Consider the following 72089-nt stretch of genomic DNA (forward strand, 5'->3'; position numbering starts at 1 on the left):
GAGAAAGATGGGATTAAGGTCACTTTAAGATTTGTATGCCAAATACTTCAGAATAATATCATATTACATGGAAAATTCAATAAAGTAATATCCATCTGCTGCCTAAACATTTCAATAAATGCTAAGGGGTAAATTATTACCAAGATGGAATCTAAAAGAGGGTTTCAAAATGAGTTTGAAGTTAAGTAACATGCAATGCATTAACATTTGTGTTTAACATTTGAAAAAGTATATAAACACTGAAAAGATTCAAGCCACTATTCCTAGTGCTATCTTATTTTTAAAGGGCAAATCTTAAGAAAAAGTATTATTTGAAGTTTAAAAACAGTCTCCATCTTTTTTTACCAGCACATACTTTCTTCAAAAGGAAAATGTATAAAAGTAATCTTACAATATAAACACTATAAACAACTTTCTTGAGATATCTTCTGGACACAGAATTTCTGTAGACTTAAGCATAATAATTCTAGAATAATTATGTAAAAGTATGTACATTCATTCAAATGTCCTAAACCCTGAAGAAACCCAAGTAAGCTCTACAAAAGTTGCTTGTCAGTCTTATCCGGTTAAGAACGTACAGCTTTGCTACTCTTGCTGTATTTCAACATAATCAACAGCAGTTTTATTTGTTTTTGTGTAGGAAGTTCCCAAACTTTTGCATAAATCCCCTCAGTTTATTTTCATTAGGCTGCAGTGGATGATAAGCAGTTGAGTTGTAGCTGACCAGGTGATTACTCCTGCCATAGTTATTTCCTAAGGTCTTGCTTTTGATATCTGGAAGATGTGAACTATTTGGTAAATTTCCTACAAGTTGACTAGGATTTTCCATCTTACAGAATGGCTCAAAGCGACTATAAACACGCCTTTCACTCAAACGAGATCTTAGCTCCTCTTGATGTTTTGAGCTTGCCAGTTGTGGTGGTGTCATTGAACTTGCTCTTTGTAGAGCACAAACAGCAGGACTTTCAGGGGTAGTATTTGTGGTAGTTTCCTTTACATCTTGATATTGAATCTGTTCTGTATTAAATCTTGGGGTAGATGCATCTCCTGCAGTTTCTATGAACTTACTTTCAAGGGGGCACAAGACAGGACACTTTTTATTGCTTTCATCAGATGGAGGTTTTTGAGGCTTTGGTGATTTAGGAGACTTTGGAGACTTTGATGGGCTTGCAGCAACATCTTCTTTACTTCTGTTCAAGCTACCTTGGGAATTTGATGTGTTTCTCTTTCTTCTTGGGGAAGAATCTGTCTTATTTTCAGAGATCTTTGGTTTTTGATTCTCTTCTTCAGAAACCAAAGTGTCAGAACTACTACACATTCTATAAAAGGCAGGACCTTTGTTTTTTGACAAGATTTCCTTCTTGTCTGGTGTGAGATTAAGAAGTGACCGCAGTTTCTGAGATCCTTTCTTTAGAAAACTTGGGGAGTTCTTACTTTCTTTCTTTGATGTGCAATCCCTACTAGACTCCTCTTTGCTCGCTTCAGCAAGAACAGCCATAGAGATTGCCTTGGTAGCAGTTGGGCTCTTCAGCTCTCCTTTGAGGTTCTTTTCCTCCTGTGGCAAATGGTTGGTCACACTATGCAAACTTTTAGAGCTCTTCAGAGTGTCTTCTGGAAGTTTTGGACTAACTGGCTGCTTAAGCCTATGCCTGTTCAATGTGCTGTAAACATAACTGGATGCATGCTTGTCTGCACCAGGGTCTAATATGGACTTTGAATTAAACATGGGAAAGCTTCTCCTTTTAAGTATATTTTCATTTTGAACGTTCTTCAGATTTTCTGCATGTTTGTCGGCACAGAGGGTTGCGTATAAGTAGATAGGTGGGTCCCCTGCTGCATGTGAATTTACCATAGGTTTTCTGTTGTCTGCAGTATGAATTCTGTGGTTTTTTGGTGCCTCTGATTTAAGTTGGACATTTGTGCTAAGCTCTTCTAAAGTATTGTCTGTTCCATTTTCCACACTTGGTGCATGATTTGATGTCCCTTTGGGTGTTGCACTTCCCTCTGACCCAATTATAGTTGAATTTGAAGAACTTGCACAGCTGCTTACCTCCTGCTGTTCGGGTAAAGTTGGCTGAAACACCAATGACGATCGTAAGCGAGAATGAGAGTACAGGGCATGAGCTTTAATATTTTCAGCTGTGTCATAGCTATCATATCTGTCACCCAAGGCTGACCCATTAGACTCCACTGGATAGTCAGATTGGTCATTTAAGTATGACTTAATTCGCCAGTTACGTAGGAATGATTTCGTTGTGTGTTCTAGGGTCGGCATCCTTTGCTGTAGATGGCGGATTTGATGATCTGTCCCATTAAAAGACCTCCTCACAATTGAATTTCTTTCTGCAAGATTTACCTTTGGTCGTGAAAACTGATCAGCGAAACTTTGTTGGGGTGGATTGCAGTTATTTGCATATCCTCCTCGTAACGAAGACACAATACTAAGGCTATCAGATGGCATTTTCCAAGTATTCAGTGGATTATTGGCTCTATTAATAGCCCTGTTGAGCAATAGGTAAGGTGTCCTTTCTGGCTTCTCCCCAGCATAACTATGCCTCTTCCAATGCTCATTTTTTTCACTAGGTTGATACTGCTGGATTGGATTTTGCATATTAAAACCTGGATGAAATGGTTGCTTATTATAGGCTTGATTTCTCAATCCAAATTTATCTATTTCATTCACTGCATATCTTCCTCGAGTTTTCAAATACACAGGATCTAAATTGTGAAGCTTGTCTTGCCTGCCAAAAAGGTTTCTTTGGCTAGAAACTGAAGCTAAGGAAGACACTGAGTGTTGGTACGTGTCATTATCCCAGAGTGTCCTGCGACTGTTAACCCGCACTAATTCTGGGGCAAATGAACTAGGAACAGAAGAACGAGCATACAGTGTCCTGAATTCTTCATCAAAGGATTCAACCAGCTGTCCTGTGATAACTTGAACCATACTGAGGTTGGTTTTTTCAAAAGACCACATAAAGCTGTAAGAAGAACAAATGACCATTAGAAACAGTTCTTTTGAACTAATGTATTTCACTGGACCTTCTTGATGGGAAAAAAAAAAAAAAAAAAAAAGTTTTCACACACACTTGGATTTGGCACAAATACTTTCTTAATTAATAAATTATGGCATGATTCATGTCATTTGGATTTGAAAGGTCTAATCTAGTACAATTTGAACTCAGTGGCAGACTTCCTCTGCTTTCAGGGGGAGCAAGACTGGGTCTATAACTACTTAATTGCTCTTATAAACAGGGGATATTGGAAAAAGGTATTCACAAGTGCGCAACATCAAATACCTAATGGTGCAAAATTACCTCTACAAAGACTAAGCCAGAATTAACTAGACCCACTCCTAAATCAGAGACAATGCGTGGTTAAGTTGTGAAAAAAGTATGTATGAAACAATACACAGAACTGTTTCCACAGGTATGAATAAACTTCAATCTAAACACATTCTCAAAAAGATGCACCTCAAAACTGTTAAACAGTTTACGTTTTCTACCATGCACACCAGCTTGGATATTAATTTTTCTATTAACTGCAGTGTACTGTATCCTGATAAAGGAAGTTTTCCTCTTTTCTACCATACTTATAAAGGCTGAACACATGCTCAAAGATAAGTAGCTATAACTACTTTATAGCTACAAAATGAGATAAAATACATTAAGAAGTACATTCAGAATGTTTCAAAAATCCTGATATCATGGTGTTGAAACCATGTAATTTGTAGATTACACCAAACAAAAAAATCTGTCCTATGACCCTTATTTCATGTGAAGAAAAGTAAGTGAAAAAATGAAATGAAATCAATGAACTTGAACTTTGCATTTGTCTTCTGTATGTGATGAAGGTTTGTTGTAGTCACATAAATAATTTGCTGATTTCATTGTATTTGTTTTGCCTTTTTTTTTTTTTTTTTAGGAAATAATACTGTGCTGAAATTAAATTAAAACATAACACATTTTTTTTCCTGTTTCTTTCTTTTTCCTGTTATAACTCACTAGATTCTTTTTCAAAGCAAGTTTAATTTCTACAGAAGTTCATGATTCCAGCTTCTGTGCTAGATCTTAAAGCAGTGTTATTTTTCAAAATGAAATGAGAAAAACTATCACATTCTCACAGACTTTAACACTGTGTGTAGATGTCAAAGCAGGCAGACTCTCTGGACTCTCTTACACTGACTCATTTATGAACTTGTCACTTACCTCACTACCATTTATACCCATCAATCTGAATTTGGGGCTGCTCAGTTCTCAGAGGAGATAAAGAGACAGATTTTCAAAAGCTTAAAGTAGTTGAAATCTACAATAATCAGCAGCTGTGGATCTGGCACCCAAGCATTAGGCTGGCAGAAATTAATTCAGTAGACCAAGAGAGAGAAGCATACCATGAAAAGAACACATATATTTAATAATGTGTGAGATAAAACTGCCCCTGCTTTAACCTATTTTTTCCAGCTCTGCAAAGATGTAAGTTCTTCTGACCTATGCTTTGTGCAAATACACTGGAAATAAAATGGAAAATAAATAAAATAAAATAAAATAAAATAAAATAAAATAAAATAAAATAAAATAAAATAAAGCTTAACCAAATATAGACTATTTTTGACAATTCTGAATTTGACCATGCAGAATGCTATAAAGCTAGTCTACAGTTTTAGCTTTAGAAGATTACTACAAGGATAAACCATCCAAGAGAGCTTATGAAATACTTTGGTAGCCTTTTTTGGAGTTACTTTTAAACAAGAATAGTTCTATATTAAACAAATTGGTATTTTTATCTCTTTTCTCCAAAACTTTGCCTAAATCAAAAGCTATATACTTTATTTCTTACTTATGAAAAATTACGAGGGGACCTCAAAATTTGGCAACATGTTATGTTATCTATCATTAAGTATCTATGACAACTTGATAGATTACTGGAAAGATAAATCAAATTTGCCCATGGAGTTTCCTGGAATAATTTTCAGAAATAGAAAAAATATATTTTGCAATAGGCAAAATTCTGAGATCACATGTTTTCTATGGGCACCTCAGTGACTGATCTTACCTGTAAGAACCGTATATGACTTTCTTACAGTCAACCAGAAGAAATTTTTGTTCCATTTTTCCATGGAATTTTGCTCCTGTTTTAGAATAGTAATCTTGTCCTTTTACTGTCCGCACCCTCATGTTCTGAAAAAGATAATTGAAATACTTTAATTGGTACACTATATTCTACATTTAGCATCCAGGGCTTTAAATGTCAGAGGTACAGTAGGAATTACATTATTGCATACCAGTAAATTCTGCAGGACAATAAATTCTAATCAAACCTGTCCCCTGGGGACCCAATATGGCAAGTTATTGCTTTGTCTTCAAGAATGATGAAATTTCCTAGGCCTTGGAAAAATGAATTTCCCCTTTTCCATACCCATCACTCTCAGAAATGAGGCTCTGGCACAAGAGGACTTTGACAAGAGAAAGAGATTTAATAGTGAAAAAAATCTTTTTAGCATCTTATATACTATATATGATTTCCGAGCAACTCAGCGAGTCAGAAATAACATCTAAAGCACCAGTATCACTTCTTTTAATTGAATAAGAGTAGTGTATCTACAAACATAGATATTTCACTCTGAGATGGTCTATCAAAAGATATCACCTGGCCCCAGAATGCCTTGCAGTTCCATCACCACAAAGATTTCTCAATTGGCTTTCCAGCATGGGATCAATTACATTTCTAAATCTGGAGATGCTATCACAGCATGTATAGCTAGTACAATCCCTACAAAGCAGTTAGGCTTGAATTCCAAACTCTATCCATAAGCTTTCTGTTTTACTCATGCAAACTCAGTAAATTCTACTGAGGAAATTTGCCATGATGGAACCCAAAAATGTGGTTAGTTTTTCTCCCAAACTGTTAATGAAGTTGCCTCAGCTGAGCCAGTATCTTTTCTGCACATGCAGTTCTGAATGACTTAAGTTATCTTTTTTTGCTTTAGTGTCCCTTGTTTTTTTTTTAAGCTCTTAGCAAAAGAACAATTCAAAACAAGTGTAAACAAACCTTTTGTACTGTACTAATAATAAATTTCAAAAATTTCTTATATGAATACAGAAAAAAAATATAATAGCATTCATCATAAATTGTTACAGAAAGGTGTTTATTTATAACAAAAAGAAAATTTATGTTCAACGCAAACCAACCTACACCATCTACCTCCTGTAACTGTTGGATACAAAATGCTTCACAAGACATAAAAAGAGCTTGGAATACATCTGTGAATGACCACAACATTTACTGTGGTTTCTAGCCTTGAAATATGTGTTCTAGTGATGTTAATTTGTGGTAATTTACAAGTATTCCAGTTGGAGTGAAGTGTGTAATTTAGCATTGGCAGTAAGAAAACAGAATCTATATGATTGTTGCCTAAACTGTATATACAGAAATAGTGGAATATAAGACTTCTGAATACAGAAATAACTCGTTTCTTGTGACTATTCATTAACTGCCAAGGTTCATATCTGCCCCAAATTCTGCTGCTACAAGGAAAGGCTGAAAATCACAGCAAGTGTGCTCTGTAAAGTCCAGGTACAGGAAATGGATTAGATCTGTTTATGAAGTAGAATGGATCAGACTGTACAGCATAAACTCAGATTGCAGGAGTTATAACTGGTAGTCTCTACTACAGTCCACTGAACTCTCTCCAAACAGAAAATTCCAAAAATTAGGACAAAATCCGTATGAAATGATAAATATTTCCAAGTAACACATCCTTTCTAAAACCCTATATATTTTATTGTTTGTGGCTTATTTTTTTTTTTTTTTTATCTAAAGACATATAATTCAAAGAAGCAAAACTTGCACATAAGAACTGCTGAGTTGGCAAGGTATAGTTTGACTCAAGCTGTTCAAGTTCTTTAAATTTGTTAGATGAGTTTTAACATAGCATTTTTTTCAAGCTGTTTGAACAAAAAATACAACTCAGTGAAAATGTACAAAGACAGCATTTAAAAATAATAAAAATTGTGACCTAAATGTCTTAAAAGTGTGCAAGAAACATAAAGTTTATCTCTTAATTTGCTGCATCAAGTTGATTCAATACATAGGCGTTATCTAGTAGTCCTGTAAAGTTTAAAAGTACTTGGGTTCAGTGAAAATATAGATGAATACCTAGATTATTTTCAGAAACAGTTAAAAAAAGAATAACAATAACAACCCATTCTGCATTACTACATTGGAAGCTAATTTTTTGTCTCTTTAACTGCATCTCTAATTGCAATCACCTTTCACTGTCTTGCATTGTGTCCATGTATTGGGTTAACATTGCAAAATTTTGGTAGCAGGGGGCTGCAGGGGTGGCCTCTGTGAGAAGAGTCCAGCAACTGCCCCATGTTAGATAAGGGTCAGTTTCAGCTGGCTCCAAAGGGACCTGCTGCTGGCCAGAGCCAAGATAATAAGCAAAGTTGCTTGTGCCTCTGGGAGAGCAGATTTAAGAAAGGGAAAAACAAACAAACAAACAAACAAACAAACAAAAAACCTGCTGCACAACAGCAACTGGGAGAGTGAGGAGTGAGAAGCAGCCCTGCAGACGCCAAGGTCAGTGCAGATGGAGGGCAGGAGGTGCTCCAGGCACACAGCAGCAGTTCCCCTGAGGCCCGTGGAGAGGCCCCTGGTGGAGCAGGCTGTCCCCCTGCAGCCGATGGGTCCCACATGGAGCAGATCTCCACGCTGCAGCCCGTGGAGGAGCCACCAGTGGAGCAGGTGGATCTTCCTGGAGGAAGCTTCTGCCCATGGAAAGCCCAGACAGGAGCAGGCCCCGGGCCAGAGCTGCAGCCCGTGGAGAGGAGCCCACGAAGGAGCAGGGGGTCTGGGGGGAGCTGCCACCCACATGTGGGGGACCTGTGCTGGAGCAGTTTGCTGCTCGGGGATGGACCCTGTGGTACAGAGCCATGTGGGAGCAGTTCCTGAAGAACTGCTGCCTGTGGGCAGCCCCTGCAGGATCAGTTTGGGAAGGACGGCATCCCGTGGGAGGGACCCCATGGGGAGCAGGGACAGAGAGTGACCATGAAGGAACAGCGGAGACGAAGTGTCAGGGATGGACCACAGCCACCATTGCCCTGTTCCCCTGTGGTGCTTGGGGGGAGGAGGTAGAAGAGGGTAGGTTGGGTGGGAAGTGAGGTGTTTTTAGTTTCCTTTATTTCTCGATGTTCTAGTCTCTTAGTGATAGGTAATAAATTATATCAACCTCATTATGCTGAGTCTGTTTTGCCCATGACAATAATTGTTGAGTGATCTCCCTGTCCTTATCTTAGCCCTTGAGCCCTTTCCATCATATTTTCTTCCCCTTTCCCTTTGAGGATGGGGAGTGAGAGAGCACTTGTGCTGGAGCTAAGCTGTCCAGCAGGGTAAAACCGGCACAGTCCTTCAGGTTCTCACTACTTTGATTTTTAACTTGGAATCTAAAAGAACAAATTCATTTTTCCTGCTTTTCCAGTACTGTTGAACTTTTAACAAGCCAATTCCAGTGCAGAAAACTATTCTTTCCCCACCAGCTACTTTGGCAGAAAGAAGTAGTTAAATAACAAGCTTGTTTTTTTCATAAGTTAAGTAGTGCGTAAATAGTAAATAACTTAAAAAGAAGAAAAAAATTGCCCTATTCTAAAGATTATCACAATAGTAAGTCCTTATTTACTAAAAATTAAGATTGTGAATTACTTATTAATTTTACATTTACTTCAATGATTAAGTATTTAGATCAATTATATCATTTAACTGCATTTGTATGTCTGCTTTATATTTACATTATAATATATTTATGTCATAATTTGATGGTCACTTGAAATTCAGTTTATACATTTTCAAATAACTATAACAGATAACGTTGACCTAATGACATGCCAGCTGAACCCATCAAATCTTACTGAGATAAGGCCTGGTGGGTATTGGACAGAATATCATTTAGGAGTCTGGAATGCTGTAGGCACAGGCAAAGCTAATGGTTTTCAATTTACTGTACTGTATAAAGAAACTTTTCCTTAGGTACTCATAAGTTAAAATATAACTTCAAGTAGGCTCTAAACCCTCAAAAAAAATACAATTCACATTAAATTGCTGGTTTTTTAAAACATCTTAGTTACTGTTTCCTCTGTTATCTTCAGTTTTCCTTCTCTTCTGCAGTATTATTCCTCCTGCAGCATTTCTGTCCTGCTTCCTTAATCCTGCCAAATCTTTCCCCGTCTCAGTATGTCATGCACTTAAAGATGGGAACATGGCATTATGAAGGCATGTGCCAGAGATCACGCTCACTGTTCTCATGTAACACTTCCTCTTCCTCCACAGCTCATCTGGCATTCTTCACTTACTTCAAACCTTCTAATTAGTTGCCAAGGATGCATCCTTTGAATAATCTCCCAAAATGCGTACTATTTTTGAGAACATAAAAGAACAATATGTTCCACTTAAGATTAGTACACACATAATCGCAAGCCCCATTTTGTATGAAATGCTGGGCTTCTCCTTCCTACTTGGTTGTATCCTTGGTTGTATCATGGCTACAGGACTGCCATGCTAACAGCACTAAAAAAAACTGTCACTAATCAATACAGAAATGATCAGTAATCAGCATCACGGTGTATAAAGCAATAATTAATTCACTTATGAATCTTGAGAGAAAATCTTGGGCAGCTGGAACAAAAAAATCCACACATTAAGAAGGAATTGAGAGGAAAGAATTCCTTGAGAGGAAGCTATCCTGAGAGGACACGCAACAGTTTGTGAGATCAACTGTAGCAAGTCAAATGGAAAGTATGTCTGGTCCTGTAAACTGTTTTTGAAAGTGACTGCTAGTGGATATGTATGGGGAGTAATTTAATTGAGGACTTGATATTTTAGCAGGTTTGTGAAGCCAAACATGGGATTTTCTCCCTCCTCCAAGAACTGATTGTAGGACTCAGGGACTGTTTGCATTCCTGATGTTTAAACATCCACTGTCTGAGCTGCAGATTGAGGATGGCCATCAGAGCTATCCAATTAAATGACAGCTAAACGATGAACAGGAAACAAGCTCTAACTTCTCTTTTTATGTGTGACTGTGCAGCTGACTATCTTCCCCGAGATAACCACATAACCACAATTTAAAATGTGGAAGTATAATTCAAGATTAAACATTTATTTTCATCATTAAAAAATCCCCAATGTGATAGATAAGAACAGTGAATACACTGGTCTCAAACATTTCATTTCAGCTCTTTTTATTTGTAAAGTCTGTTTTTATCAGCATTCAGTTACTCACCCTGTACTTGCTGTCAAGAAGTACATAAAGAAGAGAATGAATGTCCATCTAATACTTAGCCTAGCAACTTTAAAGAAAAATAAGTCGCATTTCTCATATTGTTCATTATTACTAGTATTATCTGTTATCCTAGGCCTCTGTTCTCACTACAAGATAGTAGTTGCTGTGCAAAGGCAAAGCAGCTTTCCAGCTACGTTCTGTCACTACTTCCAAGCAGGTTCAATGACTACTGTGCATTTAAGCATGTGTATTTGGGAGTAGACTTCACAAAAGGAAAGTAAAATCAATTCTTTACTGGTACTATTTTCTCATATTTCCCATTAACTATAAATACTGAGAAGACTATCAGGGGGTAAACAGTTCCTGCCAAATTGCTTTCAATATACCCTGTAGCAAGATGACTCTTCATAATTTCCAGAGAAGTAAAAATAAGTTTCTGCAGAGTACGGAGCCTCTACCACATGCCACAACTCATATCAAATAAAACACTAAGATGTGTTATCAGCCAGGGAACTTGGTTTTCTTCTTGGGTATTAAACAGCATTTTCTACATTGGTTCACTGTTTGTAATCAAAAATGAAGTTATAGCTTAAGCATTCTGGTGATACTGGGGATTGCCGTCTCAGTGCTGTGTTTTGCAGTGCAAATCTATCTCACTGTTTGCTGCAGCATCTGTCAGCAGCAGAAAAAAAAATCTCTAGAAAAAAATTAGCAATTATTTTTTTGAAAAAGTACCTGAAAAAAGTCATAATCTGTACTGACTCTTCATCTTTCAATGAAAAGGAGTTACTCACCAAACAGCAAGTCTGACTGGTGACAAAGTTAATAAATAGAAGTTTAGATAGAGAAAAGAAAGAAAGAGAAATACATTAGCTAATAGGGGAAATGTAGGACAGTCAGTAAACAGATAAATTAAATTGAAAATGGGGAAAGAGAAATGGGAGAGTACAGGAAAGGAATTACGTATTTGAGTTGAGTTCCACTGATGATGTTAAGGTGAACTTTAAGTAAAAACCAACCCATGAGAAGAAATGTTGTAAAAGATACTGGAAAAGCTCCTAGTAAATTCAAGTTGTCATATTCTTCCGTATAGAATTCACATCATAGTCACATAATACATAGTCTATCAATACCTTCAGTATATACTCTTTCAAAAAAAGATGGAAACATGCCCTGGTATGGATTTGCACTACATATGAGACATTTAATGTACATTTATTTACAAATAAATCCTCTTTTTTCCATATAGAAGACCACTGAATTGTAAATCTGAATTCGAAAATACAGTCTCTCTCATTACAGCATTTAATTTTTTACTGATTCAAAGGAAGAGATAAAGAGCCAGTGAGTATACTGACTAAGTCATAAAGACTTGAGAGTAACTCCTCCTCTTGAGTGCACAGGATGAAGAATGTCTGCCATACTCAAGACTGAACCAAATCATGCCAGAGAATAACAAGGCCAGTGCTGCTGTTGCTACATTTTGAGGAAGAAGAAATATATCCTTACATCTGTCCTCTTCTTGCTTTCACTGAAGAGGAGAGGAGGGCCAAAAGCACAAAAAGGCAATGAAGCACCAAGGCAATGAAAAAAAAAGAGACAGAAACCTTGCCAAAGTATTGACTGCTCTTTCACAGTCACCAGTGGCTTCCCTTCATCCTGAAGAAAGACACAGGATAATTACTGTGGGAGTAGGAAGCTTTTATTCTTAGAGGAACAGTCACTGGGAGTAGCACCTGGATGAGGAGCCTGAAGAGCTTTACCACAAGCTGAACAGGAAACCCTGCACACAACAGGATTACTGTTTAGATCTTTGGCATATATTTTTCATTTTCTGATAAACCTTGAAGCATTCCAAGCAAACCTTTCAGTGTAAAAATGTTTCTCCCATTGTTACAGAACAGAAACACATAAAGAATAACGTCACTAAAGAGGCCAAATCTGAACTCTCCAACCCATACCAAATCCATACCAAATCCACTGTAATGTATGTACGCAAGTTCTTTCAACCACAGTGTAAATGCCTGTAGGTCTATAAAACAACAGTAAAATGAAAACCTCCAAATCACTCCCAAAAGTTAGAAACAGCTATAGATACATATTGCACAGAATCAGTTTGAAAATGCATATTACCACATTTTTCAAGATAGAGCTTGAAAAAAATACTCCTAATTTCTTTTACATTGGCAGGATAAAACTCATGTCATTAAAAAGAAATGTACTCTGTTTTTATCAGCATTTATGGCAAAGTTAACCCAAGTTATTGGGAAACAATGGTGTCTGAAGTTCCAGTGTACTGCCAAATACTGACTTCATGAGGGCAATTACTACCAGGGTCTACAGACCCACAATATTTGTGGCATTTTCTTTTCAAAAATTCCCATAGCTTTGTGTATTAGGCCAGTAGAGGGCAATCCCACATGCTCAAATCCCCCACATCAGAAATAAATATGGGAAGTGGTTTGGTAATACTTTCAAGGGCCTAAGTCAACACTCCAGAGCAAAACTTGGTATAAAATACAGGTTTTTCCAAAACTTTAAGAAAAAAGCCTTCTTTATACTCACAAAAACACTCTACCTCCATCTATTTTTTAGACTGGGTTCTTAAAATTGTAAGAAGAGCTTCTGAGATATTTTTGCCAGGAGTAAACATGGCACTACTAGTTAAGAAACAAGGAACTGCAAATGGAGCTATATGGAAGTTCAGCCACAGAAGAGTTTAAGGCTTTGCAGAGAAACTCTGGTACTGTGCTTGGAACATTTTCAGAGATATCTACAATGACAGTAAACCTAGAAGTATTTATGAAGCATTTATGTCAGGTCAGTGCAGCATATGGTTAGCATTCTGTTCCCTAATATAGTAGGGTGGTGCAGGACATTGGGTGAAAAATGTAAACATCAGTCCTCTCTTAATTATCTTTCTTATAGGGCAAATTACATATGTAATGTATAAAAGTAAGCCTACTCATAATGTGTGCTGTAGACAGACATAATAAGAAGTGCTTTCTAAACAGAAACTAAAACAGAACCCTAGTTTAATGCATTTTAATAGTAATCACATTTAACAAAAAGATCATGAAATGAAGTATACCATTTATTATTCCAAACAATTTGCATAAGCTTTATGATTTTATTTGCAGGTTAATTTAACATAAAGGAAAAGGAAGCAAAGTTTTTCAAAGCTGTACTATGCCTAAGGAGATAATAATGGAAAAATATTTTATAAATAACATGGAAAAAATACATAATTCTATCAAACATTCTTGTTTTGGCACACGAAAAAGATAAAAGCTTTTCTAAAGAGAATAACATTTGTAGAGAAGGTTCTGCTGAGAGTTTACCAGATTATACTTCATAGTTAATTTGATATAGCAGTATTTGATAATGAGGTTTTGAATAATAGTGTCTTTTCTTTGGGTTGCAGAGGAATGACTAGCGAATGTTCAAGCACAGGAACACAAGAAGTCTTACCCTGAGCCTCTGAACTTGACAGCCTTGTTTCTCTGTCATTTTCAGAAAGTGACTGAAGTTTGACTCATCAAGCAGGAGATACACTGCAATCCCTCTTGTAGATGCTTCTACAATTTCTCTAAAAATATCGACATCTGTAAACATATCCATAACTATGGCAATGACCTGAAAAAAATAAAAGACAAAAATTACTGTGTTGTATAAACACACATTTGAAACTCTTCACTGAAGTTTGCACTGTGCAGCTAACACACCAATGCTATTCATGCATCAGAAAGTTCTAATATTTCCCATGGGGTACCACTTAACCCAGAAGGCTTCTCAAGAGCACTGCATCTTCTTCTTGAGAGGACAGGTGATTGTTTATATGTCAGTCATCACAAACCACAAACTCTGGAAAATTGTTGTATTATGTGTGGGTGTTATAGGGAAAAAGAAAGCCAGTGTAACAGAAGGAAATGGGAAGTGATATTAATACAGTGAAAAAAAAAAAAATGGAGCCAACTCTATTATACAGTCTGACTGCATAATAGAAAATCCAGATAACACTGTTTTTGTACAAGGTGGTTGTTCAACCTAATCTAAATGCTGTTCTTTGTCTTCACAGTTTTCCCTAAAACTAATAATTTGAGAGTTTGAAGGAGTCAATAAGCAGACATTGAACAGCTGGAGTTGATGAAGACTTCAGCATCCGTACTGACTCATCACACTCACTGGGACGAAACTCCTTCAGCTGGTGAGAGGTTGGTTCAGGAAGATTAGAGAGTGCTGACCACCAGCCGTTGCTGGTGTTCAGCCTTGGGGAATAATGCAGGTATTTCTGACTGGGAAAAGCAATGTCCTGCTAATCACATTTTGGAGATGATACACAATTTACTTATCATTAGTAATTTGGAATGAAGTAATATTGAAATAGAGGAAATAACAGTGGGAATGTAACTGTGGAAATAACTGTGCAACTTTAAAAAATACTATTCTTACCCATTAGAGTCTTCACAAGAAGTTCCAATGAAACTTTTCAGGTGCAAATTCAAATCAAATAAAGCCTATCACAGGTATAAGAGTAGGCTTGATAGTGAGCTTGCTTTACCAGTTTCACTCATCCTTAAATTTTCCATACTTGAACATTATTGGTATAATTGTAAAGTTACAATCACTCATCTTATTCTGGAACTGAAACATTTATTTTACACACAAAATTTGGTAAAGGATGTTGCTCACACAGAGGTAAATGCTATGTCTCCAGTCAGTCATCTGAATTGCATTTTGAATGTGTTTGCTTAGAACCAGAAGACTCGTCTATGGCAAATATATACTTTGAACACTAGAAATACAAACAGGAGCTGACCAAGAATAAAAAATAAAATAACAATGTCATTAAGAAAGGTAAAGACAGCTCCTGAAGCAATAAAAATGAAAGGAGTTGGCTTACAATAACATGTCACCTGGCAGTAAAAAGACTCCTTACTAATCCACCAGTCAGAAAGGAACTGAATAGCATGAAATAACTGAATTCTTTCAAATGTCCTGTGTATTACCTCACATTTTTACTGACTTTTTGGGAAAATAATAATTAAAAACAAACAAACAAACAAACAAAAAAACACACAACCAACCAAACAAAAAAAACCAACCAACAACACAAAAACAACAGTTCTTTAACAGTACAAATTATTTTTTTCATCTACATTTGAAAGGAAAGAATGAAAACCACAGAAGTTTATTTTGACTCATCATTTCTGCTTGGTCTTGACTCAGATACACAAAATTAACTGAACGTGGCAACCCTATTTATTCATCTGTCTTGTTTCTCTTACATCCGAACAGAAGTATGCCAATGTAGATCAAGCATGCTAGGTAAAAATGATCAAAGAAGAAAGTCTGCTGCCAAATAGGTTTGTTTCATTATCTGTGTCCCCCTCCCTCTGATCTCCTCAATTTCTTCCTAACCTTTCATTTTCTTTTAGAAATCTTTTAGAAATAGGTGCTCATTATATTAAAGAATGCATTTAAGTTATGGGATAAATCCTGAGTAAGTAAACTGACATAAATACATAAATACATAAAATATTTAAAATATACACTACAGACTTCAAAAATCCTTCTAACATTTTTGTATGGCAGATATCTACAATGCTAATTTGCAGCATCTGTGGTTACAAAGACTAATATACTGGAAGCATGTAGAAAAATATAAACAAACAAAAAAAAAACAACAGCTAGAATAAGTAATCCAAACTGAAACCAAAGCTGACTAGAATGGCCATATTTGGCTTAGGAATAAGGGAAGTGAGATATGAATTGAAAAAACAAGCAGGTATGAGAGTGCTGGCTGTGTACTACTAGTAAAAACAATCACTGCTGTTGATGATATGCAGATACACCAAACCTTAGGAATGAACAGAGCACCCCTCTTTGTCTTCACTAGCAGAACTGGTCTTAAACCTTTAATTTTGAAATTTTAGACTTAATTCTATGAAGTACCGAACTATTATTGTGAGAAAAAGCAAGTTTTGCTTTCAAAGTTTGCATAGGCATTACACTTTGAAACCTGAAGTTTGTGCTAGATCCTCAACAGATTTAAGGACATTTGCAAAGCCACATTTGTGATTTGACAATCAGCTGGACATTTATTTTTCCATTCCCTGGAAATCAAAGGTTACTTGTGAAGTATACCCTTGTTAGTCTGCCCATTCACTTTTAGCAACACAATTAATCCTGTCAACACTAATGTTTAGTAGGCTGAATTGCTGAAGGAAGAAAAGAGTCAAATTTGCGTCATGTATCAACATACACGATAGGTAAAAGCAGTAATTTGCAGAGATAAGGTTATTTCTGTATATAGATTTCTGTAAGTCAAACTAGATATTTGGTGATAAACTACATATTTTGATGCAGAGAGTGGATCCCATAAATATCAAAATATTCTGGCTTTTAAGTATACTAAATTTCCCTTAATTTTTAATTCCTTGGGTACATTTGCCAACTTTGAAGAAGAAGGAAGTACTGAGCTCGGACAAGGAGAAAGCCAATTCAGAGTCCCAGGTTTTGATTAAGGAGACCAAGACTAGGCAGATCCCCCAAAATAAGTATTCTGTAATGTGAAAATACCTTTACTTAAAGCTCTAATATCAGCTGCAGGATTAGTTATTTGCTGCATAACGCTGGAAGAAAAGATGTCACTACAGTGTTATAAATTTGTTTCTGAAATTGAAGAATGAATTTTCACACTGATACTTACAAGAGGAAGCCAGGTAACAATGAAATCCAGCAAGGAAAAGGAAAAGGGATAGAATTCAAAGAGCAGCAAACAGCTCAGAAAATTGGCTATGCCACAAATTCTGTTTCTTTTGGGCATATGAGCAATCTCCTGTGTCAAGAAAATCCCTCAAGGCAGAACACTTCAGTGTCTTACAGTACATTTATAGGCTTCCTTATAAGATGCCATTTTCTTTCCAGAAAATATTTGTTTTCCAAAAGGCAGGGCTCTCTGCAAAAACAAGCACCAATGCTTTTATAAGGATGTGCAAAGGCCATCCAACCATGCAGGGGATACTGGATAGGTGCAGGAGTTTTCAGCTGAAAGTGTCAGATTTCTGGGAGAACTTGCCAAACGTAAGAAACTGATTATCACCCTGATCAAAAATGGCCCTTGGGACTAATTAAGCATTTTACATTTTCAGGGATGAGAGAATAGTTGGCAGAGCAGACATGCTGATATTATGCACAGCAAAAGTGGAGTACTGCCACCTGACTTGAAATTAGATAGGAAAAAACAAACCAAACCAAAACAAAATATTCCAATGACCAATTAAGGATGAAGCCAGTGCAGAAAACAATTTTAATACTACTTTTCTACCCCCCCAACACCCAATTAAATTTAAATCATCTTAGGTTGTTACTGCTGATCTCTTTTTATTATCTTCCAACTCTTTTTCAAAGTGGTGAATGTTTTTTAAGGTTATATTTTGTGGCATCCTTACAGATGAAGAAAATCTGCTGAAATCAATAAACACAACATTACTTCTAATAAAGCTCATCGTTTTAGCAACTTAAATAAAGGCACCAGCAATGCCATATTATATCTTCCTCAGTACTGTCTTGAAACCAAAAATATGTCTTGCAGTAGAAAAGCAGTGCTTCACACATTAACATTTTAGAAACATTTAATTATAGGCAGAAAAATGGCCAGAGGAAGACCACCAACATGATCAGGGCTGGAGGACTTGCCCTGTGAAGAGTGCCTGAAGGATCTGGGCTTGTCCATTCTAAAGCAAAGGTGGCTTCAGGGCACCTTACAACAGCCCTCAGCACCTACAAGAGGTGTCTTGAGTAGATGCAGCTAGGTTCATCGAGAAGATGCAGCCAGTTGTAGCAAGACAAGAGACAATGGTCAAAGTAAAACAAGAGCAATTCTGACTGGATACAGGGAAAAATCCTTATCCCCATGCAGAAAGCCCAGCATCAGAGCAGGTTGCCCATAGTGCTTGTGTAGTCTCTGTCCTTGGAGGTTTTCAAGACCTACCAGGATAAAGCCCAGAGCAACCTGGTCAAGTCCTATCACTGGCCCTGCTTGAAGCAGGAGGTTGGACCGGAGACCTCCTGAGGTCCCTCCCAAATTACCAAGTTAGCAGCTCAATGACTAAGATCTCCACTTCCATCCTTGTCAAAATGCAAGCACATCTTGCCATATAAATGCATATTGATAATAAACTCTGTTATAAGGCTTAAAGAAACAAAACAGAGACTATGAATAAAGAACAATGAGAAGTTTTTCTCCCATTTTTGATAAGATATTGGGTAAGTAAAACCTTTGCAGTTTGATTTTAGGACATCAAAATCAACCCTTTTAGTGCGTGTGTATTGACATTAGGGCATGGATGTAATTAAAGACCTTTTACTGCTAGTGATCTTTAGGTCTATACTACTGACAGTTCCATTATCCCAGTATCTTTACTCCTTTTAGAAGCACTAATTACCATTCTTTGCTGAGTATCTTGCAGAGTGTGTCATTTAACACCTTCTTTCTTATAAACAGTAAAAAAGAGGAATCCTCTCATGCAGCTGCTTCCATAGGTCAGGCTTTACTGGACACATCTACCATGATATCAATAACCTATTAGGAAATAATGCTACGGGTCTACCTACACTGCAAGAATATTGATTTCTTGTAACTTTCAGGAGGCTTACTTTGGGTTTACATCTTGCGACAAAAATCTGTACAGTGCTTTTGAACAACACTGCCCTTCCTCACCCCAGGACCACAGAGCTACTGTTTCAGCCAGAAATGTTAACCCTATTTCAAATTTCTTTTTACATTTCTCTGTATTAGGGAGAATCTCCTTGTGGCACAGGAGTGGTGCTGCCTGAATCTCTCCTTTCTCAGGGAACAGTCAAGGCAGGCAGCAGTCCTTGCAACAGAGTGCAGAAGGAAGATATAGTACCATATATCTTGCTGCTAGGAACATGAGACAGCATGCAAACTGATTGCATGGGTTTCGGGTGCCATAAAAGAAAAAGAGACAAATCTCATGACCACTGCAGACAGTCTTCCCAGTAAAAAGCTGTTAAATATGTCTGTTACAAATTATCATGTTTTGTTGGGAGTCCATAAAACAGGTCCAGTTTATGCTTGCTGCAGTTCTTGGTAGCAGTATGCAGTCGATCTGTTGTGCACACTTTCTGTCACTATTGTTCAACCAGAGTGCTCCTAAGACAATAATTTCATATTAATTTTCAAAATTTAACACAGCTCTGAAATGGTTTGCACAACACATTCTTCCACTGCAAAGTGTACTTCACATTGTGACTTGCACCTGAATATCCCAGGTCACCTTTGGGCTGGCAAACTGCTGAGATCTCCATACCAAATGCAGCAGATCGGAAGTCTTGAGATTAAGTGTTGAACCAGAGTATAATGTGGGAAGCCCTCCTCTGTAAACAGGAGCGTGCACATAACTAATAATCAAACATCTGAGTATGACCCACACTGCTACAATTACGGCGGCAATATAATGGAACAAATAGGTGATTTACACTTATGCAACTTCCATGAAATTAATGTCACTACTTGTACTGGCTTATCATGAAAATTGGCTGCTTGAGACCATATTCAATTTATTTAATTTGGCTCTGCATTCAGGGAGCAATAGACCATAACCGTACAGTGTACTGCGAAATGTACTTCCATTATTACCTTCTTTAAATGCAATTTAATGAACTGTAGGCTGAAGTCTGGCACTTCACTCCAACATACAGCTACACAAACCTCAGAGCAAGCCCTCACAGCCCTCACTATCCCCTTTTCCTCCGGCTACTCCAAAATCACATTTGTGCCATCAGTTCTGAAGACACTCAAAGTACACAGCTCAGAACTGAATGCATCTTCCGTTCTGATCACCCAGCCCCAGCTTATTGTGTCATGTGCTGCCTACACAGCAAAAGTATTTTAAAGTGAAAACTAAGCTTTCTTAAGGGATGAAAATTAACTTCAACATGCATGTCAGCAGTCTTCAACAACCACAACCTCTATCTGTAAAAGGATGCTAGGTGTGCTCAACATGACTGAAAACTTGTATGAATAAAAACAGCAGGAAAAGAGACACTGTGTAGGATGGAAAACCAAAAAGTCTACAAATCTCCTGCAATATAACATGGGAAACCAATGGAAATTATTCTCCCAAAATTATAAACAGTGAAGTAAAGCAGTGTATAATAGTTTAATTGTGCTTAACTGACTGGCCCTCACGGCAACGCCTAATCTGTTCTGCCCAAGAAACATGTCAGAATGCTGTGTGGTGGGGAACTTTCTAGCAATCAGTAATGGGGAAAAATATGCTTTGATGCTGGCAGCAAAGAATGACGTGGAAATGATAACTGCAGCTCTGAAAAATGACATGATTTAACTCTGAAATACACTGGGAAGATCCAATCTTCACCATGTGCCATCTTCTAACCACCTGACTGTTCCACCTTTCGCTCAGTTTGGCAACTTCTGTGCTGCTTAGCATGTCTCTAGGAGAGGATGAGGTCAGGATTAGCTCTTCTACAAAAGAAAATAAAAATAACAGAGAGAAGAAAAGTTCTCTGAAGTGAAGATAATACTGTTTTCTCTGAAAAGTAAATGTATAATAGCCTTCTGCACCACCTTTCAGAAAGCTATCACAGGCTGAGCTAGCTTGTCACATACCATGTAGTGTCTTAAAATGACACCTCCAGTGCTGTCACTTTGAATTCACGCACGAGTAAATTTATAGGTATCTTGCAAAACATATGGGAGTGAGCTGCATCAATTCTATAAATGTGATCTGTATCTATGGGTTTGGTAGTTGTTATTCTGGCTGACAGATTAGTAAGAAGACAGTTTGATCTGACCGAATTAAGGAGGTGCTCCCTCACTGCGGCCAGCAGCAGAGGTGATGATTTCTCTGAAGCTGACTTCTGTGCAGGCAGTCTTGAGTTTCTGCAAGTCAGGGAGAGGAAGGGTATAGCTTGCGGATTCTTCCTGGGGGCTTTCCAAGAAGCATTTATAAGCCTAACCCTTGGAAGAAAGGAAAGAGCTAGAACACACTGCAGAGCAACAGCAGCTGCCCAGTGACTGGCACAGCACAGACAGGAAAAGATTTACCAAAATTAAAAAAAAAAATAAAATAAAAAATATTACTTAAATCTGCAAAGAGAACTGCCAAGCCTGGTTGAATCAACAAGCACTCACAGTGCTCAGTTTTAACACTTTCCTTCCTTCTTGCAGTGCTCCCATAAATAAGTAAACCACTTCTGGTATTTAATGAGCAAGCTGTTTTCTGTCACTGTGTAACAGCAGTGGGCAGAGGTCCTACAGAGAGGCAGATAACGCAGAGCAGAAAATCCTTGGCATTATGGAGGGAATGTGTCTGGGAGCTTGCTCTGCCCTTTCTTCTCTTGCCATTGATGTCCTTGCTGTATCAGATCCCATTCTCAGTGCCATGTGTGCTGCAGCTGGTTGGGTAGCAGGATTTTAATAATTGTATTGAGCTGTTCAGAATGTTCTTATTCAGTTGTTGTTTTGGGAGGCTGCCAAGCTTTTCCTGAGGAAAGCAAACAGAAAGGAAATGCCAGGATTTTCTGACAGCCTGTGACCCAGCTAGACCAGAATGGAAATTCATGACAAAAAATAAAAGGTACTTCTCTAGCCTCTGGCTTTCTCTACGATGAATTTCAAAGACTTGCTGCTTTAGAAATAATTTATTATTTAAAAGAATATTAGCAGCTTTAATATGTGGGTTCTCACCAGATCCCTTAATATTTAGAGAATGTTCAGTATGCTTAAATATTATAATATTATACTTTTTATTTTAAATTTGCTTGTAAGTAGAAGTACTCATACATGTGTGCATTAGTTAGTGACTGCCTAAAAACAAACAATGCGTGACCATGTGATAAGTGAGCCTTAATTATTTTTTTAGAAAGTGCCAACAGTAATTAGAACATGCTTTCTGCTAAACTCTTAATAAATTGTACTTTTTGATGTGCTGTGCAGGATTGAAAACCTCATGCTTTGGCGATTATTCTCAATTTTGAGATTTCCACTGAATAGTCAGAGTAAGAGCAGCAGATGTTCTGGGCAAGCTTGTACATCGTCCAGGGAAGTATGAGTCTACCATATACCTGATACTACCATATACTTGAAACTATGAATGGCTGCCATACTTTGTCATGCACAGCTACGTATATGGGGAAAAGCCTCCTCAAACTCTGGGGAAAAAAAATGCAAAGTGGCAAAAGTGCTTGAAAAACTGTACTAAACTTGACCATTCTAATTGCTCCTGCTTACAAATATTTTTTTTATGCCAAAGAAAACCAGACTGGATGTCTTTTTTTGCTCATCAAGTCTTTGTTGCTCATCAAGTAATCAAAGTAATTGCCTGAGATTTGAACTGGATGACAATTCTTTAAGAGATTTTTTTTAATCTACATATAAAAAAAGGTTTTGGTAGAGTTCCTCAGAGGGAAAATGGAATGAAGTTCTGGGTCAGTATGCCGTCCTACTGCTCCTTTCAGAGGCCTCAGCAATCCCATGTAAACAAACTGCCAACATTGAACCCCACTTCCTGAGAGTTTACATATTTATAAAATTTGACAATGTATAGAAAACCACAATATTAATAAACACTTACAGGCTGTAGACACTAACCTATAAAAACAAGCAATATTTCTTTAAAGTAGACAACTTTGCTGGCAGTTGCTAATTAGCCCCTTGGAAACAAAGAAAGATCCTCTTTAGTTAAAGGCAGATTTATAGGAAAAAGAGGTGATTCAGACCAACTTTTCTAGACCGGGAAGAATAACTTTGCTTTTAAGTTTGCTTATGCAAGTGCTGTGTAGTGTTTGTCATCTTCAAGACCTTAACAGTAAACATATGTTTCTGAAATGAAATAGGAAGAGTTGAATATCTAATATTCATATTTTATACATAAGCAGCATATTTAATATATCTTATGTGCTCCTGCTACTATATATATTATTTAGATTAAAAAATTCCAATAAACCATATTGTTCAGCAGTATAATACTGCCTGCAATCCCTTGCTACTTAAAAGAATGAATATGTACTACAGATACATTCAGCACATAAGAAAAGAATCAAAGACAGGCGAGGGCTTAAGGCAGAGGTGGAAAAAGCACTTCTGTAGTAGACCATGGAAAATAACAGAGGTAGATGAAGTGTTTAAAAAGCAATACCTTTGTCAAATGCTTCTAAAAGCAGAGAGATTTTGGTGGATCCAAGTCAGCACATAAAGCTGACATGATTCAGACTTGCTTATAGATCAGGAAGATAGACTTTTGAATGCATGTACGCAGTCCTGGTGATGGCCATAGAATCATAGAACAGCTTGGGTTGGAAGGGACCTTAAAGACCACCTAGTTCCAACCCCCTGCCATAGGCAGTGATGCCACCCACTAGATCAGGTTGCAGCAAATAACAGAATTTCATTAGAAATTTTAAAAAATTATTTATTTTTTTTTACATAAAAGGAAAACAAAACTATTTTGGATTTCAGTGCCCAGTGGAAAAAGAAAAATAAAAAATTAATTGCTGGATTTCAAATTAGTGGAAGCCTACAGACCAATGAGCATGACCTGATTATACTCAATACTGAGAAGCAATTCCTAATTATATAATTAGTAGTTGGTAGTTAGTCATCTACAGACACCCAAAACCTCTTCTTCCAAAAGGTATATTTCATAATCCTATGGAACACTGCTGGTGAAACTGTCTGGGAGATAAATGAGGAAAAAAAGTGGAATAAAAAATTGGATGTCCTTTCACAAGACCTTAGATGTCTGCAGAAACCACAACTGAGATGAGAACCAATTCTGGTTAAAAACCTCCCTTACTTCACTGCATAGTGAAGGTAATTGCCAAAGTGGAAAAAGTAGTCCTCAACAGAGGCTCCTGTCAGTATTTGGAAAGAAAGGGGATGATGTTCTTTTCTCATATGGTTAATAAGGAATATTACAATCCATTAGCAATAGAGTAATATTTTGAGAACAACTGCAATTAGAAGACCTGGATAGTTTACACTTCAGTGAGGGAATTCCCTGGTCTGTTGCTGGTCATTTTTAATAAAACTGAGTATCAGGGAAATCCCAGAAAACTGACACAGTGCTCATGCTCAGTGTTCATAAAACAGCTTGATGAGCAACTAGGTCTGACTTTTGAAGGGAAAACCAACACAAGATTCAATGAACACAGAAATAAAGGCTAATCTTGTGTTTAGGGAAGGGTAAGTGGGAAAAACATTATTTCAAATATCACTTAATCCTTTTTCAAGATTACACCTTTTGCATTTAGCTTTATATATTTGATTAAAAAATAAGTAAGACACCTGAGGTGTACACATTTGAGGGCCAACTGGTTAACGGACAGATATTTGAGGCAATTGTCTTCTGAGAATATTATGACAGGGTGGGAGTATTTCTATCATTTTGTAGGACTTAATGCTTTCAAAGATTTTCACACTAATGCCACAAAGCTGCAAGCAAGATAACTATGATTTACAGATTATTATCTTTTTGTTACCCTCCATCCCCTTTTTTCGATCTCATTTGTCCTTCCTTCCCTCTCTCTTTCCCATTCTTTTCCCTTTGCTTTTGTTTCCTTCCTTTCTCTCTCCCTCTCTCATGAAGAATGTCAAATTCAGTTAAATCTAGGATTGAGGAAAAAATATATATTTTGAATACTGAATGTGGGCTTAAAACGGGTTCCTACACATCTTACATAAACTCTAAAATATATATGGTCATAAAAGTTGCAATAAAACATAACGTATCGTTATGATATTCACAACAGAACTACTGCTTCCTGCTACTAACTTCACCGCCACTACTTTCAAGCCCCATAGATGGACCAAATTCCATTTAAGGAGTTCAATTCAAGAAATAATGCAGTAGTGAAAACCAGCAACGCAGAGAATTGAGGCCATTTAAAATTACTGGTGACAGTCAGTTATGGGTTAGTAAGAAGGCAAGCCAATGATCCTCCTGAACAAACAGAAGAGGATGAATAATGAGAAGTTTCCTCAGGGCTTAACTCTGACAAATTCTCAATTCATCTTATACATATATCCCGTAGGGTCATCTTTAATATTTTTCTAGTTCAGCTACGTGACATAGTAAAATGCATTTATAAGTAAAACTACTGTGCCTGGATGAATACCTGCAGTGACTTCTGTGTTGCCGACAAAACCAACAGCAATGGTTGGTCTGATCAGCATTTTGCAACACATATTACAAACTAATTTAAGTCTGCGTATGGCCGTATAGCAGCACACCCTTACATCAGGACACTGGGTAAACAACCAGTGGGATGATTGAACCAGATGATTTTAACTATTTATTTTTTTAACAGGGTGTCACTGAGCAGAGTTCAGCTCTCCTTTGTTTTGCTTCAGGAACCTTTGCTGATATTAGGGAGGAACGGGTGATGTCACCCGCTTGTGGAGCAGCTACTGTTAGTGGTGCAACACGTGGTTAATGACCGCATGCTGCCAGCCCGCATTTCAATTTCACCTGTTTTAAAGACAGGTTGTGAAACTAATTAATTAATTATTGTCTGCAAATCATCTTGAGATCCTCAAGTGAAATCCATTACCCTGGCATGCCGGACTATTTATTACAGATCAGATGAAAAAAGAAAAATAATTGCAGAGCATTCTGAAAGCATCAGCAGAATGTCCTAAAGATAAGAAATGATTAAGCTAGTTCAAAAGTAATTATGTGTAGCTTTTCAGGGAAAAAATAATTATGCACATTACCAAATGAAGCAAGATGCCTGAAATAGCAGGGAAACAATTAAAAAAAAAAAAAAAAAAAAAAAAAAAAAAAAGCTCAAACCTCCGGTGGAGCAAACTGAAATGAAGTGGATAAGCAGTTCTAGAATCATTGCATACCCCAGGGGAGAGGATAGCAAATAAGAATGGAATAATGTAGCAAATTCCTGAATCAAGTATAGCAATTAAAAAAAAAAAAAATTAAAAAAAAAAGATGAATTACAATTATAATTACTATTAGTTTAAAAATTTATAATTTACTAGTAGTATTATTCTTTAAAATACTGTATTTATAAAAATTATTTTGATTTTAAAACCCTCTGAAAACATTTATGATAAACCTTATTATTCTTGTCCAAAGGTGAATCTTCCAAGGAGGGTGTGTAATCTGAGGAAGTAGCCAGTCAATAGATACGAAAGGAAATGAGTTTAAGAAAAAAAAAAAAAAAAAAAGAAATGGTTCTTATTTATTTCTGCAAGGTATTTGCTAAACTGATCTTGTTGGCTCAATTTGAGCTCAATTTTTGAGTAACCATCTTTGCCAGAAAAGCCATACAGCTTAAGAATGATCTTGGTGACACTGTGTGCACACGCAGTTAGCATCAGCTCTCGATGTTCTGCATACAGGTCTTCAGCAAGGCCACAGGAAAAGTATTAATTCATCATTTGCAATTTGATACTGTAATTATGCAAAAATCTCTGGTCTTTGTGACACAGTCAGATCAGATAACCATAATGATCCATCGTTACTATCTACTAGTCTTTTCATTTCAATGTAGAAGTTTATTTTTAATGTTTAGTTTATTCAGTGTATCTACAGTAGTTGCTTAAATTAGTAGTCCAGGCTGCACCTAGGGAAGAGAAGACCCAGCTGGACTCCAGGACAGAGTTCTGTGATCTGAAGGCCATTGCTTCAGCCACGGACAGGTTATGAGAACCTTTTTTCCTGGTCTACTCCTCTCATTTTTCTCATCCTCACAAGAATAATGCAAAGCACTAACTTGTGAATGAATAAAACAAACAGTTATTAAAATAAATGAGTTGTCAGCAAGCTGAACCCTCTATACACAATTGAGTTAGCAACCAACATCCTAAATTGATGAGATACTATTAATGGGTAGCAAAGAAAAAGGTTATCACAAGTCTTCTACTGTACAGCTTCATGTCCATGAGACCATTCTCCTTTCTACAAAATATGCCTTGTGATGTGTACAGTATGCCAATTATACCCACAAACCCCCAAACATTTGGGTAATGATAGTCACAGATCTCATCCTGAAGCTGCTGAACACCTGCAAGAAACACAAAGCTCTTGCTAGGGCAAGGGAGTCTCTTCCAAAACACAGAAGGATTTAAGAGTGAAGGAGGAAGAAAAACAGTCTCTGTGGCAGGAATTTTCTACAGTAGCTTTGTTTGAGATTGGCTGCATATTTGTGCCAGTGATGCACCTGCAGCCACCAAATGTTCCTGTGTTGAATAGGGGTACACCTCAGGGGTATTTATGGAATATACAAGCTAACATGGGGGATAGAGAGCCTTCCATATCAATTCACTTGTTATGCTACCAGAAACAATATTTTCTACCTAACCGTAAGGAACAAAGGAAGAAACACCACTGAGCAAGCCACTTGTGGACTCCAATTAAGCCACATTCCGATGGAAAATTTGCTCTTGAAAAATGCGCCAAGCACGGTAATAACATAATATAATACTTGACTTGTGTGGCTTGAAATAAGTATGAAGATGAGAACCTGCAATACCTCTGTGGAGGAGAAGTGAAAAAATTATTCCAAGAACACTTTGGCAAATAACTGCTTTTTGATGCAAAATAGTACCTTTCAAATAAACATTTGTTCTTATGAAGTACCTCTCTGATCTCAAAAGAGAGTTTCCCTTGAGTAACCTACAGATTTCATGCCAATAAGGCTCTGTACCCAACTGCTAGGCCTTCTATGTTTGTGTGCACTGCTAAAAAACGTGTTTTCCGTAACACAGCCTTTATGTGTGCATGTAGAGGAATGCACGTGCATACACACGCAGAGAGAAAGAAATATTCTAATATTTGCCTATTTCCTTTACATAAAAAATAAAACCAGCATTATATGGAAGTGTAGAAAAAAACAGCACTCATTTCTGATATAACAATAGGCTGCTTTTCTCCTTTTTTATTACTGCTTTAAAAATGCATACAGGTTTTGCTGTCCCTCAGAGTCTTTGTTCTGAATCTGCTGTCAGGTGCTGGAACACCCGTGTTCACTAGACATCTGAGACGCAGCTGTCAGGCAGGAATTTTTCAGGGAATTTATTATTTTTGGTCAACCATGACTAGTAGTTGGTAACTGGAAGATGCTCCAGTCTCTTATCCATGATAAAAAGTACAATATATATCATCATAATTGAGGGAGAAACAATTTTTTTGCAGTGAAGCAAGCTTCAGCTATGCAGCGGGTAAGACACAACATTTACATAGATGACTGAGCATTCCCTGAAATGCAGCTTAAATCAGAAACAGTACTTCAAGTGAACAACAAAATTATTTTCCTGTGTCTTGCAGCTGCACAGAAGGAATACTATGACAAAAAAAGGAACTGCAGAACACAGCCTGGAAATGGGGAACTGAACTGTTCTCTCTTGTATTTGGATACAACAGATATGTTTCTGCTTGAATGTTCCAAAGCAAGCAACCAAACCTCATGGACAAGAACAGACACTGGAATAGCTGATGCAAATTATGAAGTTTTAAACTACTAGAAGAACTTGAGAAGGTGGATTACAGCTTGAGCTCTTGATATGAACACAGTGCCCTATACCATGTATGTTTCCACAAACCAGTCTGAGTGAATATTCACTTTGATAGATGGGAACCTAGATCTTTAATTTTTGTGGTATTAGAGAGTATAAAAGTCTTCTGAAAAACTAAGTCTAAACAATTTGCCGAAAGATAAATAGGAAGTCTGTGTCCTCAGAGGAATCTGTGTGCAAGTTTTATAAGTCATGGACCAATGTTTTTAATCCTAAAACCTTCATATTCAGCAATATAAAGGATACAAAGAATAATATATATATATATATATGTATATAAAGTATTTAAAAGATCTTTGAATCTATAAAAATGCATAGAACAGAGAAGGCATTCTAGCATTTTAACTAGTTCTTGAGCATATTAGCATAGGAATATATTTTTAATAGGCTAATGTTATTTATAGCCTTCTAAATCATCCCTGGCATACCTTTAAAAATTAAAACTTATTGAAGTCAGCTACTTCTCTGCCATAAAAGACTTAGCAAATTTAACAGAAAAACAAACAGCTTTTTGAATTCCTCTTAAATTACTTGCAATAACACTTAAGTGCCTATTGAAAGCTTTTCATATGTAAAGCACAAACCATTTCATAAATGTGGGAATAACATTATTACATCTATTTTTATCTGGGAAACTGTAAATTAACAGGGTGTGTGTGTGTGCGTGTCACACTGCTGTCCTGCACAGGGCCATCTGAGTCAGCCTGTGACTAATTAGTTTTGTTACTGGAAACAGTCTAGTCACGCTAACATGATGCTCTGGGAAGACGAAAACGCCCTGCTTCTTGTCAATCTCCTCACTGTACTTTACTGTGTCATGTGAACAAGTCCTCAGAAGCTAATGGCCTGTGTTTACAGAGACGCTGAGCATCCCGAAGTCCCTCTGAATGCGATCCCTGCAGCTACGCAGCAGCCTGAGCCTCGCCTCACCCTCCAGTCTTGCATTTGCAATTCTCTGCACCTTCTCCTTTGGCTCACTGTCGTGTCAGAGTGATGAGATATGCAAGCACAAAGCTCAGGCAGGGCTGGCCCAGACTTGCAAAATGGGTTTCTTCAAGCAAATTCCATAATTTAGAGAACAGGGATAGTACAGAGTACCCGATCTCCTGAACAGTTATGGATTAGTTTCCCAGTGCTGACTGCAAGGCCAGTGCCCAAGTGTTCTGAGGTCAAATTTATTCTTAGCATCAGCTCTTTGAAGATGCAATAGTGTTAGGCCTCCGTTAAGCCTGAAGTCAGATTTCATTATCATAATGGTCCCTTCTGGCATCAAAACCCATGAATCTGTTCGTTTTATCAACCTCAGCTGATTTTGTGAACTGGAAGTGGCTGCAGAGATGAACAGGGAGGGCATCAAGAACACATAACATAGTATGAGATTTTAAAGGATACAAATATCGATTAGAGGAGTATGTTTGCACAGTTATTTTCAAAAACAGCTTCCAATAAAATCGATTAGAAAATTATACCTGAAATTAAAAGCAATGACAGAGCCCAAGGAGAGGACACACAAACACGGTACAAACAGCTGCCTGCAATCAAAAAGTAACTAAGAATAACTTACATACAAAAAAAAAAATATTAAAATATCAGAATCATGACTAGTCTAGCAGGGGAGACTGTGGCTTCAATAACAAGCTCAAAATTAAAGCCTTGCTGCTGGGATTTGGTGAGGAACGACTGAAACACAACAAGTTCACTGAATGCAGGGCAAAAGATTCATTGCCCTCAAAATCCCAGTCACAAAGCACCCAAAAACATGCCTGAGAGCGAGCAAGCCAGCAAATAATGCAAATGGATGATCCTCCAAAACACTGAGGAATGCCTTGCAACTTGAAAACAACTGGAATATGTAATTTGAGATTTTGTTGGTTCTGTGGTTTTTAGCAAATTTGAGAAAAGGAAAAATAAGGTATTTTTTTTTATTTTTTATGAATTGAACCCTCCCCCCCTGGACAGCCTGCTGACCTGCAGGACCCAGCCAGGGCTTTGAAATTAAAATGTCCTAAGTGACGTGCCATTGTCAGTTTTCATAATGCATTAATTTAGTTAAACATGTTAATAATTACCACGCAAGAATTTTCACCTACGTCATATTCCCAAGCATTCCACGTTTCAGCCTGTGTGGTGCTCTGCTTGTTTCGGTAGCGGCTGATAGGCAGCTTTTCAAATTCCAGAGTGTGTGTGCGCATATTCATTTATACAAATATTATATAACCTGTTTACACAGGTCTTTTGAAAATTATTTAAAGGCACTTTTTTCCCCTCTGCTTACAGGTAAACAGATTTCTGTAGTCACAAGATTAACCAAGCAGTTTGCTTTATGTTTTAGTGTTTCAGACTAAAACCCCTTCCACAGCCACAGCAAAGCAATTTAAGAACAAAACCAGAACAGATCAATGCCTCTTACTTACATCCCAATAGCTATGGACTTTATTCATAGCTATTGAAAAAGTGTATATATATTGAAAAATATATCATACAAAAATATAATTCAGTATTTTTACTGGAACTCAGCACTATAGAACTCAAGAGAAGAGTAATTCAGAAAAAAATCCATCCTATTAGAGGACTTTTAATTTATATGTTACCAAAATTTCCATATTTCTGAAATCCTCCTCACTAGAGAAACAAATCAAATTCCATTCATGCATAGTTTCCAAATTTTCAAAGAGGAAAATATTTAGTGCAATTATCAGTAACATCTCCACTGCTAGGACAGCAATACTCCCAACAGGCATTGCCAAGAGGTTTTTGTACTTTTTTGTCATATCGGGGATTTTTTTTTCCCTAAACCCTGTGACATATATTCAGCCAAGACCAGTCAAGCATTCAGAGCTGTTGAGCAAGCATGCTTTTTATGCTTAAACCTAGATCCATTCTTTTTGTACACAGACTCCATGGATCCCACACAAACTGTGTTTTCAAGCTGTTTTGAGTAAGCTCCTTTTTGGTTTTTAAAACTAGAATGTCTGTGTGAAAACCAGTGTAAAATGAAATGTACCAATCAGAATGTTATTGTTACTTCTGAATGTCTTTAAAACAAGGCCAGGAGATTTCTCTATTTGGAATAAAAACACTGCAACTTTTTATTGTTTATTCAGCACAATAATATCATACCATGCAATGCTATACAATTGTGCTGCTAGAACATTTCAGTCAATGCACTTTGCTGTAAATCAAAAATAAACAAACACCTAGATTTTTGTGTTCTTTTAAAAATAATTACATTTTTTGGGGAAAAAAAAAAAAAAAGCCTGTTAGAGATCATCACCTAATTCCTGCCTGGAATCCTACTATCCTACTCAGATTAGTAACTTCAATTTCTGTACTTAAGTACTATTATTACAAATTCCAGAAATTAAAGCTTTTTTTTTGTTTTCAAAGTATCTGTATTTTTGTTAAGTGTGGTCTACTACCTTCAACACAGACAGCTGCGTTATGAACTAGTGAGTATTGAACTGAAATGCTTTCTCCTTTTACTTTATATCTCAAGAGGGACTACTTCGTATAATTAAATGTAGCAAGTCACCTCCTCAAATAGTATAAACAATGTCTCTCCATGGAATTTATCAGAGTACGAAATTCTGATCTCTAGGAGTTTTTGAAATAACACTAACAAAATTCACAATAAATATGTCTATCTGTGTGCACACCATTTCATATCAGCATAGCGTCATAATTGGCCATGAAAGTATTTCTCAAGGTGTTTTGATAAATATTTAAGAATATGCGGCATTTTAAAATAAAAACAATATATTTTAGACAGTTCTATAATAACAGCTAGATTCCAGATATTCACTTCTTACTGAATTTTCTTTCTTGTTGCTTGCTTGCATGTCAGCATGCATGAAAAAGTACATGTGTTCTAAATATCTATTTTGCAATCACTTCAAAAGCGTCAGAGTACAAATTGAGAAACTCTGGTAAGGAATTTTCCTTGCACTGTGAATGAGCTAAGCAAGTATGTGCAATGTGGCAGAAGATAATGAAGCTTCCTTCCCAAGCACAAACTCTTAAGGCTTGCTGGCAGAGAACTCAATCGTTTCAATTCAGGCCACTCATACGAAGTTAGAGGAAAAAAAAAATATTTTTGATAAGCATTCTACATGGGCAAAACTTATTTTTGCTCTTTCTGCATCAACACGAGAAATTAGTCTTGCTCTTAGAACTGATTTTTTTTTTCCCTTCTGCAACATTCATGTGTGCGTCCATTCCCTCGGGTTAGACTCTGTGGCACATGTGCATGTGCATGCATGCCTGGATCAGTAAAGGAGAACTGGATGGTGCAACAGCACTTTGGGAAGAGAAGACTTTCTACCAGAGTTTCCATGCCTTCTTTGGGTTTCAGATATTCAGATATTATTTAGAATTAAAAAGGAAGGCTGTTCATGTGGAGAAGTGCTACTGTTTTTAATTGTTCAGAGTCAAAATCAACTAAAGATGCATGTTAATTTTGTATTACAAATGTACTTGTGGCACAATTTAATAGAAGATGGTTATTTAAATATTTAAAATCCAGATCTTAATGATATATTGTCAGATCCCTAGGCATCAATCCTGAAAACACATAAGCGTACTAAGGTAATGGAAATTCTCATGTACATAAATTGAAGTATTTAAAACCTTTCAGGATTAGGAATCTAATTTTGCTTCAAGAAAAAAATGTGTCTTCTTTGGGCAAGTATTATTTTTCTCTCTTTGCCCTTTACTAAACGCCTATAAAATTTCTTTTCAAGTTCTATTAGATGTATTGCTTGACAAAATGAAACAAATTGCATATAAAATTCATTTTTATAATGAGTCTATTGCAATTTCTGACACACAAGTGCTCAATCTCTAAACTTCACCATTGTACCTCCCCCCCCAAAATAAATAAATAATCAAAAATAACATTTAAAATCTTAATTTATTGCTAAATAAAACAAAGGACAAATAAGATGGTCCTATACAGAAAATGTCTACTCTAGTGCTTATTTTTTTAGATCTATGACTGATAATAAATTATCTGACACCTGCCAATAAAATCGAGTGATTTGACTAATCAGGGCAGATAAGGGATGGGGGAAAGAAACCATGTACCACAAGTACTTGCTTCAGGTTTGCAGGCTTGCATCCTCAAAGGCACACACATTTCTTTTGTGATTTAGGAGGGAGCTTAAAATTCCCAGATTTCACACCTGGAACTGCATTCGAGCAAGATGACAAAAGTACCTGGAGCAGGCAGTGAACGCTCACCTCTGGCTGAGGTGCATGATGAAAGGAAAAAAGGCAGAGGAGAGAGGGTTGTCTGGTAGGAAGAGCTGGAGTTGGGGGCAAAGAGGGAGGGGAATAAAAACAAAATTTATAGGTTTCCTATCATACTGTAAGCACAGTCATTTCAGATGATGAGAGCAGAAACGCCTGCATTTTACAGAAGCTGTACACATAGAACAGTCATAGAATCACAGAACCATCTAGGTTGGAGAGGACCTTTGAGATCACCAAGTCCAACCCTTAATGTGAACTCCTGAGTCACATCACTAAACCCTGTCCCCTAGTGCCACATCCACACATCTCTTAAATACCTCCAGGGCTGGGGACTCCACCACTGCCCTGGGCTGCCTGTTCCAATGCTTGACTACCCTTTCCATGAAGAAATTCTTCCAAATGTCCAATCTTAACTTCCCTGAATGCATGCCTTACTGCCTTCCCTTTGATACTGACTCTCACAGAGTCACTGCTGATCAAGGTGTGACAGAGTGGAACAGAGCCCAGCTGAACCAAACATTGGCCCATCTGCATTCATCTCAAGCTGTCCCCTTCCTTCCGCACAGATAGACTTAAGCAACCCCAAGCTGCCAGCATTTTCACCCTGGGTGATTGCTTCAGAGAGTTATGGTCCCCTGGGAGGTCCAAACTGCATTTAGCTATTGCACTGGTTTCTGAGAGGACGGCCTCCAGACTAACAGAGATCTCTTTCTTTGAGCCCCCAAAACTGCACATCTTTTCTTTCCCTTTTTTTTTTTCCCAGCAAAATGCACTCAGAGCCCTGACTCAGCGAGACTGAAGTTTACAAAGAAGAGCTTCTTGGGCTCTCAAGAGCCCATTGCAAAGGCACTGTTTAATTCCCCTGAACTTCAAGTCAGAAGTACCAAGCCCCTACTCGGGACAAAATTCCTAGGTCAGGAGACTGCAGTCCTTCCTCATAGCACTTCAGGTCAGGGCTGCACCTCCACCATGAAATTTAACTTATGCATAAGGAATCAAATCATCTGGTTAATATGATTTCTGGTTCAAGTGGCTGTCACTGAAATTCAGTCAGCCTAGAACTCACAAACAAAATACTGATATTACTGCAAAAATAACTATTTCAGCATTATTAATTCCAGTCATTCACATACACTGTCAGCCTGGTGATCACATAGTGCTAAGAGGTGAAACAAAGTGACAGAAAATAAATAAACAAATATAAGAATCAGTCATAATTCCCAATTTCATCTCCATGTTTATTTTCCTCATTTCAGAAGAACTTCCTCTGAGCAAAATAATACAGTGTCTTTATGTTTTAAAGCAACTTTCTGTAGATTTCTATCAGCACATATGGAAGAGCTGGATCCAATGAACAGCTGATATTTTTGCCCCTTCCAGCAAAGACAGGTTACAGAACCCTACCAAATAGTCCTTGTGCAATCACTTATACTGTCTATTATTAAAACAAAACAAAACAAAAACTCAACAACAACAACCAAATCCACAACCTTGACAGCGACTTTCCAGGCAATTATTCTGTGCCTGTGCTAATCTACTATTAGGTAGTGCCAAGGAATTATCAGCAGAGTAGACAGCTTCAGATATTGTTGTTATTATTATTGTGTTTGTTGTGCTGGCTGTAAACCTGCTTGCTGTGACGGGCAATATATCCCTGGTACTTGTGCTGCTGGCTGACACGGTCACTGCTCAGGAGGGACGCTTCACTAGCAGTGAATTCTGCTTGGCTTAAAAAGGGTTGCCCTTCGGTGGCTATGTTCTTACTTCTTGGGAAGGTCCCTTAAGAGAATCAGCAGCTACCTGGTTTCCTTCTGTGCTGCTTATTTCAGCTTTTTTCACCTTATTTCATCATTTTTATGCCTGACATATTGAGCATTAAAAGCCTAGTGGGAAAACACTAACTCCAATACCTTCTGTAGGTCAATGCCACTCAGATTCACCTGAATTAAAATACGATGTCTGGTTCTTTATCTAGTGCTCAACCCATAAAAGAAGTTTATTGAGCTGAAGTGCAGCCTGCTTGGTAAAGAGTGCCTGCAGCTCCAGGAAACAGCATGAAAATAAGGCTAAGATGTTATATCTGCTGTTTGAACTGAAGGCACACCCAGTTGGCCACCTGAATGTACAATCCAGTGCCACTGTTCAAGCCTGACTGCTAAGGGATGAAGCAGATATCAAAGTTCTCTTTTCATCTCTAAGATACAGTGCATAAGTTCTCATATTATCCTATCGCACGGCTTCATCTCTTACAGCAGATCACTTGCAGAAGCAAAAAGGCCTGAGGAGATCTGGTGCTGCAGTTAGCAAAAAAAAAAAAAACCTGGATAAAAGGCGCAGCACAGAAGTTTTCTGAAGGCAGCTTTGTGCCCGCATGCCTCGCTGATGAGGGCAGGGGTTACAGTAGACCCTGGTTTTGAGGAATTTGTTCTGGTTCCCTCAGGTCTTACATCTTCTGGGCAGTGAGTGCAAGCGCTCCAGACCAAGAGACAGAACTGGTTAAGGTAATCTGCTCTTACCTAAGGTATGAGAACAGCCTGGGTATGTCTTGAAGAAACACCCTCTTTATCTGAAGATAAGAAAGACCTTTACACTTTTAAAAATATTTTTGTAAAGTAAGCACTACAAAGCTACTGTCATATACTGACGCAAACATGTCTGGAGAAGTACTGATGTTCCTCAGACATCAGTTTTCATAAATATAACACTAAATGCATGATTACGATGTTTTATCAACCAAAACCAGAGAGACGAGAAAATAAAAATTTGTTATCTGGCCCCTACTTGCTTTGTTTGCTAATGTATATTACTCTCAGGCTTTTGGTTTATAATTGGCTCTTTTTGAACTGCGATATATATTAATTCAATGCCTTTGTGGCTTAGCATTCTCATCTACTAAACTCTAAACACTTTGGTCATGTTCTTTGATGGCTAAGGATAAAGGAGAGCATATAAATTCTGAACCTACTGTTTATACTGTAGCAGTGGCATTTCTCCATGGGCTGGCACCAATCGGGACAACTAAGATACCAGTTGAACTGAATGATATACAAACTTGTAGCAAAACATAATGATGTTTACAGCTTAAGAAAACAAACACCCAGGATATGGGAAAAGATGTCAAACAAAGGCAGAGGAGCACAGACAGCTAGTTTGGTTTCTTCCACTTACATATTTATAATGTAAATAATACTACTGTAAATTCAAATGCCTTACTGATACAGTACTTCAGTGGACTGTATTCTGAAAAATTATTAACTTTGTTGATCAAGCAAGCCATCATTGGGTGGACCTTGTAATTATTTATTTTGAACAGCTCTACTGAGGTGAGTCATTTTATGGATGTCAGTAGAACCTCCTGTGAAGTAACAACCCCAGTTACACTCCCTGATTATTCTGGTGGCCCTCGCTTCTTCCCTCTCTAAAGTAAATCAGGGTCGGATTTTTAAGTATAAAAGCCCTGTGAGATCTCAAGCATAATGAAAACCTTTTTGAACACAAGGACCATAACTTTTATTGTACAGAATAGTATCTTTTTATTGGGAAACAGTCACAGATGTAATTTAACAGCAGGCTAAAAGGAAAATAGTGATTGCACTGGTATCATTGGCAAGGTCTGCACTTGCCTTGAAGAGGTGAATTCTAAAGTGTACTTTGACTATCAGTGCCTGCACTGGAATTCTTGCACTGCTCCTTGGGGAAAATAGCACAGCTGCAAGAGAGCTGTTCAGAAATAATTACAAGTGAAGTATATACTTGTAGTCAGGTCTGACATATGAAGGAACTAAATACAAATAACTCAGTGGCATTCTCTCCCACCCCAACCAAACAGGAGAATGGGAACTTCTGATAGTAGCTAGTAAGTTTCTGTGCTTCAGGACTGTTTTATTCCACATCAGCAGTTCTCACACTCCATGTAGTTTCTGTTGTATTGTATTACACAAATACTCCTACAGCGGGGCAGAGTCTGTATATGCTCCTTTAAAAACCCATTCATAGGTAGTAGAATATTTTGGTTTCCCAATTCTGATTCACGACAAATGAATTTAAAGATTTAAATTGCCCCCAAATGTGTCCCCCATCCCTCAGAGCATCGTTGGCTCTGTTGGAAAGTTATTAGAGATCAAACGCTATGCTAAGTCTGCAAGAGATCTAAAAAGGCCGATGGCAATACTGAATGTGAAGTCATTAAGCCTAGAGTTCTTCAGGCAAGATTGTTCCCTGGCTGAAAAAAATTATGAAAACTCAGATCTCTTGAGGATAGGAATTCAGAAGAACAAAAATAGTACTTCCAACGTTATTAGTCTTCTTTCTAAAAGCCAGAAAAAGAGGGAGGGAGGGAAATGCAAATACACTGGGCTGGGCACTAGCAGAAGCATTTTGCCTGGGCAAAATCAACGGTTTTATATTTATAGAAGATATTTACTTACAATTGTTTCAGCATATTGTAGTACAGAAGTATTGCTGAATATGATAAAGAACACTTTACTGAATGCACAAAAAGTGTGAATGACCTTTTAATAGCACTCTTTTGTTTTGCCTGACAAAGATTTATGTCAATGAGAGAACAGGTTTTAATGAAAAATATTCCTACGAAACATATGTATGTGTTTAACTCTTGTATATATGTGAATGAAAGACCTTAATAAATACAACTGCCTACAAGATCTGTTCTTTAATTTTCTTTATTGCATTTTGAAATTCATGATAGATGTCCGATATTTTCATAGCATATGAGCACAGTGGTGACATAAAAATAGCAATACCCATACATCAGCCCATGGTACCTTTAAATATAAAATGCAAGTGTCAAATATTGCTAAATAGTCTTGTAAACCTGTGATATGACAGAAGCCTGTGAGTAAAAACACCACAACTGATGAAAACTATTTTGTTAGATTCCCCCTCCCTGTGCTAGCCCTAGCCTTGGTCTGCTCTTTAACTTTTGATGCTTCTCCTGAATGGGGAGGGCCATCAAGGGAAAAAAGGGGGGGAATAATGTGTAGAGGAACTATGTGTAAGAAATGCATTTAACAGAAGTCCCAGGCCTCCTGGTGTTCATTTGTGCTCTTTTACATCCCTTCCCTCCTAAACTGTCATGTCTCAAAATTGTCCCAACTTCTTGTCTAGAAAACTTAAAAAAGTTCTGCTGTATGTTAAAAATTCAGGACGTATTAAAATGATTTCCTGTTGGCAATTAAATTAGCATTTCCCCACCCTTTAATTTTAAGGACAGTTTAATAATTAAGTCCTTGCACTTTTCCCCTATGAAATCCCAACGGTCACTTCAAAGGACAGAATGTGTCCCATGGATGCCTCTTCTCTTTGTATGTATTGTCATTTGCATGACTATGCTTACGCAGAGAGTGGGAAGGTGGGAGGCAAAGAGGACAAGCAGATAAAAAGGGTGAAGACTCCAAAGGCAAATCCGAGCAGGTAAAATACCTGACATGGTTACTTATGAGCAGATAAAAAATTGACACCAAATCACATAGTAGGAGAACAAAGAATTTGACACGTTCTAGTGCAATGCATGGCATGTGTGCTATGTGATTAGAAAAGCTGGGACACAACCTCACTCTCTCTAATAAATCTGTCAAAGGCTAACCACCGTGTTTCACCTGGAAACTATACACGTGACTGCCATGCTGGTTTTCAGATACGGGGAAACCATTTAACAGAAGGTGAGCAGAAACAAATGCTGAATGTTCCTTTCACCACGGAACCATGATCAAAAAGCACCTGCTGTTGGCAGAATATTTTAGCAGGGAAAATGTTGCCTATACATCTACAGCTGAGAACTTAAAAAAAACATATCCATCATTTATCAGATGCTCTAAAAAGAATACAGAGCATTTTTGAGTAGGATGGCTATGTCAACTGTCCTCTCACTGGATTCAGCAGATTTCTCTAGCTTTTCTGAACAATAAATTGTAGCCCCTCTCTCATCTGCTTGGACTGTTGCAATTAATGAGCTAAGACAAGCATTGCCACAAGCATAATTCATTATCATTGTTCCAGACTCTGTTCAAATTGTATTTAAAATAGCTGGCAAAGAGTATTGTTGAGAGAGTAAGAAATGATTGCACAACAGTCTTCCACACCCATATTCTACAAGGTTCTTTCTGTATAGAGGCATCACTCTTCATGTAGGCATGCAAAGAGCTTGATTTTCTTTCATACTAGAATGCACCTAGTACTAGGTCATGATTACTGTATTTATACATCTAATCAAACAAGGAGATCAACTGTGAATAATCATTTTTTTCTGTTATACACAACCTCTCACTCTTGCCTGAAAGAAACCAAACCAAACCAAATGAAAAACAAACAAACAAACAAAAAAGAAACCAGAAGAAAACATTTTCCTTTTTATATGGTTATAAAATGAGTCAACCGTTTTTGTTTATTTGACTTGGGCTGGGGCTCTATAACACAACACAGAAATCATACTTAGATTTTGTACAATAGCTCTCTCTCACGAGAACTCAAAAAAAGTCCTCTGTGACTTACTAAAGGCCTACATGCAGTGGATCCAGCAAGACTTAATAGCAAATTACACTCCTTTACAGTGTAACTTAATTCTTTCCCAAGGGTCCAAGTTTTGCAAATATTTCTCCCATTAAAAAGCACAACCATGAGTAATTCAGCTAAAATGTCTGCCTTTTTTGATTTTCTAAAATGGCAATACACTATCTAAATTTCCATTTAACCTTCTTAGCAAATAACTTTTTAAAAAGTCTTACAACTATCACTGATTTTATAAACCCAGGTTTAAGACTGCTAGTAAAATGAAATGAGTGTTGGGTTGCATGTTTATTGAATAGCCAGCAACTTAAAACACTCCATCAGAAATCCCAGAAGTATGTCAGCGAGGTCTTTCAGTGTTTTCTGGCTTGTGCTGCAAAGCAGTAACCCTTGGGTTGTCTAAACAACGTGGTTCTTTACAAAACAGGTTTGAATTCTCTCCAGGAAGAGCTGATCCTTATTTGGATATCAATCTAAAAGACTCAGAGCTATGCATTCTCTCTAAAACTATGTAGGAATGTCTCAGTGGTGGAGAGAGGAATCCAGTTAATGCAGTGGGAGAAAAACAGAGCCAGAAGGACCCTTTATTGCTCTGTCCTGTCCTCTCCCCACTGCCTCACCCTGTCAATCACGCCTGAGAGACAGTACAGGATGTTTGTTGCACCCATGTACAAGCCTCTGACAGTTCTGAGGCATCTCTTATGAGAAGTCATGCAGGGAAAAAACACTTCATTATTGAAATTTCTGCGTTACTTTATAGTAAGAGAAGGAAGATTCACATTAACCTGACACAGATGACTAATCATCTTGATACCATTTCCCAGATGAATAATCTTGTCAGGAAAAACTGCTAAACATTATCAGTTGTGGTTCAGACAGCCCAGCTGGGATGAGTCAGGCTGTAGGAACACCTCAAGCTTCAGAGAAGCCGGAAACCTGCCAATGATTAAAGGCAGAAGCCTCCAAAACACACAAGAAATAAGGCTACCGGTTTGTTTGCAAAAGTCTGTCCATCATCAAGGTCAGACAGACCTTGCAGTGTTTTGTTTTGTTTTTTCTTTCCCACACGGCTGTATTAACATCTGAAAAAGACTCCTGTTTCCCTAGCTGACACAGTCATGGCGAACAGCCTTCTCATATGAACTCCAGTTATGTCGACAGAGGAGGGCGGCTGGCAAGCTGTATCATTTGGAGATGAGGTCTAGTTACACCAACAGTAAACCCATTTTGTTGGCTTGTTAGGTTTGACCTAAGGCACTCTGCTAACCTCACTCTGACAGCGTGCCTATCCCACAGAAGTGCTGTAGCATACACTGTAATGTAACGTCATCCTGTGTACGACACAGCTCCCCTATTAGATGTTCACAAACACACATTGCAAACATGGACTCATCTTCTTGAAGTGGCTCATTTTCTAGGATTCAGTAACATTGACCCTATTCTATAAAAAGCCTCTATTATTATATTGACTGTACTTACCACGAAGGTGATATGCATAGTATTTCTACATCTTATACATTAAGAAACACGAGACGAGATTTTCTTATGACACTTTTTCATAATCACCGTTTTCAGCCTAGTGTAGCAAAGCCTTACATATGATTTTCCTCTTTAGTCAGGAAAAAATCACTGTCAGCCAGCAAGTTGCCTAATGTTGTTTACAACGTCTTCTTAAGGTCAGAATTAACATATGTAATAATCATTTTAAGGAGTGACACTGTGATGCATCAAGCATGAAAGAGGTCAAGAGTAAGTCCACTAATAATGTCATCTTATCCTTGTATATCTTCAAATATTCAAAAGAATCTAGGTTTCAACTAGCTCAGTCTCATCTATTAATTTTGGGGCTTGTATATACATATAAACATATCAAATAGTTTTTTTCATAGGGCAAATTGGTGCAGAAACATTCTCTGACTTGCCCTTGTAGGAGTTGGTTTCCCACTGCACCAAGCTTGGGTAGCCCAGGGAAATCAGTGCCTGAACCCGGGCACGCAGGTTTGGTGCTTAAAGTTAGGTGGTACAAATACTCCCATCTCCTCTTTTTTTCCCACAGAAGTATGCTGAAATTCCCATAGATTTTGCTTATTGGTTTAATGTGATTTGCTGAAGAACTTGTTTATTCTTTACAGGTTTCTTTTTTTCATGTGTGACCTTTTTCTATTTCCTTTGAATATTCTCATATGACTACACATCTCCACTGCTACATAACAAAGAACCATGTTTAATATAACTATATTTTTAAAAGTGGCTTAGGAGAAGTAGGTTAGCCTGTTTACAAAGTGTTTTCCTGCTGTAGGCATGTTTTAAATGCCTTATTTTACCTTAGTTAGAAATCCTTTAAACTCTTCTATTCATGTCACTTGTATCTGCAGACAGAAGAGACTACGTCTTTTAGATTTAATTGCTGCTTCCGAAGTAACTTACCCATATCACTGTATCAAAAGTGTTATGGTTGTTGATCTTGAGGTTTTACTGATCAACTAAACAAGCCTTTCAGCTGTCAGATTTGACAGTGACACATACATTATATCCTTTTTGTAACGTGGAAATGACACAGCATATCAGAGGGCTAATGTAATATACATTAAACTTCTTTTTCAGAAAGAGGTAAGAATCACACCTAGTTTTTTTACCTAACTGAATTCAGAGGAGTCATATTCCCTAAAATGATGTTTAACAAGACAGTACCATGAGCCAACAGAGCCCTTGGAGAGGGCCTGGTTTGCACATAAACAAAACAGGCAGAAAAACAGTGAAAATTGACTGGAAACAACACTTCTTTATGGCATTTTGAGACCTAACAGAACTGAACTAGCCTTGGCATTGGAGTTAACTCCATTTTCCTTGTTTTCCTTACAATAGATACATTCATAGCTCAGGAGCTGCCGTTGAAAAAGATAAGAGTATGCCAGCCAAGTCAAGGTTAAAAGTCAAGTTTTACTACATCCAAAACCAGAAAACACCAACTGTCATTTAGAAAGGGACACAGAGGGGAAAAAGCAATTCCTGTCTTCCTTGTGATGAGAGCAGACTAATTCTGTGCTGTAAACTGAACATGACAGAAGGTCTAGTGATAACTCTATTGTGGCAACAAACTATATACTTTATCTAAATAGAAAAGAGACATCATAAAAAGACGTCCTTCCCTTCCACGTCCATGTCAGTCCACTTCTATTACACCCATTTACAGACACTCAAGTCAATATAATGTTTACAGAGGCACTTGAGCTGGATGTCCTACAGAGTTAAACCCTCACACAGCCCATATGCAGAAATAAACTGAAGAAAGGAGAGTGTGGCATACTTGCTAGGAATACTTCTGAAACTCTGTAAGATCTGTTTAGTGAGGTAATTTGGTGCAGAGTCAAACAGAACTGCACACTTACATGTTTTAAAAACAAAACAAAACAAAACAAAACAAAACAAAACAAAAACACCCACTTGACACTAGGAAGTAAGAGACACTTTGTACATCCAGGTCTGAGTCTTAGGAAACTCAAGATGGAAGTGCCCCTAAGCAGAGACAAGCACATTTGGAGAAGTGTTCAAATTTCTTATAAATTAGGCATTAGCCAAAAATGAAGGTAAGGAACCTAGTTAACACCCATTTCATTGTTTCCTAAATCTATTTTTTTTCTTCCCAGCTCTCTCTAATACTTTCCTGACTAATTTCCATGATGACAGTTGGCATGCAAAATCACAAAAGCTGAGAACCTTAAGGTACATGAGTCCCATATACATAAAGTTGTTATTTTCTTATAACAACAGGCCAGCATACCAAACCGATGCATGTTCCAACTGTACATATTCATTCCCACTGACACAAGAGAGAAACCTTAGGATATATCCTGAAGTTGGATAGAATTGTGTCATCTGAGGTATATTCAAGTGAGGTCAAAGAAAAGGTATGCTGATTATCTACAAATTTCTCATGGACTGGTCAGCAATGTAGTAAAATGGTAATTACACTTCATTAATCTCTCTAGTTAATCCCTGATCCCTTTTAAATGAAGTTAATAACATTGGTGCATATGATATAGCAAGGGACTGATCTCAGCCTGGGAGAAGTTTTCAGTTTAAATAGTTAGCAGCCAGATATTTTTTTTCCTGCTGGAAGAGAAAAAAAAACACACTTTTGATAAGACACCTACTAGATTATTACTGCTACCTTTTTTTTCCCAGAGTATTTTTCATGTTTACCTTTCTTGCATCTCGTATCATCTTGCGAATAGTTTCCTTTATGGTGTAAGGCTGTGCTCGTGGAGGATGAAAAAGCAGATCAATGTTTGTGCCACCAGAAATTCCAGGCATCAGGTAGGGCCAACCTAAGTCAAGATTTGGAGCTTCCACATCTGATTCAATAGGCCAGTAGGTTCCCGAGGAAGAGGTGTCATCAATGGCATGGTTAGAGGAATAAACTGTGTTTTGGGGAAGTTTATGAACATTGTTCAAAATATATTCAATTTCCTCATCTGCGAGGAACTCTGAACATCTCTCTTTGGAAAGAAACTCTTTGTAGGCTTCTAAACCTCCTTCAATTAGAGCATCAATTGCTACTCGGTACCATTCCTTGTAATGAGGTTCAATGTAGTTGTCTGATCTGCATTCATCATGTAGAGATGACAGCAAAGATGAAGTTTCCATTTTCACATATATTTTGTAAAAAGCCTCTTAAACTTCCATTCGTGAGCTGATGAAATATGTCTGTAAGGACATGAAAGTAAGACAACAATCAGAATATTTGTAGTAATCTGAGACACATACACAGATACTATACAAAATACTTTGCTGAGAATATTGCCGTAAGTTTTTATAACACCTTCCAAGAACCTAAAAATGTTTAGAAAATCCTTGGGGATGACCACTCCCAAATGACTATTAATGAGCTAGTTAAAAAGCTTCTTCTACTTAAGGCAATACTAAACACATATGATATTAAGTGACTTGGTGAAGCTCTTATACTAAAAGCTACAGCAGAACTCATAATACAAGGTACCAGTAACAGAAATACATACCCAGAGTATATTTCAATTCATGACTACAGATACTGTTTCAAAACTCTTTGTAATAGCTGACAGAGTAGTGTTGAGAGAGGCACCTCAGAACCCAATTATATTTCCTAATTTTTGATGCAACACGTACCTTTTCTCTGCCTTCTTTGAAACCACAGTCATTCAGGCCCTTCTCCTTATCTATCTGTCCTCCCATGCTGATCTAATCCACTTGTTGCTCCCAAGCAGGACCAGCCTACCTCATTTCAGGGAGTTATGAGGAACTCCAGAATGATGTCTCCTCCCACATCTGGGATCAAACTCTGAATCAGCAATCTGATGTCTAGTTTCCACCCTGCTCATCCCTTCTGCCAAAAGGAGCGGCTGCTTTAATCTTACCTTTTTTTTTTTTTTTTTTTTTTTTTTTCTAAACATTAATAATAAGTAAGCTGTTTACTGCTGATGATTTATAAATTCATTCTTACCATCTTTTTATTTCGTTTAACAACGATTGAAAGGCTTGGTTCCTGCTACGTCAGTTTGGCATTTAAGGTCGACAGAGGACAAATGGCCAGTGTCTCTTCCCTCACACCGGTACAGCCCTATGGAACCACAGCTACTGTTCGCCTAAAACCTAAACAGCAATGATTTTCTGCATTGGGCAGGAAAACCAGAAAAGGGGGGATTTACATGAGAATGGAATGACCGCAGCCATGTGAAACAGAGAGATGATGCATGTTTCATCTCTCAAGGCTAGGGCATAAGGCTTGCATCATTGTGAAGCTTAGGAGAAAGACAGTAGAAGTAGGAAGAACAGCCAGTGAGGCCAGAATAATTATGATAAGCATATACAAAGTATTGTTTGAAAGTTAACACTGGGTTTCCTTGCAAGCCTAATTATTGGTATAGCAGTATAATAGGAACAGTCGTATGGTGTTTCATTTACTGGCATATAAATATAATTCTCACATCAAGGCCTTTCAGATATTTTTGAAAACTGCGCATTCTTTTTCCACAATCTGCTCAGAATAGTTTAAATCTTCTTGAAAGGAAATTTAAGTTAGCTACATTAACCTACAGGAAGGAAAATCAAAATCTCCATACACTACCAGTACTCTAAAATGCAATTAAATGTTCAATGAACTGAGATTTCTGGGGAACTTGGGAAGTCAGAGGTTAAAAAAAAAAAAAAAAAAAAAAAAAAGACAAGGAAAGAAAAATCCAGATCTGAGGCTGGCATCAGCATGTCATATGAAATAATCCCATTTGAATCCTGTCTCCCAGCCAAGTAGCAGGATAGATCTTCCCAGATAGGATTGCTTTCGAGCCTGAGGGAAAGGAGTGTTTCTGGCTGCTTCCAGAGTAGCTCTTTGTGGTGAACTGGAAAGCAGCAAGTGAAAGGGATCTGATGGCTCTCCTCTGATCAAAAACTACATGTATTCCTGTGACAGATATTCAGGGCTTCATTCTTCACTGCATTAACATGTAGAAATACAGTGTTACCAAAGGGGAACAATACTGTTTCCATGCACACTTTGTTCTGTTGCAGATGACAACCTGTGGTGTACTATGGCAGAGAACCAAGCATGCAGTACAGTCAAAACAGACCATTTCTAAGGTCATACTCTTAAAATATTGTACAACTAAAAGCTTCATATCAGTGTCCCATGTAAGGCAATCACATGGAACAGCTTTTCAAGAAAATTTAGATAAATGGTGAAAAACTACCAAAAGTACAAAGAGTTACTGAGCTGAGTTGTTCTGAGTAGCCTGAACACAAATACAAGTAACTTGCCTGAGAACTGAACATACCCCTGTATGCTGTAGGACCTTCCAGGGCTAGGATCACTCCAAAGAATGTAAGAAAACAGTCTTAGTATGACTTTAAAGGCTGAATCCTGATTTTAATACGGCAAAGGAGAGATATTTCTGAAATGATTATTAATTTAGAATGGATATAGACCTTGAACAGGAGTTTTGCCGCTTATTGCATATATATAGTTGAGAAAGACAGCTAAGTGTTTGTTTCAAAACCTTTTCTAAATCCCTTTTTCTTCTCTCTCTTTCCTTTGAAAAATAATATAAGGGAACAGGACTGTATTTAGTATATGAACTTGTGCAATATAAAACATTGAATGTTATGAACAAATAAAAATGATTGCATGTATGTGCCTGTGTGTCCATACAGGTGTATACACTGACTCATGTGCTTTTTTTTTGTTTTGTTTTGTTCTTTTGATATATATATATATATATTTTTGTAATATTGTAATTTTCTTCTCTTTCTTTCTTTCTTTCTTTCTTTCTTTCTTTCTTTCTTTCTTTCTTTCTTTCTTTCTTTCTTTCTTTTTTTTATAGTATAGTATATTGTTTGACTTTTTATTATAATTGACGAACTAATTAATTGGGGCATGGATCAAATGCAATAACATAGGCTTAAACATACAACATATGCTGAAAGCAAGGTGTAAATATACCGTCATCTCAGAAAGGTGAGACTTTAGTCAACATTACTGCAGTATCTTCCAAACAAGAATAGTTGCATTTCAGGGAACATCTTTGATGTTGATCTTTGATTTACAAGTGCTGTTTATAAAAGACATTTAAAGCTGTATACATTTATTTAAGAAAATAAATGTTAAATCTGTCAGCAAGGAAATAAATCATAGAAGATGAGACAAATGAAATAATTCCAGTTCTACTTTTTTGAATTAAGGATATCTGCATGTGATACATTCACGAGAAGAAACAAAAGAAAACTCTCAAATTAAAATTATGGCTTCAGGTATATTTGACAAAGGCTCTAGAGGTCTTGAAACAGGGACTTTCCTCCTTGGGAGGCAAGAACTATTTCATAAGAAATTCATTTATGACACCACTAAAATCTTTGATAGAGAGACAGAGGTTTAAAAAAAATCTAAAATATTTATTTTTGATGTCTTCTTCAACCATGTAAAATTATTTCTGCATAATCAACTCGATTCCTCAAAGATTAGTATTTAACCTCCTCAGGTAAACAAAAGTCTATCAGCAAGGTTGTGTAGAATGAGGCCCATCTCTGGAGGCTTCCAGGGAGTCCGGTTAAACCCATGTTCCCACCTTTGTAGATGTCATCTATGCTTTACAGGGTTTTGTATACATGACTACAAATGTTACCAGGAAAGCTGTTGTTCATACCCTGAGAAGTAAGCTTAACTGTTAGTTCCAGTCCAGTGTATCAGCCATCTTGAATGCAGCAAGAAAGCTTGACAGAAAAGTATATTTGTGTTTTTACGGGAAGATACAGAGTATCCCAGCTTCCACAAAAGCAACAGATGACGAGTGCCCACTGAAGAAAATGATGCAATATTATACGGTGGTTCCAGGAGCACAGACCTCCAGGCTAGAGCTAAAGGCAAGCAACTTCCCAGCCTTACTAATATTCTCAGGATTTCAAAAATTTCCTACTCAGCAACTCTGGGGAGCAGCTCTACCCTCAGGCTCGCACAGCCAGTCCATGGGAAGGCCCTGACCGTGGTGCTCTCCCAGGGGTGTCCTTATCTCTTTCGCAAAAGAAGCCTGCTCAAACTTGGCCAGTTTCTGCACAAAGTTGCCATCTTGCCACCTTGGTAAAGGGGAATTTAAGCCATGTGGGCATCCCCCTTGTGTGCTCTTTGGAGCACCCTAAAGGGATCTCGGAAGGCTCCCCGGCACTCTGGTGCCGCTGTGCCAGACTTTTAGGGAATAAACAGGCGATTTTCCACGCCTGCTCTCCACTGTGTCAAGGAACCCCATCAATTGCAGACAATAATTTCCCACAGCGGCCAGCAGCAGCTAATCGTTTCACTCGGGGGCACCAGACCCGAAGGCAACCCCTCGAAGGCTCCCCCGCTCGTCCCGTTTTTGGGGCTAGAAGTTCCCTTTCCAGCCCAAACGGCCTCCGCGGGCGCCGCCACGTGCTTGGGCACGCCTCAGCCTTGGGGACACCGCGCGGGTGCCACCTTCGGCCACCTCCACCGCGTCCCCGAGGGGGGACCCCGCAAACCCCCTGCGGGGCGCGGGGTGGCCGGGAGGGGTTGTGAGCAACCCCCCGAGGGCCGCCAGCCCCCCGCCACCCCGACCCCATCCCCACCCGTTCCCTCAGGTGCCGCCGCCGCCTCCTCCATTTTGTGCCCCCGTTCGCGGTTACGGGGCGATGGAGGGGGGGGGGACACACACACACGAGGCGGCGCCCCAAGGGCTCGGCTCCACGGGGAGCCGAGCGGCCGGGCCGGGCCCCGTCGGGGCAGCGGGAGGGAGAGCCACTTACTGCCGGGCTGCCCCAGGGGGGACTCGCCTCCGGAGCGGCTCCTTGGCGGCGGGGGGGTCGCGGCTCGTTGCGATCGCGGCTGCGGGGAGCGGGGCCGGCCGGCGCACGGCTCCTCGCAGGTACTTCCCGTCCGTCGCTCTGAGGCGCGGTGGGTGTGGAAACCAGTTACAACATGTCAGGACGGTGTCGCACCACAACCCGCCGCCGCCGCAGAGAAGCGGGGCGAGAACTTGTCTGAACTGGGGAAGCCCGGCCCCAGCGCGGAGCGAAGGGCAGCGCCTTCCCAGGGGCGCGGCGGGGCCCCCGGCACGGCTCGGCACGGCCCCGCGCACACCGGCAGCCCCTGGGGTGTGTGTGGGTGTGTGAGGGTGTGTGAGTGTCTGTGGGTGTGTGTTGGGAGGGTGGACTTGGGAGATGAAGCCCAAAGCTGAACGATGAGTTGGGGAAAAGCTGCACCCCTCCGCCTCGAGTTGCAGTTTCTAAGTTAACTGCAGGGAGACTGTCACAGCAAGGGAGCTATACCTGGCTGTACCCACACCTTTACACTAGGTGATGTGAACGAGCCCGCTTTTCATAGCTATATTACATTAAAACGCTCTTCTGCTTCATGTCTCTGGTTAAATGCTACAGCCCCCCACCCTGGTGATGATGCCCGCTGGGCCTTCCTGCAGTCCCCTCAGTGCTGCACAGCCGACCAGGCACACCAACACAGCTGTCCTCTGCCCAGCTGCAATTGATGTCCTTCATGGAAAGGCTCTTCCTTCCAAAGCACGGCCATCCTCATAGCACGACCATGTAACTGCCAGTGGATCATGCCCACGCTTGGCTGAAGCATGCTGGGTTTGTCACGTAGACAATGAAGTGTTACCCATGACACTTGATCAATAACAATTTGTCCACTCAGGCTTTAGACACAAACTTCTACCCTTCGCTGCCCAATCTGTCTTTAGACAAACTTCTACCCTTCACTGCCCAATTTGGCTTCTGACATAAACACCTACCCTTCCCTGCCCAGATGTAAGTGCAGGGTATGTCCTGTTTCTGGAGCTAAGTGCAGTTCCACTGAGACTTTACAACTTTTCTGTAAGGAAAAAAAAAATGAAAGTGTGTGTGTATGTGTAAAAATACGCAATGTCTACACAACAATATACATGGTTGTGTATGAAAGTATTTTTCTGGTGGCTGCCAGGCAGTAACTTGTAACTTGTTGCACAGTGAATTCACAAGCGGAAATAGCTGGTGTCAGTATACTTCTGAATTACTGTTTACAGACATAGGATCACCTGGATTAACTGTTTTAAGCCTTCTTACATCCCCAAAAGTATTTGCCTGTGTTTTTGATGAAGCGCTTTTTATCCCATGGAAATATGTGGTCAGGAAGAACATGTATCAGTGGAAACTTGTCCATTAAGAAGTGGCCATGTAAATTCTTAAAAGAGTAGATCTATTTTCTAAAATTATTTTAGGAAGGGTAAGAAGGTGAACAGATGATCCCAAAAGGACTTTTGATCTCAAATTAATTGGTTAAACTTTACATGAAATTTACAAGTGTCACTGGGTCTCAGTTTTAGAAGTCAGTGCTTGAGTATAGGCTTAACAAAAACCAGTAATGATTAGTAGTTTTCTAAGTAAGGAAATCTACATGAAAAATAACTCTTTTTTTTTTTTTTTTTTTTAACCTTAGCATCTGCACAAGAAAAGTTTATGTTTATTATTATTATTATTTTATTTTATGTACCTCTATAGTGTCCAGCTCAGTGGGAAACTGGTCTGTTATTGAGATCTTCAGCTACACACATGCACATATGCAATACAAATGAACAATGCGGTATAAAACAACAACAATAATGTCAGTAATAACAGGGCATTATTACTACTGCTGTTGTTACTAAGGAGAATCACACGCTCTCTACATAGCCATTACCCCATGCTAACTTTAAAATTGATGGGTAAACAGAATGATGAGGAAAGAGATGAAGGAATCTTAAACATATCTTCATAAATCATGAGCAACCCTTTACAGAGATGATAGAAAAAGGGGATGCCAAATGCTGATGCAGATTCTTCCATGCAGTTAGGGGCTGCTTGAGATTATCAGTGGATACAAGGCCTGACATTTCATAAAATCCAGCTAGGATAATGTGTTTCAAAACCAGCTACCTACCTATAGTCAACTGTTAAAATAAGGAACAATTTTATTCAGCAGGTAGCAAACTTATGTGTCATGCATCCACAGGAGGTGATGGAGGGAGATGGCTATCAGCAAGCTCAATAAGCAGTAAGACAAATTATTGAACAACAGGTGTAAAACTGGATTCTAAAAGGACTAGGCAGGGATGTGCAGTTTAGCATCCTTACTCCTACAGCTGTGGAGCTGCAGCAGTTTGAGCAGAATGGACTGCAGAAAGTGGACAGGTTTTCATCTGCCTAAATGGACTTTCATTTCACAGGTTTTGGAAATAGAACTTTGGGCAAGACAAAATTCCATTCCTATTGATTGTTACTGGAACCCCATTGATTCATGAAAACTACCAAAAAAAAAAAGTTTATGTTCTAGAATTAGCTTCATGGGAGACAAGAAACTGCTGATATCACCATGTTGAGAATACAATCAAAAAGAACACTGATCATCTGAAATGACCTAGGAACTCTGATGATGGTGCTGATGGATGGCCATCTCTGTGACTTCCATCACTTTTCAGTTGTCAAGTCTAGGACAGAACATCTTGCCTTTTCTGGGTCGAGACGAATGCAGATTTTTATTGCACATACAATGACGCCAGCCCATAAGGTTAGGATAAGAGTACTTTTAAATGATAAATATTTGTATGAATGATACTTTTATCCCTACTGTATATTAAATATAATTTAATTTAGATTTACTAAAGGGGTCTTTGATTTGGAGCAGTAGATGTTTATGCAATACATGATGTTTAGGATTTGAATTCGTTAGATTTTAAACAGATGAAGAAAGAGTACAATCCTGAAGATTCATGCTATTTAAAAATCAAGGGCCATCTCATCCAAAGCATAAGAAAAGAGATTTTGCACAGTAATGAAAATGTACAATTACACATATGGATATGTATGTGGGTATAATGAGCTGTACTGCATTTATAAGGGTTGATTAGTACTAAAGAAACTCCCACCTCTCATAAAAAAGCAGAGAGAAAAATGACACAGAAGAATACAAATGAATATGAAAAGGTTGATGTCCTACTCTCAATACATACTTTTTCAAATTAAATAATCATAACCCACTCTTTTGATATCATATTCCCTAGTCAGGGGTACAATAAGTTGTTATAGGGACATAGTGCAAATTCTTGGGAATGTCCAAATAATTATTAGTTTTCCAATCACCCCTACAGGTTCTATCAAGAAATGACCAGTACTTCATAGCACAAGAAATTAAACTCAAGATCTTTCACAAAGAAAGACTGGGAGAGGGTTCCTAACCCATAGATTTTGGCCGGATATATATGTTATATACTGTATGGCAGATTTTTGTCCTAGGTCAGGTCCTGTATCAAAGCCTTGTAAAAATTTAATTACTTCAGGAAGTTCAATTGTGAAGATAATCTGAGGGTTTCCTTAAGAAATTTGTGGTAAAAGCTGAATAAAATTATTCAAAATGCTGTATTTCGGAGACACAAGTACATAAATAAAAATGTATCTGTCTTTATATTTTGCCCCTAGTATATATAGCTTACAGATAGGATTAAAGAGCAGTGTAAGAGGGGTGATCAAAGTGGTAGAACAGCTTCCATCTGAGGAAGAACAACACAGACTGGGACTCTCCAGGCTGGGAATGCAGTTGGTACCTGAGGCCATCTGATGTGGTTCATCACATAACGTGTAGCTCTGCTGTAAAACAGGGCTGAATACAGAGAAGAAAACTTCTCTGAGATCTCCTCTTGTACCTACCAGTTAGGACTCCAAGCTTACCAACACCTTCATATTTTCTGAGGTCTTCTGAGATTTTATGTGTCCTTGTGATTCAGCATAAATATTACAAATCTTTTCTCCCAGGTGATGATAGCCATGTGGTTGTCATAACTGCAATACATACTTCACGTGGCTTTTGTTATTCTTTGTTTTCTTTTCTTACTTGCCTTTACTTTAACATCCACCTTTGCCTTACTATTGCTTACTTTACTGTTACCTCTACAAGTAAACAGTAATGCAAAATAGAACAGAAAGTAAAGTCTATATATATATCCATATATACACATCCATATATATATCCACATCCATATATATATCCATGTATATACATGTATGTATACTCACATATATATATATGGAGATATATATATATGGTATATATAACCATACATATACATGGATATATATATATATCCATATATATATATCCATATATATATCCACATATATGTGTGTTTGTGTGTATGTTTGTATGTATATCTTTTTTCCAGTTAGTTGGAAACTCTTTTATATCTGGCTCTCCACCTGCTCACTTTACCAGGAAGATAAACTTTCTGAAATAACTTCCTTACTGGACTTAGCCCGTCCTTCTCATCACACCTTCCCAAGAACTTTAGCGCTGATGGAGATAAAATGACAAGATCATATCTGTGTTTTGTGATCTGGGTTCAAGTCTTCAGAAATAAGGGACAAATATACTTGTGTCTTGAAGCCAAACATACTTTGGGGTAATGCAGAAACTATTATTAGTTTCTATATATATATTAATTCAGCGAAAGGGAAACTTACAGAAAATTTTGCATAATATAAGTTTTGACAGTATATAAACTATTATATACCACTTGGTATTGTGTAAAAGTAAGAATCAAATTAGGAAAATCTAGCCTGAGACTCAGGACACTAGTTTGGCACCAAAGTTTTCTGTTGATACATTAGTAATGGAAAATATGTCTTCCCATTTAAGCTGTGTCACCTCAGTACAGGTTCTGTGAGTGTTCAGTTCTTTGTAGGAAGGGAGGATAATTTCCTTTAGGAACGGCAAGCTTTCCACTGTTCTTTGTTCTTAATGTTTTAGGGAACTCTGGCCCCAAAATTAGGCTGTGGCCATGGACCCAAAACAAGGATATGATGCTCATGTAAGCACTCTCTAGCCATAAGGATCTTTTATTCAAGAAATTTTATAAGTAAGCTCCTGTGTTGTTTCTGACTGAGAAGAAAGTAAATAAATGCATAGAAAGAGAAAAAGGAAATAGGGCTAGAGGGAATAAGTTGTTGCTCGATTTGCACATGGCTTATTTTCAAAGCTATTACCATTTTGACAGGCTTGTGTTGGTGCTTACAAGGACCCACTTTTGGCCTAGTATTCACCTCTGTGCTTGGAGGTGAGGTTGGCAAAAGGATGAAAGGTCTTTGTTTCCTTCCAATCCCAGAAGTGCCTGAAGCTAGTTTTCCTCCCAGTGCTGGTTACAGTGGATGCTTGGAGCCTTCAATGTTACCATAGTGTTTACTTGAGTGCTTGTGGTCCTAGTGAGCTTTGTAAACCCAAGACCATTTTCCTTGTAACTTTTTTTCTAGTGCAAACATTCAGAATGGAATAAAGGTCTCTAGATGCCTTTGGGAGGTCTCTGGCCGTCAATAGTAATACTGGCAGATGTAGAAGGGAAGAACAAACCAGGGAGTAAAGCAACCCACATCAAATAATGAAATCATATAAAAGTCTCACCAACATAGCAAGGTCCATTAATCTTTAAATGTATCAACATTGTAAGTCTGAATACAGCTGCTACAAAGGGCAAGCTTATTCTTTTCTGGGTAGATTCTTGAACTATCAATGCATTTATAGCCAAGAAAATTTCAATCAACTGTATAAACTGAAAAAAAATTTCCAAAATATTCCAACATTACAGACAAGGTTTTCTTAACTGTTCACATACCTGTTCACAAAACACAAATGACTTATCATTAGGGTTCTTTTATTAGAAGAATGATGTATGCTCACACATGAGCTCAGCAACTGCTTTCCCATAAATCTGTTGTTTTACAATTAGGGTTGTTAATTGACATGCGCAATTAATGAAATAAGCATTGTTTACTCTGCTTTTACCGAGCTGTCCTCAGAAATAATGTAGAAATAATGTTACCATTACTATGATTAAGGAAGGATATAGATGATGCAGAGTTTTAAGTAGGTGAATTAGTCTCTCATCAGGTCAGCTAACACTGTTATGAAAAGTATACAGCCTTATGGATGCTTGAGCTTCTTCAGGTCTGAAGCAGAAGGAAACATCAAATCCAGGAACAAATTGTGAACAACTGCTCTGAGTTGAATTAAAGATGTATCACATACAGATGAGAAAGAACTTACCAATACAGGAGTAGCTGCACTAGGCCTATCTAACTCAATATCATGTCTCTGACAGTGCCCATTAAGTGGTTAGAACAAAAGATTTGGGCAAGGTTGTAGTCTCGCATCTTTGGTTGCCAGCTTTTTCAGGGACATACAGGAATTGAGGATGATTGGTAAGGTATGCTGAAAACCCAAGCATAACTGAAATTACAAGTAGAGAGAGAGAGTAGCTTGTTTCAATATCAGTTTTTAAAAGCTCTTGCTGTGAGGTTGCAGGAGGAAGCAGATACACTGTGATGGCTCCTTGGCAGTGCTGCCCGTGACAATGAGATGACAAGAAGCAATGCTCCCATGTTGCAGCAAAGGAAGTTCTAATTGAGGACTGGAAGGAAGTCCTCTCTGCGAGGGTGGTTATGCACTAGCGTGTGCTTCCCGGACAGACCATGGGATCCGCCTCCGTAGAGATTTTCAAAACGTGACTTGACAAGGCCTTGGCCATCCTTTTCTAAACTTTTTGTTAGACAGTCTTGGAGCAGGATTATGGACTAGAGGACTTCCAAAAACACTTACCAAGCTATTCTTTCTGTGATACCGTGATTCTACACTTATTGTCCTTCCTACAACAGCTGTAATTCAGAAAGTTTACTTCATACCTAGAATAATAAAGAAGTCTATAAAACTTCAATAAAAAACAATTTTTCATTAGGCTTCTCTCTCACAGTCTCCCCAGTCTTTAACTGGAATTACGTGGTGATAAACAAAATTTAGGTTTCACCAGCATAAAAGTTTTTTGTTATCAGCACGTAAGAGCACTGTAGAAGCTACCACAAGGAAACTGATGGACTTGCCAGTTCTGAAGAGAAGCAACTGAGAGAGATAATGAGTAAAGGAATAGCTTGAGATTATGAAATAATATTACTACCTGATGGTGTCTATTAATATTATCGGTGCAGAATGGCTAATTTCTCAGATATGTAAATTGTCTTTGGAGTTTGAAACATCAAGAGTAATGGAAACTATATATTCCCAACACTGGAGTCATCAGTTAGCTCTGTCAAAGAATTACAGAATGGCTGATGTTGGAAGGGAACTCTGGAGGTGATTTGGTCCAACCCACTGCCCAAGCAGGGCCACCCAGAGCAGGGTGCCCAGGTAGCTTTGGAAGATCTCCAAGGAGGAGACTCTGCAGCCTGTCTGGGCAACCTATGCCAGCGCTCAGTCACCTGCACAATAAAGAAATTTTTCCTTCAGACTGAATATCTTGTGTTCCAGTTTGTGCCCATTACCTCTTGCCCTGGCACTGGGCACCACCAAAAAGAACCTTTCTCTGCTCCCTCCCTTCGGGTTTTTATAGGCATTGATAAGATCCTTCCAAGACTCCTCCAGGCTGATCTCTCCCAGCTTTTTCTCATAGGAAAGGTGCTCCAGTTCCTTAATCATCTTGGTGGCCCTCTGTTGGACTCTTTCCAGTATGTCCACGCCTCTTGTACTGAGGAGCCCAGAACTGGTCACAGGACTCCAGGTGCAGTCTCATGAGTGCTGAGTAGAGGGGAAGGGTCACCTCTCTTGACCTGCTGGCAACACTTAGCCTAAGGTAGAACACTTAAGGTCTGTCTTGAAATCTTAAAGACCAGAAATATGTATTATTTTTAAATATGCTTCAATCTGAAACCTTAATTCCATGGTGTTAGGTGGATTCCTTGTAAATGGACTATGAATGACTATTGCTTAGGAAACTGCAAGTCAATCAAAGTAGATACTGTGAGAGTTTACTATAAATTTACAGTAAGCACTCCGAGAGTTATAGAATATCCTCAGGTGCAAGGGACTCACAAGGATCATCAAGTCCAACTCCTGGCTTATCTTTGAACCATCTCATGTCAGAAAAAAAAATAAATGTTAAATATATACAGACAGACAAGGTGAAAAGTTTCTGTATATTATCATTAACATTGATAGAGCTGCAAAAGATACTATTATGCAACAAACCTTGAAATACTTGAATACTTTGAGCCCTATACAATATTGGAAGGTTAATTTGAAATAGTCAAGTTCATAAACAGTATCTTGGGCAAAATGTACTCCTAAGTTCTAACATTTATGGATTCAAGTCCCTTTAGCTATCTGAAATGAAAAATTGTTAACTTTTGTGATAAAAGTCCAGAGGTGCATTCAAACAATCATTTTAAATTCATTGATTAGAAGACATATACTTACAATTTATTTTGACCAAGCAAATGCATTAATATTTAAGTGGAAATCCTATACTGAGTTGTATTTAGTAAGTAAATAAATAAGGGTAATTCAACTCAGGATAAAAAATCTGTAGGCAAAGGAGTCATTCTGTAAAAATGACTGGTTCTGAATGTGGAAATTGGCAGTTGCCTCTGCCAAGGATCAAACTTCTTTTAAAATGGAATTGTTACACAGAAAAAAAAAAAAAAAAAAAAAAAAAAAAAAAGTGTTTTGAAACTGAACAAATTCTGGAGTTCAGTTATGCAGAACTATAAATGTATGGCAAGCTAAAATGAAGCAGAATATCATAAAAAATATAAGGCAGCATAAAAACTTCTGGAAATTAAATAAGTGCTATCCTTTCATTTTTTTATCGAAGCCTAGGCAACTTCTGAATGAAGTAGCCAAAATGATTTCAACTCTAAGAAGGGACTTGATGACTAACATGGGACCTCAGGCACCTGTGCTGAAAATTGCTCATCTAATAAGCCCTACTCAACTGTTATTTAAACTGACTCCACAGGGTCTTATTTTTCCATTTGAAAGCTGCAGGGTGCCTGTTATTCTATGCCTTTACATACACAGATCTTTGTCCCTGTGGGCACATTCACTCCTAACTCATAAGCCCGATCAACATCCAGAAGCTTTGATTACCTCCTCTTACAGACCACATGATGCTCAGATTAAAGGCTTTTTGGGTACTTAAGTCCTCTGTTGCATCTAGTCCTCTCAGCTATATTTCAGTTTTCATTTACTGTCTGATTTGCAGTGAAATGAAAGAAAATGCTTCCATTTTGATTTCCTTCAATCAGCCTTAGTTCAAGCCTTCAGTAAACAGGAAAAAAATGTAGTAGAAAATTTTGAAGAAGAGAGCACATCAAAGAATCATCAAATTATGGTTTGGGTTGAATGAGACCTTTAAAGATTATCCAGTTCAACCTTACTGCCATGGACAGGGACATCTTTCATCAGATCAGGTTGCTCAAAGCCCCATACAATCCGACTGAACAATTCCAGTGGTGGGGCATCCACAACTTTATGGGGCAACCTATTCCAGTGTCTCACCATTCTCACAATAAAAAAAATTCTCCCTTATATCCAGTACAAATCTACCCTCTTTGAATTTAAAACCAGTGCTCCTTGTCCTGTCACTGTGTGCTCTGGTAAAGGATCTTTCACCATCTTTCTTATCAGAAGACTGATGCATAAACTGCAGTGAGTAAGGAAGGCTTCCGGTGACCTCAGAAACATACAGTACCAGTGACTTTCTACATCATGAACCAGCACGCAACGTGTCCACACCTACAGGAAGAAGAACAAATACAAGGTCATGTCCAGTTGTTATTATGTATATCCTAGTAGCAGGAAGCAGTTAAAAAATAGTGGATTTGGAAGACAAGTAAACAACCGTACTTAGATTTTGATCAATAACCTCAGAATTGGTAGTAACATTAAACATTTAATTCTTATATTATTCATAGCAGAAATAGTTTTTCATGAAGAAAGTTCATGATGAATCGTGGACTGAATTTGGGAGACAAATGTGTATGTGAAAATTAACACAGAGAGAGACAAAACGGTGAATGAGAAATATCAATACAAGTAATTGCAGATGTGATAAGACCAAAAGTGTTCCTCGAGGGCTATTTTATAGGCAAATGACTTAATAAGCTGCTGTGTAATCTCCCTTATCCCCTTACCTGAGATGTGTACACACAGTGTTGTAACATACCTTCTCAGCAAAATAGTTTTCATTGTTAGTATTTTGCTCTTTTCATTGTCTATATTCAGTTTCCAAATAAAGCCTGCCATTTCTGAAAAACTAAATTGTCATTCTCCTCTCCCTTGTTGGCTGGTCCATTGATACATGATAGTATTTCTATATCCTGATAAATTGCAAAAATGTGAGTCTGGGTATAGTGAGTCTGGGTACTGTGTCAGTATATTCTGGTTTGATTTTATTTCAGATTGGATACCGCAGAAAGCTAAGCACAACAAACATCTATGATCATTATGGTAAGAAGTGCTTGACTGACTATGTGTTTGACTGAATTCTACTAAGTTTGTCGCCAGATAGATAGTACAGAACATTATGGTGTCAGCTGACACACAGGAGTCACACTATCCCTAGAACAAGCCTTGAAAGATTTCTTAAACAGTTTGGATGTAAAGGTGATCTTGACCTTTGAGACTGGAAATCTGAAGATGGGGAGAAAGGACATTCATATAAGTTTAAATTCAGCATAGTGTGAAATAAAAGTATTAATATAGTGCTATAACTTGTAAAGACTACTTGAATATACTTTGTTAACAAGTAGGATATGCATTAACCAGAATGCTGAAAAATAGATGAGAGCAACTGGCAAATTTTAGGACAGCTGTTGCAGTGGAACTGAGTAGATGACTCCAATGAATTACTGACATCACAATAAATGGAAATAGAGCTGGAAATACAAATGATCCAAACTAAGCTTAAAATATTCAGGTTAGAGTTTAAAATATTCAGATCAGTGAATTTAATAGAAAAATGAAGTGCATAGAACATTTAGTGGAAAGGGAAAAAAAAGGACAATTTGACATCACATGACCACAATGATTTAATTAATAAGAAAAACTACTGAATTTATTCATGCAACTATTGGTGGTTTGACCACATTTGTCCAGAAAATACTGGTGCTTATACTTGGACTATGATGTTTTTCAGATTAGGATTAGTTATTAAGAGGAGAAACAAATATTGTACTGCAGGGAAGATTGTAGTGAATTAAGGACAATATTTTTGTGTATTTATTTACATTGGGAAGCTTTATGCTTCACATGTTGTACCCTAAATGCAATGGAATTTCTGTGATATTAAATGACATGAAGATAGTAAATATATTAAAGCCTGAATGTGTATGAACTGCACATTTATCTGCATTACAGATAAATACATTAAATGCTATTAAATGCTCATAAATACAATGAAAAACATTTTCTAGTCAATGTAGATTTTATTTCTTATCTTTCATCATTTTATGTCACCCCACAAAGTTTTGGCTAAGCCTTACTAAGCAGCATGAACAGCTCATTCCGTTTCTTTTCTTTCAGAAGGAAAGTTGTTTAGATTTTATGCTGTTTGGTTTTTCAGGACTTTTCCAAGGAAGAGAAGTGGGCTTTAAACAAAATGAACAAATTGGAATGTCTTGATTAGAACATTTAAGATGTATTCTGCTTATGAAATGCAAATTGCTAAACATGCAATGGTTATTACTTTCTGTCCAAGATAGTTTAACTCTTTTTGGAATGACCTGCAAAACTTTCCTTCTCTTGGAAACTCACTCTATCCTTATGCAGAAAGTTGGATTGTTATGCACATACATGCATAAGAACATCTTATTGGAAAACAAATCTCTTTTAAAACTTTTTGATACCATTTGGACCTTTTTGTATTGAAAAGTGTTATTTTAAATTGTCTTTAAAAAGTCTATTTGTCCATTCATCCTACTTCACCCATTATGTAATTTAATGAAATTAAAATTTGAGGAATGTAAAAATAAAGGATTCCTGTGCAAATAATTTTTATTCTGCTCTTTTTATACATTATCAAGCAGCTTTTATTTATGTGATTATACAGATATTGTTTTTTTCTCTTTGGGAAATTCTGCCTTATTCAGTGAAAGGTTAGTTACTCCATATTTCTTATTATCTTTTTCCCTCAATAATTGATATCAGATCTTACTCAGCATCCAACAGGCAAATCCTGCATAGAATGTAAAATTAGCTAATATCTTCATGGATGATTGTGCTGTGCTCTCACCATGGCATGTAAGTACTTCATAAAATTAGCTGATGTATGGTTCTCAACACAATTAAGTGCCATTATTGGCACTCATTATACAACTGGGAAACTGAGATGCAAAAATTAAGGTTAGAATTTTCAAAAGTAATCCCTAAATTTTGACTGCCAAACTTCAGTTATCTCATACTTCACTTTCAAAGCATGATTCTATTCATGATTTTACTTATTTATGTATTTATTTATTTATTTTTATTTTTAATCTTCAAAGCGCAGCTTTAATCATCCTCAAGTGCACCAACTTTAAGAACAGTATTGTAGCTGTGTCTCAGTCTAGGGAGAGACCAAGACTGAATCTATAACATATGGATTTATAGCTCTGCATCTGAGAGGTGAGGTACACTGAGTGTCACAAATACTCATTGACAGAAGAGTAAAATGGTGCTTTGTAAGGGTGTATACTTTAACAGTTTGGGGTGTTCCTTTGATAGCATGGAGTGGATTATAGAGACCCCAAGATAGTGTCACTTGAGCCAACATGTCTAAATGATGTTATTCATATTAGGAAATACAAGCACACATCCTGTGGTGTAAGATAAGTAATATCTTTATATCTGCATGGTGACACACCTCTAGTAACAAGCCTCAATTTTCGGATAGACTAATTAGCTCACACAGTAATTTAATGGCATGTTAAGTTACCTTGTTTTGGAGCCAGCTTGCTTGTTTCACTCCATTCACATGGTAACCTTCCCATAGAAATATCTTTTCCAGCTCTTCTTAATCATGACTAATACCCCCCTCTTGTGTCTATCATGTCGCAGCAGCATGTAGTCCTTCCTCATAGTTTTCCTCATAGTTTTCTATCAGTCCTAGAATTCATGCTTACCTCTACCATTACAGGTGATCAGAGTACTGTAAAATTTATCTTCTCTCAATGTGCTTTGTTCTGTTTCTGGTCTCAATTTTCCATTAATGGTTCCTGGCTTCTTGCTCCAGCCATGTGGAACAGCCAAGTCCAGCCTTCCTCCACACCTCTCCCTCTTTCACCCCTTGTTGCTCATTCCTTTGGGTTCTAACACCAATTCTTTTCCATTTCTGAAAGAGTCCATGTGCTTCCACTCACAATCTCTTTCTGCCTGACCTGTCAGCTGGCTAGGTGGCATGTGAACCAAACGAAAAAAAAGCCTGCTCAGAACTACTGCATCATGGTGAAGCACAGGGAGACATCTTTCTCTACTGGGCAATACAAGAACAGAGATGGAAAAGTAAAAAAATGATCAACAAGATTTCTAAAATAAGAGATTCCTGCCATGGAAATTAACATTTCCTTCCAAGCAGTTAACATTTGACCAAACTTGAGATAATGTTTGTAAATTTTCCATTGTCCATGAATCAAAACCATGTTGTCTAATTTTCTTATGACTCTTTACAGTCATTTTAATAGAATCATAGAAATGTAAAATCATTTAGTCTGGAAAAGACTTTCAAGATCATGAAGTCCAACCACCAACGTGACCTACTGAGTCCAATCACTAAACCATGTACGTCAGTGCCACAAGGTTTTCTTACAACTTTTATTTTTTTAAATGGATACATTAAAAATTTTTTTTTTTTTTTTTTTTTTAGTACATATCTGTCTCATGTAAGACTCCATCTAACACAACAATCTTAGCTACTTTCTCAAGGCCTCATGTTTCCACCATAATGTGCACGCTGTCAGCAAGATCAAGACATCTTCCTTCTGACTGATTAGCCATTCAGGCAGAGAAACAGAGGACATGGGAAGCTTTGACTCAGAAACAGAATTACTGTGGGTTTCTTTTCCCTCCCAGTTTTTGTTAAATTCACAGCAATTCAATAAGGTGTTATCTACAGGCTTGTTTGCAGTTAGCCAATAGATTAAAAGTACTGAAAGAATGGAGAGGGGAGGGGGACACCAGATGGACTGATAGAGTAATCACAGACAGACTAGTCAGGTAAAATAGGCTCAAAAGTCATTTGGAATTAAAACTGGATCACTGAAGGAAGTAAACAAAAGCTTTTCATTAAATCAGTTTTTCAGTTTTTATGACTATGTTACCAACCTTTAAGGAGATAATGCCAAAAGTGTCTAGAATTTGTGAACAATATGTACTGGCGCTAGTGTTTACAGAAATAAAGCAGAGTCACACTAAGGAATTGGAAATTGGCTAAAGGGGAGGGAAAAAAGCCAAAAAGATGCCTCAAACTGTTTTTTATATTTATTTTTATTTTTTTTTTTTTAACTTGAAGTAGTGTATCAGGAAATTCCTGTTAAAGAAATATGTAGGTAAAGGGAAAATCCTTTTTGAATAAATTAGGATGGAGTTTAATCACTATGCCCATTTTTTAATGCTTTTGTGGCCTATAATGGAAACTAAAGTAACTGATCTGAAAGATGATCTGTTGATAACTATTGTCCCAACTTGCATCCAGTCTAAGGGTAAATTGAGACAGACATGCTTAATTATGTTAGCACCTGAGCAGTCTCAATTAATTTAAGATGTGAACATTTTATTGCTATGAAAGACATACGTACCTTGACAGCTTTTATGATTTGCTGGAAGTGATCTTCTGTTTCGCAAATTTATTCACAGAAAAGATGTTACTACAAAGGAAAGTGATAGTAACATATTATTTTAACTGAAAGCACCAAGGAAAACCTCTTTTCTCTTTCCTTTTAAATGAATGAGTGTGGGCTTGAATTAAAGTATTTTTGCTCAGTTATAAATTTATGTATTTCTTCTCTGCTAAATTTTCTGTTAAAAAGCCCTGTGTCTTCTTACTATGGTACTTTAAAAACCTTTGTTTTATCATTTTCAGGTGTTACTAGTTTTACTTTCCTTTATTTACTTTACTTTTAGTTGTTGTTGGTGGTAGAATTTTTGCATTTTATTGTACTGGTAACCATATTAATCCAATGTCTAGTCTTCTCATGTCTTACCATTCCGTATCTTTTATGGAATTCAGTTTAGATGTAGGAACATATATTTTGTATCTTTCTCATTTTTATTTCACTTACCCAAATGCATTTTCCATCACGTTTTACATGTATTTAGTATGTCTACCTTTGATTTAAAGTTTTCCTTTAGCAGTATCAAGTTTCTACAGAAAATAATCCATTTTTTTCTTTCTCCCACATATTTGTGACTACATGTGTTTGGCAAGTGCCTAAGAGAGGGGCTGTACTAAAACTCACTGCCTTAGGAAGGACTTGGTTGCCTGCCTTCAAGGACTGCCCTTCTCTGAACCCATCACTACATGCCCTTTTGGAGTACATTTTTTTTTTTTGCCATGCGTGGAAAGCTGCCACTATTGCATGATGTTTGGGAAAGATGAAACCAAGCTCAGCTCATCTTTACTTCTTTCCACATCTCAATTTAAGATCCATGCTCCTAAATTGCATTAATAATAGAGTAGCTCCAATGTGCCCTAAAGTTAACTGCTGTGTTTGTTTGATGTAATGTAGGCCATGCAAGATTGGTTCCTGTCCTCAGTTCCCTGGACTCCTCTATGTAGATGTGCAGGAGGGAAAGGAGGACTATCCATAAGGATACTGTGAGTGATACTTTTTTCCACAAATACTCTGTACTATACTTCCTTTTACACATTTCTAAATAACAAATCACTAAGCCTGTGTGATGATACGCAATCAGGTTTTAGTGCACTTTTCTGCAGAGTCCTATGGGATTGCTTTTATCGTTGCTATTATTTCAGTCTGAAATGCACTCTTAGAACTGATAAAAAACAGTTCTTTTTGTTAGCATGTTAATGGCATATCTGAGTTGTTGTGTAATAGTAATGTTCCTTTTTTTTTTTTTTCTTTGCCATTATTAAGGATTTTATCAAGTGTGGTCTGAGCTCTAGTTCAGTGTCCAGTGCAGAAAAGATAAGGAAAAGGAAATGTCATACTATATATCTATATATTACAGAGTAATCTATGGGAACTTGTTGAAAATACCTGAAGAATTTTACATCTTTAGTTAGTACTGCTAGTGAACAGCTTATTTTTGTATTGGGTTTACATGGCAAAGTAGTGGTGGGACAGCAGGGATGCGCTCTTTGAGAGGACCTCAAAAGCTGCCCCATCAGATCAGACCCCACTTCAGCTGTCTCCAAAGGCATGCACTGCTGGCCAGGGCTAAGCCAATAAATGATGTTTGCACCTTGGTGAGAGCAGATATAAGAAAGGAAAAGAAAGGAAGCTGCTGCAATAGCAGCTGGGAGAGAGAAAAGAGAGAAAATGAGAGAGAAACAGCCCTGCAGCCCCCAAGGTCAGTGCAGCAGGAGGGCAGGAGGTGCTCCAGGCACACAGCAGCAGTTCCCCTGCGGCCTGTGGAGAGGCCCCTGGTGGAGCAGGCTGTCCCCCTGCAGCCCATGGGTCCCACATAGAGCAGATCTCCATTCTGCCAGCCTGTGGAGGAGCCCCCGATGGAGCAGGTGGATGTGGCCTGGAGGAGGCTGCGGCCCATGGAGAGCCCCCACAGGAGCAGGCCCTGGGCTGGAGCAGCAGCCCATGGAGAGGAGCCCACGCAGGAGCAGGGGTGAGCTGCTGCCCGTGGGGGACCCATGCTGGAGCAGTTTGCTCCTGACCCATGGACCCCATGGTACGGAGCCATGTGGGAGCAGTTCTTGAAGAGCTGCTGCCTGTGGGCAGCCCCTGCAGGCTCAGTTCAGCAAGGACGGCATCCCGTGGGAGGGACCCCATGGGGAGCAGGGGCAGAGAGTGACTGTGAAGGAGCAGCAGAGATGAAGAATTAGGGACTGACGGCAGCCCCCATTGCCCTTTCCCCTGCACCACTCGGGGGCAGGAGGTGGAAGAAGGTGGATGGGGTCTGTTAGCAACAAGCAATAAATTACATTAATCTCCCTTATACTGAGTTTGTTTTGCCTGTTACAGTACGTGGTGAGTAGTTTCTCTGACCTTATCTGAAACCATGAGCTTTTTTCATTATATTTTCTCTCCCTGTCCTTCTGAGGAGAGCAACTGAAAGAATGTTGTGGTCGCATTGAGCTGTCCATTGGTGTTAAACCACCACAGACTTACAGAAACCTATCACACTTTGTAGCATGGAAAATGCTTTCTTTCTGTTTTGACTCTTTCCATTTGTAAGTATGGGCAGAGAAATCTTGCTTCTCATCCTATAATCTATTACAGCTATTAGAGCTACCTCAATCCTTTGCCTGGGTTACAAATACTGATTGCGTCTTGGATGTTGATAGATGTGACATGCTGGAACTTGGAGCTTGTTTCTAGAATACAGGTTATTGAAATTTGGTATTCCTATTCTTATCATTTTGCCCAAGAATGGTAATTTGTAGACAAGACAGAACTTGGAAAAATATATGGATCCACTAGAGCTATCTCCATGCTGTGCATAGTTCTCATCCTGGGAGATAAAGGTTGAGAGGCCTTTGGTAAAATGGTTAGGATGCAATTTACATGTGAATTATTCCCTCCCACTGTCAGCTTCTTTAAATTGATGCACTTGTGTCACAGGATTATATAATAGAAATAGGCCAATATGGATCTGTAGATGTACAATTCCATCACATTCATAATGTTGTGGCACAATGTTTATTTCAGCTCCAAGAGCCTTGCATAGACTTGTAAGAGCATTTCATGTTGCTGATGTGTTGTGCTGTTCAGCAATCGCATCCCAGCTTTCTTGCCTGGGTGAAGCACTGGGTGAAACATTGAAGCAATAACACAATTCATTATTAGCAACTGATGAGCTCAGTCAATAAGAGGGAGTAAACAACTCTGTGCCTATATGGATGTGTCAGCAGATAACAGGTGGTGCTACTTTCAGTCACTTGGACATTGCCCATTATCTTTGAAGTCTTTTTCCTATTACCAGGTGAACTTTTGGAGAACTCAGGAGTTTTGGAGAATGGTTACAATTCTCAGTGAACATAAAAAGAGTGACCTCTTACACCGCTTCAGGTAGATATTTTGATTTACACTGGAACCGGTAAAAGCTAAAGTAGGGCTCCTATTAAAAACAGCTTCACATGTTGTAAGAATATTTTGTCATTTATTCAGTGATCTATTTCTGTTGATTTTGCAGTGTTAAAAGACAGATTAGTTGTTATTTTGAAAACAGTTTGAGGTTAATTGATTGTTGTGACCTTTTTGTTTACTCAGTTCTTACATGGCTATGAGGAAATAAAGACATTATTACCTGCCCAAGCAAGATCAATGCTTTTATTAACTACAAATGAAGTCAACATGTGTAAGAGCCATTCTTAAGAGTAAAGATTTATGAAATTTTGTTTTATTTGACTGTGATTTCATATGAATGAACAAACACTAATGTCAGGTAAACAGATTAAATGCTGTATGAAATTTAATGTTTATACTCACCACATGTTATCGGCAGTCTTCCTGTAGCCGGCATCAAGCCAAAATTAAAAACATTAATCTGACCGATTCAGCGCATCATGTTTTGTGGCTACCTGCAATGGGATTGTGTACCGCTGTGCGACCCAGGACAAGTCTGGCTTGTTCAGTGATGTGGTAATGCACATGCCTGGTGTTTAGAATGGTGAAATCTCAGCCTTGCTTCCTCCCTGGGTTGTGCTCTCTTTTGTAAGTACTGAGTAGGCTTAAATCCTCTTTTTGCCTGATATAACAAACTCAGAAGCAAGCTTAATTAAAACTGAAAGAAACATTGCAAATATAGCTGCACATCTAAGCTCAAGTATTTTAATCAAAATGTAAGGTATTTGAAGGACAAATTGTACAAAGGGTGTTTGATGTTTTTAGGAGTTTAGAACTGTATATAAAAGTGATAAAAGTGATAAAAAGTGCCATTTGCTGACACTTTGATACAATATGAGAAGTCATACTTCTCAGATCATAAAAGATGACTGAGATTTCTTATATCTACAAAGCATGACCTATGCAGTGACAATGTGCTACTGAAAGTTACTGTGCTTCATTTTTTGCGTGGCAGTAATTTACATGGCTTTTACCGCTTGTATGAGACTGAAATTGTGTTTGGGTATTGCTAATCCATTAATAAATATGTTTATTCTGCAATGAAATTTGCATGAAGTAAAAAGCAGAGAAAGAATATCTAGTAGGCACTGTGTTTCCCAGCTGACTGCTATTTGACAGAATCATGTCAAGCAGGCAAATGTTGGTGAAGTTTTTTTTCTGAAATCAGAAAAAACCTAGCTACCATTTTCCTTGGGCTCTGAAGCTACCATTCCTGTAAGTTATGTGATTTCAACGATGTGAAATAAGCTAGAAGGAAAACTTCTAGTTAATATTTTCTTAGACAAAGAATTAAATTCACAACACACCTGTAACTTTTAGTGATAATGGTCAAGAAGGAGGGTCTATGCTCGTTAAAGGCACAGAGATATATGGTTGCATGTAATAACGTGGCTATAAACCGTGACAATAAAAACTAGCTATGTAAATGAAATATTTTTAAACATGAATATGTAATTTAATGCACTGATCAAACTGATGTAGTAACTGACTTGGAATAGTTGAGATATATTGAGAACTACTAATCTGGACAGCAATGTCATATCAACCCCATTGTAATTAGGGAATCACATAATAGAGATTGTTACTTTATTTCCCAATAAATTGGGATAGGCAATTCAAGTCCAGCACCTGTGAAATGGCCTAATGCTTTCTCTTATTTTGTGTTTTTCCATCAAGCTTAACTTACTATTTGGGAGGCTGCAGTCTCAGCAGTGCCCATCATGTTTGCACTCAGAGAATCTCCGGTTACTTCACCAATCTCATGGGCATGTTAGTTCCTGAATTATTTTTACTTTTTCTAAAGGTAGACCTGACTGCACTGAATGCCTTCACTCAGAAGGCTCACTACAGGTTCAAAAGACATATTCAAGCTAGTTTTACACAGCTTAGATTGGTATTGCCACTCAGGCAGTAGCAGTATAGTACAGCAGCATGAAGCTGGGTGTATTCGTTGACTTCTAATCTGTTTACTTGGCTTTCCTGGTGGATTTTACAGCCTCATTCAGGTATCCCTGCAGCAGTGTAAACAAAAGTGCAGTGTCAATGTATCCTTCACATGAATTTCTCTCCCACAGCCACCAATGCCAGGGAGACAGTGGGATAACAATTCAAATACAAACAACAGTAACTTTAATTCATGTAGCTCTGAAAAAAAAAAAAAAAGAAAAAAAAAGAAAAAGAAATATACCTAAAGTTATATTTTCATTTAGTATATGGATGACACTGATGCAAGTACTGCTCAGAAGCTGTTACAAAATGGAGTTTGGCGATGGTGGAGAGGAAAGTCAGAGTCACTAACTGCAACTGAAAAATCAAGAAAAATAGAGGGATTTTTGTGTGTCATGGGCCTTTAACACTGCAAAATAAATGAATTCAGATAAACTTTACATGCTATCTTTTGGTGAGTAGATCGTTTCAGTTAAAATGATCTGTAAACCAATTAAACACCGGCAATTTCATAGCTGTTAGAAAGACCATCCAGGATGCATTACACAAATCTATTTTTGTGTGAGATGTGTAAGTTATTGTACTCAGGAAAAGAATTGCAGCTTAAAACAAACAGACATAAGAGAATGCTTTAGAGCAGCTATGTACTCAAATATAGAGTCATAAAGCTTTAAAATGTCTTCATTGATGCCTTGAAGACTTCAGTCTCTCACAGAAGCAGAACTCTACTGTTTTAAAGTGTGCAAAAATTTTGGAGAGAAGTAAAGTACACCAATAATAGACTTAAACTGAAAATTATTAAGCTGAAGCTACTATATGTAGACTTAGATATAAAGCCACCCATTTTAATACTGTTTCAAATAGTAAATTGTCAAATATCTACATTTGTAACAATTGTTCTGGGTTTGAAACAGAAGGAGACATGATATTTTTGTATGTTGTTAAAATAAAAGACATTAAATAGAAATTACGTATACCAACTAAACATATATTGTCTGTCAAGTTCTCTTTTATTTTAAGTCCTCTGGATATACAATTTCTCCCCTGCCAATTGTATTATACAGTTTTTCTCAATATACCTGTAACTGTCCTTAAAAACTAAAAGCCATAAAAAGATGCTTTCTTTGGCAAAATTCAACTGGCAATAAACTTGAGAAGTGTAAGACTGTATTAATTCTACAAAAACGATCTGGAACTAGACTCTGTCATATCAAAGATTTATCAGAGTTTTGATTCATAAAGAAAGGTCCACAGAAAGTAAAAATTACTGAATTCCAATAGTAGGCGACTTCCACCAAAACAATCCATTTCATGAGGTTGACACATAGGCAAGAAAACTTTATTAGCATGTAAGAGTGAACAGTATTTGCCTATGGATAATATTTTTTAATAGACTTTGCTGCAGCTTTTAATTCACATGCTTTTAGACACTAACCCAGCAACATGATGTTACTTGAGCAAGATGTTGCAACGTTAGCCAAACCTTCCAACAGAGCACAAAGAAGTGATGGGTAATAGACAGCCAAAATACTACTTAAAGAAACCTATAAACTTCCTTCCATGAACATTTACATGAAACCTGTTGGATATGCAGGATGACAGTACAGGCTGCAGCGCCAATGGTTTTCAGATGTATCTGTCATTTTTTCAGTGGTGTAACCACTACCACTAAAAAGATACCACAAAACCTTCAAGAAATGATTTCCTCAAAGAGGAGCAGCTTCCTGAATCTTAAATTGTCCAGACAAATATGGATTTTTTTTACAGATGTTATGATAAAAGCACTCCTTTCCTGCCTTATACTACCAAACTCTTCACTGTGGACAGTCATTAGTCCAATTTTGCTATTTCTGGAACAGATGTCTCATGGTTCTACGTCTCTTACTTCCTTGGAGA

At 37.9% G+C, this 72089-nt stretch overlaps 1 protein-coding gene across 1 annotated transcript; it reads right to left on the reverse strand.

Moving 5' to 3' along the window:
• Positions 1 to 622: 622 nt before the first annotated feature.
• FAM83B (family with sequence similarity 83 member B) lies at positions 623 to 45278 on the reverse strand. The gene is made up of 4 exons (XM_032185819.1): positions 44835 to 45278; positions 13745 to 13909; positions 5050 to 5174; positions 623 to 2978 (listed from the first exon to the last, which is right to left on the reverse strand). The coding sequence occupies exons 1-4, from the start codon at positions 45276 to 45278 to the stop codon at positions 623 to 625; spliced, it is 3090 nt and encodes a 1029-aa protein (XP_032041710.1).
• Positions 45279 to 72089: the final 26811 nt, after the last annotated feature.

This window comes from Aythya fuligula, chromosome 3 (assembly GCF_009819795.1).
Source record: "Aythya fuligula isolate bAytFul2 chromosome 3, bAytFul2.pri, whole genome shotgun sequence".
Classification (NCBI taxonomy): domain Eukaryota; kingdom Metazoa; phylum Chordata; class Aves; order Anseriformes; family Anatidae; genus Aythya; species Aythya fuligula.

What these genes read in the sequence shown, in the direction of transcription:
- FAM83B (XM_032185819.1), bottom strand. Translation starts at nt 45,278, where the DNA reads ATGGAAACTTCATCTTTGCTGTCATCTCTACATGATGAATGCAGATCA. An exon ending in TGATACGAGATGCAAGAAAG is followed by an intron (nt 13,910 to 44,834) that starts GTAAACATGAAA and finishes TATTTTTTTCAG; the next exon opens with GTCATTGCCATAGTTATGGA. An exon ending in GTCATATACGGTTCTTACAG is followed by an intron (nt 2,979 to 5,049) that starts GTAAGATCAGTC and finishes TTCTTCTTACAG; the next exon opens with CTTTATGTGGTCTTTTGAAA.